Here is a 72,089-nt window from a genome sequence, read left to right on the forward strand (position 1 = left end):
TGCAATATAGAAAAACGCAAACAAATCCTGTTTTAACTTATAACAAAGATAAGTGTCTCTTAAACATAACTACAGCTCTACTGATATAAAATAAATCGATTGGTGCGAATTCTATTTACTTACGTCTGAAGGCCGTAATAAGTACGTAAATCAAGTGTCAAGACTGCATGGCGCGCTTAATGATTTAAACAATCAATAATTAAGTATTTATATTATATATAATTTATCAATAATATTTACAAGTTTACAAAAGCGACGTTCACAAGTCATGGTTCGAGTGGACTATCGATAAACATACCGGCCTCGCGAGGGTCACACTAGTTCAGACATTATTTTTAAATATATAAAACACATTATATTCAGTGGGTACCGTTTGTGACGATCATTATATTATTCAAAATTTAATTAAATTACTATTTACACATCACATGTCGGTGTTCAGATGTTCCTCATGTATTCTGGGAAAGTATTCTATCAATGGCCGAGAACATTCTATGTCTACGGCCGGACGATGCGCCATCCGCTATTGGGGATCATCTTCGTCGTGACACAGGATCCTGGAACAGTAGGATGGTTTGTTTAGTTATATGCTACATAAAATATGTAGTAATGTGTGTATGTTTGAAATAAATAAATAATAATAAATATAGTATAGGCTTTAAAGGCATCTTTAGTCACGAAGTCTTTAGTGTAAGTTCAATCAATTCAATCAAATCAAAATTCGTCTTAGGGCATGCTCATGAATTTCAAAAACGTTTACAAAATTCGCGGAAGAGCAAAACTACGATATCCATTCGCAAAACTACCAGGAAGCCTTGTTCTGAGAAGAACGGGCAAGAAACTCACTCTCGATAGAAAAATGTCATAAAGCACAACGTTAAAGTTGAATTAATATAATTTATTAACTGCTTTTAGGTTTGCTATGTATTTAAAAAGCGTTTTGTGGTACAGACGCTCCTATAAAACCTCATTATCATTAATTATAGTATTTAATATATACAAAAACAACTTTTTTTTAAATATATTATGTCATGGTTATAAATATAGCCTCGTGAGGGATAAAGAATTTATTATTAATTATTTAACTTTAGCCAATAAATTAAGTTGTCCTAGCATTGTTATTTGAAAAGTAAAGATTACTAGCGATAAAAGGTTTTAAAAAAAATTACAGAACTTACAGTGTAGACATCACGAATACAAGCAGACGGATAAGCGGAATGAATGGAGCTAGCAATAACGCTAAACCCCGGCCTGGATCACCCCGCGATGGAACTCGTGGTCCCCGTGACATACCCCATAATGCGGTGAGGGCACCTAAAGTCAATAGTGCAACATTGGGTGCAGCGGGTCGCGCCGCATTGCCATGCTGCATAGCGGCTGGTTGCTCACCTGAAACCACAAAAGCAGTGATCGAGCAAATTGATTGTGATCAATTCCTTTTGTGCACATCAGCCCACTTACCACTAAGCACGTGGAGTACGACGGAAGCTGAGTCAAGGTTGGATGGTGCGCAGGAGTAGTTGCCGGAGTCTTCGCGCACAGGATGGTGTAGGACGAGGTGACCCACGGTGGTGTCGGGTCCCAGCCGCTCTACTCGGATATCGCGAAGACCGCGCCGATAGCTCAGCACTCGCTGATCGTTGTGGTACCAGAATATGTAGGCGGGCTCTTCCAACGCCTGCGTGATTACGCATTTCAGGCTCACTGTGCTGCCCGCTTTCACGTAGATCTCGCTTTCGCCTGCGATTTCAATCTTAGGCACTGGAATGTACCACGCATTGTCATATCAGATATTATATCCTGTTTCATTAAAGGCAACTATTAACATAATGTATTTAGTATTTATAGACTACTGGCTGTCCCCGCGAACTTCGTTTCTATTTAATGCCTAGCCTACCTTTTCAGTACATAACAAGATGCATCATTTTGCTATGCTACCGGTTACTGTTCGGTTTTTGGGAATGAAAGGCTTTTTCGGTTTTTCAGTGAATTTTTCTCCATATAAATCTCAGAGTTCAAAGCCATAATTTAATTAACGAATACAAAATAGAGGTTGATCGTAGAGGCTTTAGAAAATTAGAAAAAAATGTCAAAACACTCTTAACCCTCACCCATTTAGGGGGAGACACGAGAATTTTGTATATTACATAGTCCAAGATTGTTTAGTTCGGGTTTACGTAAGAAAGTTTATGACTAACCCCTAAAAACGTTAATGACACAAAGCTATAGGACGATATATTCACAAAATATGATTATTGGAGGCACGCGATAATAGCGAATAAAGAAATTCGGAGGTGCTGTTGCCAATTGGCAAACGTATGAAAAGCTTGAGCTAGATATCATTAGAATATGATATGTTACGCGAACAAACTCCCTTTATAATTAAATAAGAAATTATTTCTTCGAAGTTATTTGCGAGCATATGGTAATTTTAATGAATATTCAGATGAACTCATTTCATCTAGAAAATCTGAATATCAAACTCATGTGTAGAGATCGTCACCGGCAAAAGGTAAAATAAAATTACGTATATTGGCTGTTCATTAGGACACTTCTTAAACATCTATGTTACAAGTATAGTGCCGATAATAATACTTTGCGTGTTTTTTAGAGGTCTTACCCACAACATTTAGCTGCACGAAGTGACTCATCTTTGGCTCGGTCCCGACCTGGCATTCGTAGAGACCAGCGTCGCGTGGCTGCACGTACTTGACCTGCAGCGTCCATGTGTCTGTAGCCTCGACGAGGAAGGCCTGGAAGCGCTCATCGGCGATGAAGGTGAATCGGTCGACGGTGAGGATGTGTGCGTCACGGCGTCGGATCCAAGAGACTGATTTGTTGCTAAGCTGGCGCACCTTGCAGGGCAGGTAGGCATGCGTGCCCAGTTGTGCTGTCACATTGTTCGGCGCCGCCGGGTCAAAGTAGGGGCCTGTGTACAGCCCCACATAGCGCCTCGCGCGGCCTGCGTTGCCTGCCCCCCCCGCGCCGCCTGTGCTACGCGCCTCGCCGCACGACAGAACTGCAATTGATCAGAAATACATATTAATATTATATACAACACACCATTTGTGTAAGGATATTTTATTTACATTAGCTGACCCGGCTAATTTCGTTCCGCCTAACAGCCTAATAATGCTTATTTATACGATATAAAATACTGTTTTCACTTTTCCAAACATCTTATGTTCGCGGATGACAAAAAATTTTTCTTAAGAATACAATCTATAGATAACTGCAATCAAATTCAACAAGATCTTAATAGACTAGAAATATATTACAAACAAAATAAACTTACAATAAATATAAACAAATGTAATAAGATAACTTTTTCACGTAAAAACAAAAAAATACAATATGTTTACAAAATCAATAACATCCCCATTAAACAAGTAAAATTAGTTAAAGACCTTGGAATATTATTAGATGAAAAAATGGGTCTATCAGAACATATCGATAACATAACAGGCAAAGCGTATAAGCAGTTAGGGTTTGTCAAGCGGTCATGCAAGACATTTCAAAATATAAATTGCATAAAAACCCTTTATTTTGCATATGTCAGAAGCGTGCTGGAGTACGCAAGTATTATTTGGTCTCCATATTATGTAAAATACAAAAAAGCTGTGGAAGGTGTGCAAAAAAAGTTTGTCAAATTTCTTTGTTACAAGGGGTATAGGGGTTTTGATGGTTATACTGATTCTTGCTCATATTTTAATTTAGACTCGCTAGAATATCGACGGAGTCAGCAAGACTTGTTCTTTTTACATGCTATTCTTAATGGGCGGATAGACAGCCCCTATTTGCTATCATTAATTACATTTAAAATTCCTCCTGTGTATGCGACAAGATACTCAAAATTGTTCAGTGTGCCTCGTACGAAGTCGAATTACCTGCGTAATTCTCCAATGTTTAGGGTTATGTCGAATTATGACAACCATTTTCAAGACATTGATATCTTCTACCCCAATAAGAGAGATGTGAAGAAGTGCCTGGAGAAGCGGGAAGACTCCGATTTTTTTTTTTTTAAGTAGCTGTTTTTTTTAAGAAGTAGATATTAATAAATTCTTAGTTAAATTTGTTGCTTTTTTTTAATTTTGCAGTTTTTAATTTTATTCTTTTGTTTTTCTTTTAAATGACACTTTGTCTTTTAATGCTTGTTTACTGTTTTTGTTTAATCTGTGTAATCTGTTTTGGCTTTGTGTATTGTATTTGTGTTTTGTATAATAATATGTGTTAAGCAGCTGTTGATTACTTATTATTAAATAAATAAATAAATAAATATCGTGTTAACTTTGGTTACACTTAATTTAGAATTACATTAAGGTACATTTCTTGCGAGTACAGAAATGTTTTATTGCTTGCCATCCCGAAAGTAGAATGGCAGTTCTACACATTAGGCCTCTTCTCTAGCGCCAATTTTGCAATACTGCATGTTAAAGCACTTTCTGATATATATAATTTTTTGATGACCTAGTTATGAATCTTCTCATTCACTTAAACATTGGAATTTCTTGAATGACAGGAATTCGATGTAAAATGATGCGTAGTTTTGTCAACAGATGGCACCACATGCTGTTTCAATTCTTTAGATTAAGTAGGTTTTTCGATAACCTTTATAATATTATATTGCTTATTATGCTATTCGGAGCGGAGAAGAATACACCAAAAAAGAAAAAAAACTAACATCGGCCTAGCCGAGTTATAAGTGGTGTAACTAACACTTTGTTTTATATATTTAGATGTAATTTTATGATGGCTAAGATTGTACTGTGTTTCTCGTTATGTTTTCTTTGACTTGACTAAAATATCGCCTATTTGTATGTGAATTACATTATACTAGATGTTAATGCTAATGTTATGTATGTCGTAAATTGAGTGTTATCGTTACTGAGATATAACACATATTTTAGGTAACAAGTTACCAAATAAGGTATATTTCCGTATATGTAGACATACAAAGTATTACACAATTCTTGCCTTTAGTAATAAAAATTAAAAGTGGATAAATAGGAAAAAAACATATTTTAAATTTGGTCCCTGTAGCAGTGTTGTATTTAAGTATATTATAATTTAGTAATAAACACAAGTTCGATAGTCTCCAAGATTCTTTTAAAATTTATTTTTATGTTTCGATTGATATAAGAAATATTTGTAGTTCCATTTATTCATTTACGTCGAGAGAATTCAAGTCTGGGAGAAGAGGAGGGAAGGCCAATAGACGGTTTCAATAAATCTCGGTGAGGTTTTGCGGTTTGCGGCGAGTCTTGCTACGAAATGCAACCTTTATTATGCAGTACCCTACTCTTAGTTGTCCGTTGCCTGTGCTATGTTTCAAATGTTAGGGATAACTTTGTCATTATTTGTTTTAAGTTCTTAAAGTGATTCGCCTTAACCATCTTAAATTAATTATAAACTCTAAAGTTTAAAATAAAATCTAAATTTTACAGTACTTACTTAATACGGCAATTTAAGTCAATCTTTTTAACATTTATTCGTGCTTCCAAATAACACAATAGAATAGAATGAACCCGCAATTGACAAAGCGACTTCTAAGGTTAAATAGAACTAATATCAAAACAATGATGGGGACAATTACGGGCCATTGTCTCCTAATCATCTTTTTGTCCTAGGCGCAACAGACGGCCCCATGTGCAGAGGATGTTTCAGCGCAGAGGAATCCGTTACCCACGTAGTCCTGTGAAGTGCCCAGGAGACTTTATGCTTCTGGAAGGAGCTGGGCTGGCTAAATTAGCCAGGCACAACGGACAAATTATGAGTCTAAGTGTTGAAAATGACACCAAATCTCAAATCCAGTTAAAACAAAAATCATACATATATAACTGTGAACCCACCAATAATTGCAAATTGATAATGAAACATTACTGATGCTAAACTATTTAAACACCAACAGTGTATTATACATAACGACTCAGTCACTAAAACTCCTGGGATATTTTCAGAACAAAATCTGAGAATTGAGAGTGTGAAACGACAAACAGAAGCATTGTGCGCTCCGTTGGAGTCTGGTCAACAGAATTTCTAGTCCAAACCGCGACAGGATATGTCGTGTTAACGCCTATATGAATTGTCTTCGTGTAGACGTTTTGACCGCAATTGTTTTAAAAGGCAAATTCCGCAGTCATTTATCTTAGTCTCTTATCTGGGTGCGTTGCCGGACTTCGAGGGAGCAGTATGAATAATAATCAATAAGAAAATCAGAGAGTTAATTGAATCTCTAGACAGTTCATTAAAGATAGATATGCAATCAAGTCGCTAAAGTTCCGTCAGACAAGTGACTGAACGAAACATTTAACGAGTTTCCTAAACGTTCCTAGACAACAACACTAACCTAACTTAACATAACCATTTACAATAAAACAAAACACGGAATTTCCAATCTCTCAGTTTATGATCACACTGAAATTAAAATAACAAATGAAATAATCATGGCGGAGTCGACAACGTATTTCCAATTTCACCAAAGACCACAATTTGAAACAAAAAATACTTTGCCAAAACAAAGAATCTAAAAGTAATCAGCTGTTGTCGTGACCGCCATCTTGTTTTACATTATTAATCAATACGCTGGCTTTCAGTCAGACAGATAGTTAAGCGTTTTCGATGCTGCTTTATTTAAATCAAATTGCTAGCGATTTGAATGAGTATCGATCGACATCTCCATGGGCATCGCAAAACTATGAGTATTCTAACATTAACTTTATCCACTCAATCCTGTAACGTAAAATTTGATAGAGACAAAAGGAATTCTAAAAGAATTTGTATAATAGAGCTAGTTCATCTACACATGGGCTTGACCCCGGCGTTGCTCGCCTTGGATCGCCGCGGCCGACCTACTTTTGACAAAAAGACTAGTCGGGAGTATAGTGAGCGGGTTCTATAGTGTGGTGTGCTTTTAATTAGAACACACGCTTGGAAGCAAAACAAGAGCATTTGAGACGATTTCTCTCATATATCGCAGCATTATGATAAATCTAAAATGTATTTGATATATACGTTAAAACCGTCTCCTCATATATGTGGACAATGTCATATTTGTAACGTTTAAATATATTATTTAGTTGTTTATTACTTCCGATTATCGTAAAATATAAAAATTCCGATAATGTTGATATTGCACTCATTGGTGTGTAATTAAATTAAAAATCAGTGTTTGCTTGTTAAGAAAATTTTGTTGCAAATACTTTAGAAAGAGCAGTGTTGGCCTAGTGGCTTCAGCGTGTGACTCTCATACCTGAGGTCGTAGGTTCGATCCCCGGCAGTGCACCGATGAACTTTATTTTTATGTGCGCATTTAACATTTGCTCGAACGGTGAAGGAAAACATCGTGAGGAAACCGACATGTCTTAGACGCAAAAAGTCAACGACGTGTGTCAGGCACTAAAGGCTGATCACCTACTTGCCTATTACATTTAAAAATGATCATGAAACAGATTCAAAAATCTGAGGCCAAGACCTAAAGAGGTTGTAGCGCCACTGATTTATTTTTTTATTTTACTTAAATACCTTTGATTTAAACCAAACGCTTGAACTCGGTACATTTATAAAGGATGCATTGACGAACACGCCATTCTCCAATTACTCAGTATTCCTTTCAGCTATACAGGATTACTAAAAAAGTAGCCTAATTAAATTTCATTAAACGTATATACAGATCTCAAAAGTAAATTTAAACTTTTCTCATCTACGCGAAAGCCGAGTCGCAATTAATATTAAGCAGCGCGGCCCCGAATCACTCTTAATACTCGGTAAATAAATGCAGATTAAAAAAGTGTCCGCATTCATGGCTCTATAGAATTTGTGTCAATTTTTAGTTGTAGTGGCCGCTTATGTAACGCTCTGCAGTGCGTCGCGTTCCGGGATGTACGATTACCGGGACTCAACTGAGAGATTCTGATCAATTTATCGAAGTTATCAGCTACCCAAGAAGGGTAAGGGAGGGCGAGGCTTTTCCTTGGAGCGAGTCATACTGTAAATTTACCAGACCTCAGTCGGATCAAGTGAAACTTCGTTATATGAAAATGAAAATAGGAATGATAGAGATTGGATTTTTAGTGAAATCAGAATGTTTCTAAGATAATCTTTATTATATTTATTTTATTTATTATATTATATTTATAATAAGACAAACTTTATTAACCTTGCTTACAATTCAATTATTCGCATCTTTGTTCATAAAATAATGAATTTATAAATGAAGTAGTATTTCAGCTAATTTCACGACGCTTACACTGTTTACTTCGCTGCATAGCAAGAATAAACGCGCATCTGCGTGGAATCTACCGACTCACTGTTTCTCTTTCTTTCTTTCAATTTTTTGTATCATTATTTCTATCTCTGTCTTGCTACTCGGCGCTGGTCTGTAACAGGTATACTACCCGCATGCGTTCGAATGTCTAACATTCACTCTCACTCTGTCTCTTTCTATCCCCCCTCCACAGGAGCGTTAAACGTTTAACGCAACCTTGTTGGAAGTTACTTTAGAAGTTTTACTACAATACAATCTGTGACGATTGATCAATATTTGTAATGATATAACTTATGTAAGCTTGGTTATTTATTTTTTTAAAGAAAGCACAATGCGAGTTTACCACTATTCACCGACTTTTTTACAACTACTATTAAAGTATTCGTAGTATTTTAATAGATTCTTCAAAACCTAAGACAATGTATTGAACAAAGAATTTCATAAAAAGTATGCAATTATTAGGTAAGTAATGTGGTGCACTAACCGCTGCGGAAGAAAGTATTTAATAACTCAGTTTGAGCAAAATATAAAATAGTTTAAAGTTTAAGCGAATATGCGGCAGGCAGAGGTGAAAATATAATGTCCCGTTTAATTTATCCTTCGTGGATTCCGAACTACGTAGCTCTATGCGCTGTAGCAGCCACGCTACGGCGTAGCGTATACTAACAACTTGTGACTACAGAGTTTTAATGGCGTTATACTAGTTTACTAATTATGAAAACTAGCAATCCGGCCCGGCTTCGGACGGGTGGACATTTATTTTTTAAACATTTTGCCAAACGCAGGACATACATATAATAATGAATTTAGCAATAGTGTACGAGCTCCGTTTGGGTAAGAACTTGATAAACAAGATATATCATATAATTTACGATATTTAATGAGAGGTAAAATAATTGTTGTAAGTTGATCCATGCGTCGGGTTGTCTCTCTACCTAAAATATGACGAGGGGGCCGATGGCTGGCCATGCGTCGTACTTGTGAACGGGTGCTACTTGTGGTGACTGGTCGTACTTGCATTCGTGTATGCGGTGATGTTAGTTGTTACGACTATGTATTGACGTGTTGTTCCCACGAGAATGTAAGTGCGTGCTTCTATTTCACCATGCTCCCTGCTGATAGAGGGCCAATCTTTGTTTTTAATTTATTTTATTAATCTTTATTACTTAAGATATCATATGGAAGATGGTGTAATGGTTGCAGCTCTTTACAAACGTTGTGTAAAAGAAAAAACTTGGCGATTAAAAATAGGGGCTGAAAGTTTATTGCTAGTTCTTCTCTTCAGTTCTACGCCCTTGATTTGAGAACTGGCAGTAAATGTAAAATTAGAAGCATTTAATGTTTATTTCTACTTTGTCGTTCATAAGTGTACCTACATGAATTAATAATTTTTGTTTATGTTTGATTTGATTTAATACTTAACTATTATTTAATAACATAAAAATATTATGGGTGCCAAATGATCCTTAAGTAGGTTTCCTTGTACAAACAATGAGTACAATAAAGTTAGTACGATGACTAAACACGAAAAGATGTGATTATCGTGAAGGTCAAACGGCAAACCGCAGACAGCGAACCCCACAAGGCTTAGTTGCGTTTATGTATATTATTTATATATTTTAATAAAAAAGGGAACATAAACATAAATTTGACGGTTACAGCAACATTTTGCTATTAATTAGTACATATAAATGTATAAATAAACATCTGATAAGGCAGGAAAAGCTACCTGACTAAAATAAGTTACTGCTACTGAGCTAAAATAACTGCAGAGGCAAATATTAAATGGATATTACTCAAACTCAACTAAACTCAAAATATTTATTATCTTTATGCAGTTGCAAAAGGGTAAAGAATTTTAACGTGTGATGGTATGGCAGCGTTCGCAACGTAAATTTATAGGAAGCTAATGAAGCAGAAACAAATACGCTAAAGGTATTTAAATCTTCTCAATGTTTGACGTGATTCAAAAATGAAATGAATTGAATGAAATGAAATGTTTGAAATGCTAACGTAAGGTAAAAGGCGTATATAGTCATTAAGCTAGCTAGTTGACCCTAAAATTGACGATATTATGGCTGCGAGCGACTATCCTATAACGTCAATTTTTGAAAAAAAAACAGGTTCGAGGTTTTTTATTTGTTTATTAAGTTTATGACATCATAAATAGTACTAAATCTACGGATTATTTTACAAAATTTTCTAAATCTTATTTTCTATCTAAAATGTATGACAATTTAAGTAAACATAAGTTTACAAAAATAGAAATTAAACAAATACAAAAAAAAAGTATATAAGATAAGCACACAATAAAATAAAATTACTACATTTTTTTGGACTAATTTAAAGCATAAGAAAATCATCAGCAAAACGGCGTATTAGGTTCGAGAAAGGCACTCAACAATGCTTTCTCTAAAACTATTTTGTATTGATTGAAGCTTTTAAAAGGTTAAATAAAACATACTAAACGAAATTCTCAGGCAATGAACTACTACTTAAGAAGGTTATGTTTCTATTAGAAATACTTTAAGTACCTTTATGACAATGTTCTTATTGAAGTAATATGATCTATTAGCTTTAATTTTTCTTTCTTGGAAACTGTGGAATGTTCACTAATAAAGTTTATATTGAAAAGTTATCCTTCAGAAATCTTTTTACACTTTAATTTAGAACGTTTAAATGAAAATACATGTTTATGGAATTAAAAAGCGTTTTTATAGTACGAAATTAAATTAATCCTGTGTGGCATGGCATATCTGACAGATTCGTGGTCATAATAATAAAACTAAAATGTTTATTTTAACTTTTATTTTTTGTTTATGTTGAAGCTAGTCTATGCAAAGATCTGGGTATCAAAGATTTAGCACGACTTAATTTGTAAATATAACAAATTCCCTTATAAATAAGAAACGTATAATTTTACTAAGGTCTTTAATCTGTTATTATTTAAGTAAATAAAAATTAATTCGATCTATCCCTAAACAACCATCAACTCGCCAGACCTTAACTTTGCGATAATATCTTTGACTGTAGGGCTGTTTTCTATTGCAACTGCTCGCATGGTGAAAAGGCTGTATTCAAAAATACTTCTTGTATTTCATTTGATTCAGTAACTATTTATAACTGTCACAGAATAACATATCAGTAAGGATTAAGACAACAGGCGGTGGTAGACAGCCATGTTGTGATTGTAAATCTCCTCTTAAACTTTCTATTTTTCAAATTCTATTGTATCATAAAAATATGATGCCTTATTTTAAAATATTAAATGTAACACTACAAACAACTCTTATAATTAGTGTGTAAGATAATGTCCTCGGTAAAAGCCGGGGCGGATAGCCACTAAGTCAATAATGCTCTAACTATTGTATGTAGTTAAATGTAAATAAAAACGAGCTAAGAAACATATGGCTGGGATGCAGAAATACGAAGACTGTAGAGAAAGCAATTTGGCTCGCGATCGAGACGCGACTCATAAACCCACGCCAAACAACACATCAATTTCGGTTACGCCGTCCATTAGAGCCTGTGTTTAATGTTTATTACTTGTGCACAAACTTCCTTAAAGTTGCAACATAAAGTAAAGGAAACTGTGGCCTACGGCTGTAATGAGAACATCACCCCGGCTCCAAATAGCACATTTACCATACAGTATAATCAGATTGACTCCTTCGTTCTCTGACAGCGATCAGTCAAAACTGATATACGCTATTATGATTTGAAAAAAAAATCAATGGGCCTGTCATTAAGCTTAGTAGTTTGGAAGTGGTTGCAGGCCATGCCTCTAAATAGGATGTCAAACACTTATAATATAGTATCGGCAAAAATTTATTCATAAATCTTATATATAAAATTCTCGCGCGACACGATTTTGTGGTTAAATTCCTCCGAAACGGCTTTCCCGATTCTCATAAAATTTTGTGTGCATATTGGGTAGGTCTGAGAATCGGACAACATCTATTTTTCATCCCCTTAAATGTTAAGGGTAATCCACCCCTAATTTTTTTTTCAATTTTAGAATTAAAAAAAAATTTATGTGTCAGCATTAGTAAATACATATAACCTACTTTTCACCCCTATACGATCAACCCCTATTTTGTATTATAAATGATATACATGGCAAAACGACGACCTAGTCTTTATAATATAAATTTGTTACCGCTTAGAAGTGTATATAACATAAATGATATCTCCTACTAAACCTGGGCTAGGCTAGGACTATAACCGAAATGTAAACGCCTCTTCATTAATCATTAATACGAAATTAGACTACATATAAAGTACACAAAGTGAAGCGATGTTATCAACGTGTTAACACAGCTTTACACACACCAATGTGTGTTATTTGTGAATAAACAATACAGAGGACAGTGTAGTCGCCGCGTATTATTCGAATTAACATCAAGTGGCGTTGTCTCATTCACAGGCTCTTCAATGTTAACAATTATTTATAAACTTACACTTATTTATGTTTAATAAACTTGCGAATACAAGTACGAAACAGTATTTATTACCAAAAAATTTAACACTTTAAATTTCCATCCATATAAGCACATATTATGTTGTGTAAGAGCTTTATGTATTTTATGCAGCGCTCAACGTAAATAGCAGTAAAGTAAAGTATGAAGCAAAAATATACCACGTACAAATTATGTTTCGAGTTTTACAAGCAGCTCGGCCGCTAGCTCGTCGCTTGAATTCCCACGTTTTATTTTCTCTCGCTTCCATAGCTTCGTCGGTGTGTGACCTGTTCATTCCTCCTTACCCCGCCTTCACCCTTTCCCTGGGACGTAAAAGGCAACATCCTTGTAATTCAAGAGCTCTTTTCAAGTCACTCGCCGAATGTACGAAATGGCGCCACTCTAGTTGAAATTGGAAAGAGTATTTTCGAATGACATCCGACGCGGAGAGTTCCACACGTCAAAGGTCTTTGCTCTCGGGTTGAGAGATTGAATACGTGACAGTCTTCATTTTAACACGAAATTTCCTTAATTAAAAGATTACGTTATTCTTTGAATGGAACGCACTTTCTTATTTTCAAAACGAAATATTGGTGCCGTTCGTGAGATCGTTGATATCAATGTATATGAATTGTAGCAAATAAAAGTGTTAATGGTCGAAGATTTTGCTGACGGTAAATACACTACAGTAGGTAACTGGAATTGTACTATACAACTCTGAACAAAATCAAACTAAAAAGATAAAGTTCTCTGTGAGCATTTAATACTACGTATCTCGAAGGGATTATAGTATAGTCTCGATCAGTAATCTATATATTTAATCAGTTGCAGCTTGATTAGTGTTGTATATGCTGAAAAAGATTTTTGTCGATCGTTTTGACGATCATTGTGACGATGTGTTGTAGTTTGACAGACAACCGAATTTTTTTACAACAATGAGTTACCTTAAACCAACTTTACTGTGTATAGTGATCACTGTTCAAATACAAGTTTGATTCAATTACGTATCACATACGACTAACTCGCACACTCGCGACATATTTACATAAGGGATCCACTTGTTTGTTTGTTTTATGAATATTTGTGTTGCTGAAGTTCGCGGGCGCTCACCAGATGTCGCCGAGCGCCAAATAGGGGAAAACCACAGGCAAACAGTGAAATACGTCCCTATTGATTTGTAATACAGAAGACCTAACTTGTATGAATTAAATGCCGCACAATGGAGCAAGCACATTTCTATATCTGTTTTATTGCTGTTCTTTAGACAAATCGATGATCAGAGGTTTTTGCATCTAAGATAATGGTGTCTTCAAGTTAACATCACCTACACATAATAGCAAATAAATCTTATGATCTTTTTTGTATTTCGAGCGAGATACTTTTTTATCTATTTTAAAACTAAGTTATTATATATCCTTCTTTTACATAGCCGGTTCGATCTGATTTTCTCCTGTTTGCTCTATTCCATTCTGTAGCTAAATCCACCTGCCATCTTTATCGAGATACGAGACGCTCACTTATATAAGCGTTAAATAAAAACATTAGATTTTGTATAACATTACTGTCGGATACAACTATTGTTTACGAAATGATACTAAGGGCCTGTTTCACAATGTATGGATAAAGTGCCAATTAGCTATGCAACACATAAATTATTCGAAAGAAAAAAGTTCCAAATAAGATACTTCGAATTTCATGACGTATAGCGCTATCTGATAGTCGTGAAACGCAAAAATACTATTTATCATACCAATAAGTAACAAATAGCTTATTTGGAACTTATCCGGACATTGTGAAACAGGCCCTAAGTATAGGTAGAATGAAAATGATGTCAAGTTTTTTTTTTATTTAATTTTTTATTTATTAACATAATGGGTTTCACGCACCTTTCCCCGCAATTTGTCCTTCACTCGATTCTCACAAAAATATCCAATTGTTTTCGCATCCCTACTTCATTTAAGGGTTTAAACAATGTCGAGTACTATTTCCAAATGCTTGGTATATTTCTCCACGGTTATTAGTATAAGTTTTTCTAGCGTCATATAAATATTATTAATTTACCTTAAAGGGCGTATCGTATATATGTTTTTCATAATAGACTTTTCTACTATAGTGTCTGTTTCTTAATTAACAAACTAAAAAAATGAGCACGACAAACACTACTTACTTCTACTTTGTTGTACTGATTCTGAGTTTCTCTTAGTTTCTTTTTCAAATCTAGATAGAAACATTCACTGTTGCCTTGTCAGTGAAAACTGTAACTATATATGAAAAATTTTCACTTCACAGATAAACATTTTCCTCTGAAACTGTTAGACAGATTCTTATGATAATTGTGCATGTATGTTTGATAGGTCTAGTAGTGAGTTTATAGCCAATAAATTTTTTTTTTAAATTTTGGATAAAGCTCTTCATTTTAATATCTTTTGACGATATGATTAATAATATATAATACTTATTTTCACCTTTCTTCAATTTTAATAAGACTTAAACCCTTTGCCGGTATAGCAGGTCATATACACGTGTAAGCCGAATTTAGACTAATTATCACATCACGAAATATTATCACGTTTCATCATCATCATCATGAATTGTGTGTGTGTGCATTAAAGCCTCTGTTTTTGTGTCTAAACGAACTCCCTTATAAATAATTACAATGGATTCCAATTATACAGACAATAACTTGAAGATTGCACCAGTCTCCCCTCAACGCAATAATACAAAGTAGTTCCCCGTAGTTCAGTATCGTTGTATGTCTGTCTGTGCGCACACAGTGACAAGTTTTAATGAAACAGACGTCGAGTATTGAGGACGGCCCTCCTGCAAGCTTCCGTTTCCACCACAACTCATTGTTTATCCAGTGGGGATGGCACGATCTTAATTGTTAGTTAAGGATACGGAATAGTGATTTTACGGTTTTTTAATGATTTCCCTTAGCTGTCCGATGTATTTCGTGTCGTTTGTACGTAAGTTTTTTTCACTCTTTTTACTATAATCTCCGCCCGCGAACTTAGACTCGCCTTAAAATTATTTTATACTTAGCCTATCTCTTATCATCTTTATAATTTATTTAACGTTTTGAACGTGCCATTTTAGGTGGTCAAATAGGAATAAATGAACTTATTTGATTTAGTATTGTTTTTTACTAACATAACCTTTACATATTTAAAGAAAACACTTTTTCAACGGATTGAAGCTATGTATTATTATAAACTTATAATTATTTTACATAGCTTTAATCCGATTAAAAAGTGTTTTCTTGATTTGATTTTTTAAAAGAATATACCTTGGTGCAATTAACTGTGTGTCAATGGGAAAAGGGAGCACATAGTAACTAATTAAATGTAAATACAATTATAAGTAACGGAATAGTTAAATAGGAAAGAATCGAATTTTATTATAAAATCTTTACATTTTCAAGATTAGAAACAATTGATTCGAAAAAACTAATTAGCTGGTATACTCCATAATAAAAACGCTACAAAATTTATTTATGCCCCGGGTTTTAATTTGCGATTCAATTTGGTCATAGAGTAGTTTCTGATTTGAACTGAATTGAATCAAAAACAAATATGTACGTTTTAATCTGTATTGTAACTAAATTCTTATAATTTGTGTGGATTACGAAAATGTTATTTATTTAATAAATGTAAATAATACATATATAACAGTACCAATTTAAGCATACGACCAGGCTACAGAAGATAAATCACTCCTTATATGGAAATTGTATTCGTTTTAACAACAAACTAAACTGTAATCAGAGAATTATCTAAACTAAATAAATTCAAAGCTCACGTTAAAAGTAAATTAATCAATAAAGGATTTTGTAATTTGACAAATCATTAAATGATCCTAATCATCGGGATTGATTTGCTCTAGTTTCACTGATTTGTATGACTCAAAACTTAGCGATTAAAAAGAGTGGCGGAGTCAGTTCTTCTTGCTCGCTCTACGCCGTTGACTTGTGAGCTTTTAAAGCTTTAGAATTGATTTAACTTCTTTTCTGACGTTCATAAGAGTACTTGCTTACTAATATTAATAAAGTTATTTTGACTTTATTATCCTCTTGGAAAATTGACTACAGGAACTATTATTGAAAACTAAATAATTAGTTTTAGATAGATACAGATCTCTATCTAAGATACAAAATATTTTAATTTCATAACATCTTTTACAACAGTTCATATACAATTATGACAAATAAATTAATGTCGAATGTCATAAGATGTGGATAAAACGAAAGAGGTATGTTCCTTCAGGTAAAAGGCGTGATAATATAAATATAAAATTTTACTAAATAAAGCCACTGATTTTTCGTCAATTGTTTTTCGCATGCCCCGCACGGTGTTTATCGACGCGTATATATATGCATTGCGGCAATGGTCCGCGTGTTACCGCACACTACACGTTACACCGCCAATATATCGTGTGTGCGAACGCCAGGGGCAGTCAAAGTGCAATTACAACGCTGCTTATGTCCTGAATTATTCACGAGCGCACTGAAATGTTTAAAATCGGCTGTTAACCGTGTACAGTATTTTGAAAGAAACTGCTGTATTACCAGAAACACCTTATATTTATACAACAAGTCGTATGTTGCTACAGTTACACTCATGTCTTACACTCAATCAAAAGATGATGGTGCGACCTTATCTACCCTACTTTTGTAGTTTACTTCTACTTTTTACGATTTAGTGTAAACTTTTGTTTAGATTTTGGGTTTTTTTTTAAATACATTATGTATTGGATTGTTTATTAAGTTACATTAAGTTATATTAAGGTATAAGTACTACTTAGTATGTAAGTTCATTGTTTTGTTTAGATTAGACCTTTGTTAAGTAACAACATATAGGAAAGAGTGTGAATCCCTAACACAGGTTATATAACTTAAAAGGGATGTACTAAAATGTATATTTAAGACCAGGAACTTAATAAAGGAAATTTTTGTTTTTTGTTTTTTTTGTTTTGTTTATGTCGTATGTTGACCTAGTGGCTTTGACGTGGTTCTCTCAACTGAGGTCATAGGTTTGATCCTCGGCTGTGTACCAGTGGACTTTCTGTCGATCTGACACTAGCTTGTAGGAAAACATCGTGAAGTAACTTTAATCCAAAAATCGACCAGACGCAGAAGGTTGACCATGTACTTTCTTAGAAAGAACAAGAAGGCAAAATCGCAATAGGCTTATGTTAAGTGATGTGGGCCCCTCAACGCCAAATTTGACTATAAAACAATGATCAAAGAAAGAAATGCACTATGAGGCCCGGACCCATTTATGATTTTATTTGTCGAATAGAGGTCAAACGGGCAGGAGGCTCACCTGGTGTTAAGCGATACCGCCGCCCATGGACACTCTCAATGCCAGAGGGCTGGCGAGTGAGCTGACCGAATTGGTACGCTCTTTGCTTTGGATTGTAGTGCCACTGGATTATTATTATGACCTAACCGTTAAACCATATAATGTTCCAGTGGGATTATAATTATAAAATTACCTGCGTAATTCATAAATAAATCCCACCCCCACAACCTTTTTAGGTGAGGTGATTTCTGAATCGGTTTCATAATCATTTTTTCAACCTAATAGACGTAAGTGATCAGCCTGCTGTGCCTCACACATGTCTTCTTTTTGAGTCTAAGACATGTCAGTCTCGTCACGATGTTTTCCTTCATTGAGCGAATGTTAAATACGCGCATAGAAAGAAAGCCCATTAATGCACAGCCGGGAATCGAACCTACGATCTCAGGGATGAGAGTCGCACGCTGAAGCTACTAAGCTAACACTGCAATTTATTTAATTCAATTCACAACTAATAAAACCATATAATTAAACGCGTCACGCTAAACTAGTATTTTCTTTTAATATCTCGTGTTTATTCAATGCATACGTAGTGTATATTGAGGCCCTGAAGGGCGCGTCACAGACAGAAGGGTCGGCTCAGGTCTACAGCTTGTCTTTTGTCCTCCCCTTCCAACCCCTCTGCCACCCCCTCCCATCTCATACACCGCAATCGAGTGGTGTCCGTACTGAATAGGTAATTGCAAGAAATGATTCCGCGCTCAAACAATCTGCAAACAAGGGCTTGCAAAGGGGTTCTTGTAATAGAAAAATATACTGTTACGGAAGCATCATCATGTCATGAATAATTTATTTATGTAGTTGTTATTTTAAATATCTTAATAATGTAACACAAGCAAGTGAAAAATCTTGCTAAGAATTATTTCGCTTTTTTAATATTTAAAATATGCTAATATATATATTTTTTAGAATTATATATGTTGTAACTTATGGCTAATACCCTGCCAAGTATTGAGTAAATATAGTTACTCTTTTAATGAGACATGGTACAAATACGTTTCCAAGCATCGATTCGTCTATCACTAACGATTTCCTTGCAATACTAAAAAATACAAACATTAAAAAAATATTCTTCGGTGTCGGTGACAATTGCTGGGTCTAATATCCGACTTCTTCGAGCACTTCTTCTTCTACTAGGCTTACATAATATAGTAAGAAATTAACAAATAAAATTACTAAAAATAATGAAATTACAGAATTTATTAACGAAAAATATGTAACCACAAATTCAACAACAACATAATAAGTGACATCTCTAGCGAAAACCCAATAAGCTATCTCATTCGATTTTTAAAAATTTGAGATAGATAGATAGGTAGATATTCGATATAAACGTTTTAAAGACACAAACATGTATATTTTAATATGATTTGTACGGTTTTATATACTTTATTTGGTTTATATTAATTATCAAATATCAACCAAATAAATTTAAACTCAGAGATTGCATGCATGCCACACCAAAAATGAATTGTCTTCGTAGGGTTTGGTTATTGGAATGCAGATAGGAACACAATCTGAGATCGACTGTCACTGATCCCAGATTGTTTTCAATCTGAGATCCGATTCAGACCGTGATTAGTTTTATTGTGTCGGGCGTATATCTAATGCGCGCATCGAAGTCAGCCCGACCATACCGCGCGCCGTGCTTTTATAGCCTGAAAACTAGTTTGGTCCAGTATACTCCACTCATACACTTCACTTGAGTATTTACAGCTTATAATATATAAATTAATCTGACTAACAGCCTGTCATAGTCTACATCTACGTAATAGTCTATAGATTCAGATACATCATAACATAAGTTGTGAGGCATAATAACGACAATACCAATGGGACTGACAAGACAGACAATCTGTAACTAATTGCAATTCAATTATCCAGGGAGTGGGTATTGTTCAGTAATGTATTCAGTGAGAGGACACTGTCGCCTCACCTGCGCTTATAACTATTAACTACAGCTGACACATTATTCACCGGATGTGTATTAGTCCCACCCACATTAACATTGTCATCAATGGATATCATTTTCGTTATAAGGTTTCGTTTTATTAGAAATTTAAATATGGAATAAAAATTGTGCTAATATAGAAAAATCACTATTTTATGGTAATACGGCACTTTAGATGTGAACCAAGAGCCCAGACGTTAGTCAGTTATGCGTAGTTCGTTACTCCACGGTAATGCAATAATCCTTAGCTAAGCAAAGTATTTTTAAAACTTTAGTTTTAACAGAAAGTTTGCGAATAAGAAAGGAAAATAATAGTCGTCGTATTTGATATAATTTGTTCCATATAGCTCTATTGAGTTACCACGAATGAAGTATCATAAGAGGCGAATGTAATCATAATATCCAGACGGTATTATATAGCGAGCCGCATGATTGATGGAGCCTGTCATACTAGGTGAGATCATGATGTCGACTTCGTCAGACACATCTGTCCATCGCTTCATGTCGACCCTTGCGAATAACTTACTTTATTAAAGTACAGTTCACGTACATTATACAAATGCCCTTACTAAACTTTCCGGCGTAACTTGGAAACAAATCGAAGCGTTCATGAATATTCCAGATTTTAATTAAAACATAAAACAACGTAAAGTTTGTAAGCAACTCGGTGTAAATTTCGAATCTCGAGGAAGCAAACGAACAAAACATTGCTGCCTGCCCAAGTCTATACCTATTGTGAGTCGAGATGAGCTACGAATGGTTTAGCGGTTAATTCGTTCAGTCGTTCGTTCAGATGCGGCTCACCAGTCGTCAGATCCCTGCATTGCAGATTGATAAAAGATTTTAAACTCGGCTTCTAAGCGAATTAAATCTGAGAGCCGTCCTGGGCTCCGTTGAGATGGGAAACGATAAGAACAAAAAAGTTCGGGACCGTATTTTGTGCTATCTACAACACATCTATCGTGTGGTTTGTATTTTGCTTTTGCTCATTAATCAAATGTAAGTGTTACTGAAGATTGTAGTTATGATAGGGCTATTACGCAAGACAACATTTACTTTCGGAGCAACTAATACAACTAACCTAATTCAATAACATACATGTGTGTAAATCTTAATATATATAAATCTCGTGTCACAATGTTTGTCCTCAATGGGGAGTCCAAAGAGTTAAACCACTTAACCGATTTTAATAAAATTCGCACACCATGTGCAGTTCGATCCAACTTAAGAGATAGGATAGTTTAAATCTCAAATTATAGTCGCAATTTTATTTTATTGCAAATTATTTGTTTATTATTTGATACAATTCTAACAGATGGCGCTGTGTTAAAAGTACCAACGTTTCACAGACACAGACAGCTATCTACCTTTAACATTACAAGTTCTCCTACCGTTTCCCTTTAATAGTTTACTACCATGTAATAACAACAACCTTAGCCACAGCAACGCTTGGCCGAGTCTGCTAGTAGTATAATATATTTTTTGTATTCTCGTTCATCTAATTGGGTTGTGTGCGATTCCCTTGAAAGGCACGGTATGTGTTGTAGACATTGGATTTTATGTTACGACGAGATTATGTTAAAGTTTGGCGTTAGGAAATGGGTTGTCTCACCTTTGATAAGATGCGCGGCGAGCACAAGGGCGGCGGTGAGCGCGTGACGCCGCCACATGCCGCGGCCCACTGTCGCCGCGACACGCTGTTGACAAACATACATTTAGAAATAAAAACACATAAACTTTGATTTTGTTTCCTTTGGAGCATACTTGGGATCAAGTGCACAGGCGCTAATTAAGGATTTAAGTTGATGCCTGGTAGATAGTACCGGTGACCCCAGAGCTGCATGTATCGCAATACAGCGAGGTAATGCCGTCAGCAAAGATATACTGCCACATTCTTTCTCTATTCATTTGTTAATTACTATGTAGGTTAAGAATATTATTATTACTGTATATTCGTGTGTTGGGATTAAGACTATATTTACATTTTAAACACACATATACATCATACTCGAAAACTTCATTTAAATATTTGTATTTGGAAGGGCGTGTCAACCAAAGTTCATAAAGCCATTAACAGTATGCCTGAATACTTTGGATAAAAAAAAATATGTTTTATAATCCGATGCTTTTGATATAAATGTGTTTTTCCGAAATAAATACCGTGCAAATTTCAATATTTCCATCGTTTGTACGAAAATAAAATATCAACAAATACTCGCCAAATACACAGAAATAATTGCATAAAATTCGTTTGAAGATGGTATCTGTACGTATATACATAATATTCAAATCAGAATTAACATTTCACTCGGAGTTCCGAATAAAGAATGAAGGAACACACCGGCGATATGTAAAGTGGACTGGCCGCAACCGGTAATCATGAATGGAAATTAGCTGCCGAGGAAAGTTTGTGGGGTATCGTATGTTCCACTTATTGGGCTAACTTATCGCGTCAATATTATTTGTGGGGCCATAACGCGTTCCATCATGGCTTCTTGACACGTGACGTCACAATTAACTCGTTAAAACGGCGATAGAGACGCCTTTTGGTAACTATTTATTTTATTAACGCACAAATCACTGTAATGACCAGATAACGGCCGCGAGGGTTAATAATAAATTACCTATCATAATTTAGCTATAAAAAGAACAAGGCTATTTCACTTCATTTCTTAGTTCGCTTTTCCGTTCGTTCGCTCGGATTTTCATATTAGTATCGAAATAATTGGTATAAAAAATCATTTTTTCTTCTAGGTACTTCTTATATAAAACATAAATTAACGGCGCTACAATCTCCTTAGGTCTGAGCCTCAGATTTCTGTATCTGTAACATGATCAGTTGTTAATCTAATAGGCAAGTAGGTGATCCTTATGTGTCTCACGCTCGCTCTTGACTTTTTTGGGTCTAAGGCAAGCCATTTCCTTACGATGTTTTTCTTGACCGGTCGGGCGAATGTTAAATGCGCACATATAAAGAAAGTCCACTGGTGAACAGCCGGGGATCGAACCTACGACCTCAGGGATGAGAGTCGCACTTTGATGCTACTAGGCCAACACGACTCCCATATACATATGACCGTAATACAATTGAAACTATTTAACGCTTAAAGTATATTAACCGTCATCCTACACAGACGTAAATTTACCAGGTGGCTATAGCCGTCCTTGATAAATGGTATATCGAATAAAAAAAACATAAAGAAGAAATGATAAGATAATATAAATATATTAGAGTAGCGCTCATTCTCGGCTTCGCTGAATATGATTAAATATGTATTACACATATGGTATCGGCTTTTACGTAGATATTTAAGTTTTTTATAAAACTCTAGTACATTACGTTACTCTATAGTGAAATAGTTTACGCAGGGATTTTGATCGTGAGTAGTGTTGGCTTAGTAGCTTTAGCGTGCTACTCTCATATCTATTCTCGTAGGTTCGATCCCCGGCTGTGCACCAATGGACATTCTGTCTAAAACATCGTGAGAAAACCAGCTAGCCAAACCCAAAAATTCGATGGCTTGTGTCATGCACTGATTTGAGGCGAAATGAGATCGGAGGCTGACCTTTTACTTGTTTATTAGATATACAAATGATCATGAAAGAGATATTTTTAATAGTTTCGGTTATATTATCGAAAATTTGCAAAAACAAATTCCTTCTTTATTTAAACATTCTGCAGCCTTTGCATCAGAGAGAATGCAGGATTTTTATGGTGGTAGAATCATTTTAAACTCTCCCGTAGTTTTGGAGCCAATATATTGTATATAATATCAAACCTTTAATATTTATAATATTAGGGTAGTAAACATAAGTTTACAATCAACAAAAACGTTTTAACATTTTAATATTACTATCCATAAGATGGAAAGTACATAGATAACAATATATATAGATGATGTAGATATATGTACATCAACAAGACAATTAACTGTTACGGCCTTAATCATATTAGACTGATCCATCGCAGGCCTGTTTCTATATTATTACTCGAAAACCGCACTGTAACTATAGTTCAGTCAACTTAACCAGCAGTTAACGACCACTTTGTATATTACTGTTTTGCTTCAATTGAAAACATTTATTCATGACTATTTATGCGGTGGCTTATACTATCTATACAAAGTCCTCATTCCTTTCAATAGTGTAAAAATAGATAATAAATTGTGGTTATAAATCCTTTAGAATTGAATAGGAGTAAAACTTACTTATTTGTTGGTACTATAGCTAATTTATAGCTATGTTATACAATACAGATTAACCAAAAAGGGAATTTAGAAATAAACAAATAATAAAAGTAAATGTCAAAAATTAGAAACAAAAGATGTTTAGAAATTTAAAAATAAACAACAATAAACAGTGTTTACAAAATTTTTAACCTACATAGTAATAATTATTAAAAACTGAAACAATTTTTGTTATTTACAAAACAAATATAATGAAATATTTATTCGAAATGATACATGGTTGGCTATAGTTAAGTGCCAAAGAAAAACATAAATATAACATACATATATATATATTTGCAAGGTATTTACAAGGATTTCTTTGCCATTCTCAGAACCAATGTGAGCACTATTAGCAAAACGTCGAATTGTAATGACGTCTTTATTGGCAATTAAAATGAGTGGTGAAGAGTTTATTGCCAGTTCTTCTCTTCCATTCTATGCTCTTGAACGCCTATGAACTGGCAGTAAATGTAAAATTAGAAGCATTTAATGTACATTTCTTTTTTGACGTTCATAAGTGTACATTATGTTATCTACATGAATAAACGATGAACAGGTACATACGAAGAAATTTTGCTTCCTGTCTGTTGGTAACAATTTAAAATACCAAAATAGCTCCGGACACAAATAGACCTATCCTTGTCCGCCCACATTAGTTTGCAGTGAATCTGACATCAGAAAACTAGCGATTTCCATATTTACTCACCAAAAATAGATTTTTGAGAAACACTGAAATTTATTATAACTTAATTTTAACAAATGATTTATAAAGATACTAGCGGATCCGACAGACGTTGTCCTGTCTACACGTCTTTAATTTCAAAATTTCAATTTTTAATAAGCCATTTTGATGAAAATTATTATTCAAATGTTATGACAATAACTAACGATCCAGCACATGGTCACACACGATATAACACAATGATAACAAAACTTTTTTTAAATTTTGGGACAGACTAAAATTAAAATTCGAATATTATTTAAAATTTGACACTGCGATGGTAGCGCCGTCTGTCGGATCCAATGTAAAACATTCCAAAATCAACAACAACTAATAAATTGAAAATTAATTAAAAAAACATTGTCCAGCGGACAAAATTGTGAATCTAAACCATTCCCAGATCCCCTTGAACACACACAAAAAATTTCGTCTAAATCGGTCCAGTCGTTTAGGAGGAGTTCAGTCACATACACACGCACACAAGAAATATATATATTAAGATTTATTATAAGATACTTAAAACTGGCATAAAGTTAAAACTATTGTCATCAAAAATTGATATAGATTTTCAGAATAAAAATCGAAAATCGACTACGTTTGGCATTATGATTCAACATCGAACAATGAAGAAAGCATTCGATAGAGTCAATAAGTACCTGCTGCAACTAAAATGCAGCAAATGGCGGAAGGTAGAACAGGTCATGAAGTGCTGGGCGTTTCTCATTTAGGACACCAAACAAATAAGGTCGCAGACTGGAGTAAGCGAGTGTTAAAGATGGATTGGTTGATTCAACTTCACAAATACAGATTCAGTACTAATAATATACTTTATAAGTGAAGTAAACATATAATACTCATTTTAGTACATATGCTTATTATTATAAAGAACATGTTTTTTTTAAAATGTGTGCGTGTACACACGTAAGAAGTGAAACTACTTTATGACCTTATTTTTCGAAAAATGATCTGCTATTTGCAACCTTACAGAAATTGGTTAAATAAAGTTAAATTAGAGAATTTATAAATTAAATAAAAAAAACAAAATATAAATTTTTAAATATATTATATATTTTTTGTAATTTAATTAACTAATTTTTACAGAATGAAAATTAGAATTTAATTACTTATAATAGAATTGTCACTATCATTGTTATCGTTATTGTACATTTTTGTTATTAATGGCGAGATTGAGATGAGATTCGAAAATCTCAACGGAAAAATGTGATGCGTAACCGAAACATGTGACGCGCAACTAAAAAATGTGACGGTAATTTTTATTACAACGCCGATAAAGAAGTTTCACTTAAAAAAATGTAACAATAAAGCTTTATCACAATGACAAGTGGTTATTAACATGTCTAATTGGTTATGGAAGTATTCTACATTACATGATATGTTGATGTTTACCTATATGCCTTTATCCTTAATAATCCATACAAAAAATTTACAAAAGTACAGAAATTACTATTTTATCAATGAAGTATATGCAACGAAAACTTTAAGTAGTTTTTGTATGTGCTTTTTAATACTAATGCAAATTTGGCAAAAAGAGCGACAAAAACTCAAAGGAAATTAGCCCGTACGAGTCTGCTGAAAGAAGGCAGTTTTTCCGTTTGGCTGCAAAGTCGCCGCCGGCCCTCTCTAATTAGCTCCACAAACTGCCGCTATTTGTGACACTACACTACACACTACTAGATTATTCGCTTAACACGTTTCAAACCGAATGTTTTTTATTCATGCTTTTAAATAGTTTAAATGAAAAGAGTTTTTATTTATATTTTATAAGTTTACAAACAATAAATGTACCACGATGTAAGTTAAGTTGACACAATATTGGCTAATTTTTGAGTATCTAATGTTTCAAAATAAAAGATCTGGTTTTTAAAAATGTGAATTTTTAAACCTCTCAATTGAATCACAGGTAGACAGATCGATAGACCTTTTCACAGAACATAGAAATAAAATATCTATTACGCGCTAAAATTCTGAAGTTAAGTTACCTTAAAGATAAAACACATAAATATTATACTTTGCAATGAAAAAGGAACAAATTCAAAATGAAATGAATGCAGTGAAGCCCGGAACGACATTGGAGCGCTACGCCTGTGACGTCACCTGCGCTACGACTGCTACGAACGCTACGAAATTGGATAATGTAACAATTAATAGAATTACATACAAAAAGCGGGTTTTCCGTACATTTGTTTCGAAAAATGTTTCGCGCATTGTTATTATTGTATTCTTTGTCAGTGAACTTATCTTGTTAATTACACATTGACTGCTTTGTTATTACTTAATTGTTCGGATCTGCATAAAAGTTAATGCGGATAAAGTCTTTGTTTCGCGTATCGATTATTTTACATCGTTCCGGATCGCGTATTTAACTGTCAACTATAAAATAGCTATTAATACATTGTCAGTTGTGACATTGGTGACATCGCGACGGGTGAAGTGCAATAACAATGCGAATTACATGAGCAGCAATTACACGGTCCATCGCGTCGCTGTGTACAATATAATGTACAGTGTCGCACGTGTGAGTGTATATCAGGCGAACGGTGCCGGGTGCAGGTTAGTGCTGACGCTAACGTGGGGCCGCCCGCCCTACGCTTGATGTATATTGCGAGCGCCGCACCCAATTTAAGTTTGCTATAAACTTACGACATGTAATATTATTAAGTACAGTAATTATTATCATCTCATTTCGAGGCGAGGGAAGTTGCTTCGTATCGTTGCTGAAATTAATTACAATAGAGTATTTATATTTTAATCTGAGTTTTTAGAAATAATTATGTTAAGTGTGTCAGATCGCTCATCAGTCATCATGATGTATGGGCTCAGTAAAATCAGTGTTGTTGTTAACAACTAAGCCGAGTTAGGCAATTATAAAGTTTAGATTTTCATAGTATAAATTATTTACCTCGTACACTGATATGGTTAACACTAAGCAAGAGTTTAACGGTTAAAAAAAAAATCCTATGTCACTTAAAAACCTTAGTTGTTTAGAACCTGACACGTGTAGATATATGTTAGTTCTATCAAGACAAATGTTCACTCTCTAACATCTTGTTTTATAACCCAATGGCTTAAATAGTATATCTGTTGTTACTTCCCAATTACCAAATGCATATGACAGAAAACTTAACCCAGTGGTGGTGGACGTGAGGTGGACGCACAGGCTGCCCTTCGTATTCTTAGGGCAACTCTGCGCGATATAACAACCAACTTTTTTTTAAAGCTGTCAACGCCTTTGCGAGCCCTTTTTGTTTTCCGGCTAATACTTTGTATCCATTGTTTAAGCATTCAATTTGTTAACATCAGCTGATCTTGCCACTTTGCCCCCTGTTATATATAAAAAACAGATGAAAATCAACAATATTATAGCGTGATGTACGTAACCATTATACTAGGATATTTAAACAAATGGTTTATAATATTTTGACAACACCTAAGGAATGTTTTTAAAATAACATTAGAAATAAAGTAGTAAGAACTCTTTCAGAATATTGAGCAATCTAAATCTAGATTAAATATAATATAATATTAAATTTAATGAGAAAACAATGGAAAATAATAATTTGTTGTAAATTTTAATTTTAACCTATGGAATTCCTGGTTATATTAATAATGTTGTATAAGCTTATTGTAATATTACAATTGCTCACGATATTTCCATATTATGAGCAATGCGTGCAAACTGGCGGCGCTTGATACAGTATCATTACCAATTAAACGAGCCACTTAAGATGCCCGTGTTGCACTGATAGCAGCCTGCATCAACTATTGAATGGTCATTATTGTCTTAGCTTAACTACACTTAGAGAGCAGTGTTGGCCTAGTGACTTCAGCGTGCGACTCTCAAACCTGAGGTCGTAGGTTCGATCTCCGGCTATGCAGCAATGGAGTTTTTTTTATGTGCGCATTTAACATTTGCTCGAACGGTGAAGGAAAACATCTTGAGAAAACCGACATGTCTCAGACCCAAAAAGTCGACGGCGTGTGTCACTTCAGGCTGATCACCTAGATTTAAGAATGATCATGAAACAGATTCAGAAAGCTGAGGCCCAGACGGAAGAGGTTGTAGCGCCACTGATTTTTTTAACTACACTTAATTTTAGAAGGACTTCCAAATGTAATAAAGGTGTATATTTTATAATTATTTGGTAGTTAAAATTTTCATCATTCTAATCAGCATTTTTTTTTAATTTGAATATAGTTCAGTTTTGAGGGTTAGAATCACGGAAATATTGTCTTGTATTTTAGTCTCCGTGTTGTAATTAACATATTTATATGTTAAAAGAAAAAATGGTTTTTAAGGTATTCAGCCATTTTAATTATTACAATTTACAGCTTGAATTTAAAAGTATGAAGCTGTTTTACGGTTTTACGGGTTGATTGAGGTGTTAAATGTCGTGTCGAGGCACTTTCATAAAATTTTAATTCAATTTAACATTTGTAAAATTGTGATTCTCAAACCGGTATCACCGCCTACAGTTCCTTGGTTAAGGTAACAAGTTCCAGTGTTCCAAATTTGGAGAACTTCTTGTCAGGAAAAAAAGTCAATGCTGATGGATCAGTCGAAGCCATTTTAAATGATTTTTTTTTAAACCCAAGTGTTTTTTTTTTGTAAAAAATATTAACTATTACTATGGAAAAAGGGCATAGATAGCAATAATACTTAGTTTGTTCATTAAATATATTCTATAAAAAATATAATTTTCGTTCCTCCCATACAACACACCAATTTCATATGTAAGACCTACTAATTACCGACATGCGATAATAGCTGCATTTTTAGTAAATTAATATGAGCCGCTCTAATTGCATAATTCATGACGTGGTGTACGTCAAAGTGTCGTTGGAATAGGTCGTGAGCACTTCACTAACATTATTCACTAAACACTACATTCACAATTTTAATATCTAGTATGTATTTTTATTATGTACCTAAATTATTATAGTATAGTACGGACTTTAGTACTTACTATACTAACGGACCACGTTGTCCAGTACATACTAAAAAACATCTAATTGTAAATCTACGCGATTCTTTACTGCGAGAATTCGAATTCACCAATATCGGATTACAAATTAAAGATAAAATCATACGCTAACAATCACTCAAAACCTCAAAGATTATCTTACTCTCTACTTATCAATCTTTTATCTGTAACATATTTGCCAACAAAACAATATATTAGTTTGTTTTTTTACTAAACCGTTTAAACGTTCCCTGACCTTCCACACATATTTCAAGATCGAAATAACTCTCATCTGTCCAGCCATCTATGTATTATAATTGCAGGAGAAACCTGCAATCAAGAAAGCTCTCGAGTTATTGAAATTTTCACGAAAATATTGTTTCATTACTTCGTGGGCCGGCAGAACAATTCAGAAGACACGAAGCGAGTGATCCAACCTAAATAGAGATTACAGTATTTTCCCATCAAAAATGTAATATTTATAAAAGAACAGGGAAGGTAAAAGGTTTGAATCGTTTATAGGGGCGGTCCAATCGATCGCTCCCGAGGAAACGATGGTCGGTGTGCGGCTGTCTTCCGGCCTCACGGGTCATCGCTGACACCAATATCCTTTTATTGTATACTTTGAAAGTATTCTTTGTTTGTGGAATATTTTTAGCAAAGGGATTGGAGATCTAATCATTTCCTTCCACGACTCAAAATTTAATTGATTATACTTTTACTGCGTTAGGCAAAAATGATGAGAGTAAATTGGACTTTATTTAGATATAATGCGTTATAATTAAACTTTCAATGTATTAAATACCTTTGTTTCTATTGTCAGAGTCGCTTTTTCTACAGACGTAGATTAATTTTTTTTAAAAGATTTTTATCTTGTCTTGCCAAAGAATAACCTTTAATGCGTTAATAAGTACATACACGTTTCAAAAAAAAAAAAAGGCATATAGATATAATATTAAGCAGGCAACAGTTTAATACTAATCAAAATCTTGTAACTAATTAAAATCAAATTACAGGAGATGCGGTCACTGAGTTGACACTATCTTCTATTCGTCTCATTTGACAAATTTGTGCGGTACAACTTTTTAAAAGGAAATTGGTATGAATTAATTGACTACGCTAGCGTATTACAGGTAGCAAATCAAAATTACTATTGAATAGAATAACGTAACAATGGCGGGTGTCGAGTGGAACGTCTGGGCGATCGCCGACACAATGGGGAATGAGCGGGATTTTTGTTGATCGGAGGCATTTAGCGAAGTTAACAAAGGTATCGGAAACAATCCACACGACAATAGAGCTGCTGTTGCTGACGATTCATCAACTTCCACAGAATAACTCTTTAACGATTACAAAAGCTCCACGATTTATACCATCGACTGCTCCGCGTTTTGTATGTTCACCAATTAAACATTTTAAAACTATCATTTTTTACGAATATTATTTTATTTACTCACTAAAATAACAGACAGCCACAGGATATTTAAGTCTCATTAAATTTCTGCTCAGATTAAAAATGGTTTTAAAGAGTAGAAAGCCCAGCATATACAATAATAGATAAGAACACATGAAAATATAAACATTTAACGGACATACAAGGACAAAGCAATTATAATAACGATTTAAAATGGCGATCGATTTAAGAGGTAAATATATGTGCTATACGTTTCTTTTACGCCTTCCTTAATCCGTCTTTTTGGTAAATATCGGTTATGAAGACTACATTTAGTTTACTATTCATAAGTTTTATTATCTTGGTAAAATAATCACGGATTTCGAAAATTATGCCGAAATTTCGTTGTCTACATATTTTATTAGTAAGTTAAAATAATAAATTGGAATTAGTAAATATATTTCCGTATTTTAAAGACTAGCGATTTAATTACAAAAATACATTAGAACATAATCGTCTAAGAGCTAGCAACGTTTTTGAGAGAGAATTTCAGGTAGGCCAATTTTTAGGTATCCTATCTCTCTCACTCTCCCGCTCGTCATATAGACTATCTATAATTAGAATTTAAACAAGCTATACATAATACTGAACTAAAGTTTTTAAACACACACTATTATTTTTAATTTCATGAAATCGACGTAGATATTGTGTGCAGCGAGTGCACTGCAAATTATTCATAATATCATAAATATCCATTATACAGTGTCAATTACTGTCATTGTCATAATTCAAAATATTGTAATTTGATAGTATGCATGCGAAAACGTAGCTGAATTGAACTAATTGATTCAATGATTATTTATTGGCTGGTAATAAACCTTACCTAGAAATGCAGCCGGTAAATAACGTTTTTCAATACTTCGAAGAAAAATTATCACGACCAAATTAAGGTTTAGTGACTATATATTAAAAAAGAACACTCTATTAGTTTACATAATTAATTATCTATAGTTGAAGACTTTATATGTAATCTTCTTAATATATATAAATCTCCTGGCACGATGTTTGTCCGCGATGGACTACAACCGCGACCGACAAACCGACTAAACCGATTTTAAATTAAATTGGCACACCGTGAGCAGTTTCATGCAACTTAAGAGATAGGATAGCTTAGATCGTTAATTACAGACGTCATTTTATTTTATTGCAAATATTTGTTTATTATTAGATACAACAGATGGCGCTGTGTTAAAAGTACCATCGTTTAATAATATTTAGCTATTAGCATAAGCTATTCCTTCCAAATAAGTTCTCCTACGATTTCCCTTGAATACTCAAATTAGTTTACCACTAAGTAATATAACAAAAACATTAGCCACATCAAGGCTTGGCCGAGTCTGCTAGTTGTATTATAATTTTTGTTTCAACCTATCGGATAATTTCATTTGACGCCTTTGAGTACGGCTTTGTCTTGTTTCTTTGCTTTGTCCGACGAAAACGTTAATAAACTCCTAATATTTCTGAACTATAAACATTAAATTATACGTAGTTTGCATGCTGCATTACACTCGAAACGTTATAATTGGTAACATGAAGCATCGTTACGAATATTTTTTAATAACTTTTAGTATTTACAATTGGAAAAATGTACAACCTTTGATGGGCTTTTATTTGACCGAAAATGTGTGTACATTTTGTGTTGCCTCTGTTTCCGTTATTAACTATTTAAAATAAATAAACAATAAAATGGTAAAGAATGAATAATAAAAACTAAACGTTGGCATATGCAAATACATGCAGTATACGAATTGTTTCGAAACGTAATGCGTGAGAGCTGTCAAAAACTGAATTTGTCACATTGGCATATACGTACTTGACAAAATCGGGAAATGCCGAAAGCACAGATTCTGGCATATTGTTAAAGCTTCGTGCGTAGGACGAAACGACGCTAATCATCATTAGGCCAGTCTCATTCTTTTCTACGTATGAGGAATATTTTTATGTATGTAATAGAGATACGTAAGCAGTGTGGGTTAAAACAGGACGCACTGACAAGGATACGAAAGGGAATGTTCAGGTGGTTTCGCCATGTGAACAAATGAATGAGAAGGGACAAGGTAAAAAGAATACAAACTAGAAACACTAGGGTTGCCTGGAAGAGATCGCTTGTTAGAGATAAGGCCGCCCGTTGCATCCCTTGTAATTTATATATACTGTGTTATTTGTATTTCTTTAGCAACGAAGTGTAAATAAATAAATAAAAAATAAATAAAAAACCCATCACCGATGATCATGCTTGAATGTGAATGTCGATGAAGCGAGAGAGGTATGTCAGAACCATAGCAAGTGGAGATCCGTGGTCTCTGCCTACTCTTTAGAAAATAGCATGGTGAGTAGACTGATTAGACACGGTGCCTTGGGCAGCACAAATCACAAATTAATGATGCCCGTCAAAAATTGATTTGATCGATTGCTATACACTGCGATGACATTTAATAATGTCAATATTGGGATGAAAATGTTATAAATTAATTATTATTTGTTTCAGGTACAAACAAAATGATTACCATAATTAATATTGAAACAACACGTAACAGACGGTATAATTATTTCAATAAATGATTAATACCGATAGGACGCACTCACCCTAACAAAAATACTCAATTAATAACAAAAGCCTACTCACACGCGACCTCGTTATATCAGTCCTTGCATGACTTGGCTTTCTTAATATTTTATCGTGAAAATAATATGCAGTGATTCGAACAATTCCATTCAAATGCAGTGTTTCTTGTATACTGTCTAGCATTAAAAATGCTGTAGATAAAATAGTGCATTATGTTTTCGTTTAGTTTGTTTGAGTTACTGTTTATAAATAAGATGGAGGTATCAAACCTATTCTTTTTTACATGGTTTCCGATAACTATACTAAATAAATAAATAAATTAAGTAAATGTATTATACATGTACACTAATTAAACGTTTTTACTATTGGAATGCAGTGTTTTAACACGTATATTAAAAAATATCTACGCGGACCCCAGAGTTACTTTTTGTATTTATTATGTTACAAATATTTAAACGATACATAATTCTAAGGAATTTGCATGGTTAGGATTTTAATAAGCAACGCAACCCCTATTATCTATACAAATAAAAATAGATATATTCTATTGTAACTGTAAGACGGCTGGACTAATTTGAGTTATTTTATTTTTTCTTAATTTATTTTAAAAATTTAGATATTTTTTTACTACGCGTATATTTTTTTTATGGAATTGGCAAAATAAAGTCGTTTCTTGAGTAATTAGGCTAACTTTAGTTCTTTATATATATATCTATCATACCAAAATGTTCCATATGAAGCACCTAAAAAGAAAAAAGTTTAGAAAATGCTTATTAAGGCTAGATATGTTCGCGGGGGCAACAAGTATATGAAATTAGATACATGAGAAGAGTGATAACCACGTTATAAACACGATACCTGATGTTATAATTTGTATTTATTTAATTTATAACGTTTCTAAGTGTTTCTTTATAAGCTCAGGCAGTGTGGTATCGCGTCACTATAATCGAATGAGCGTAGAGTCACGCAACTCGCGGTTATTAATGACTTATTTTAACGAGCTTACAGCTTTAAGATATCTTGGTATTTGTTAAAGCTATTTCTGAGAAATCTTTTCTTAAGCATGAATAACATAGTGGCATTTATATTAATTTTCTAATTTGCTCATCGAACACTACACTGAAGAATTTAATATATATGATATCGACAACCTTAAGAGGATACGTTATATCCTACGTATATTTAGAAGTTGTAAGGTGACGTCGAAAGGGACCATATCTAACTATCCAAACTACTACTACTTAAAGTCTTGTCTTTCAATGTAGGGGATATGTGCGATGGCAGAGGCCATGGTTGTTTACGATACTACATTCGTATACCTTTTCTCACCTGGCTGCAGGTAAGTAGCAATCATAGAGATGGGTGCCTACTACAGTGAGGTATATAATATAAAATATTGACGGTTTTAACTTACTACATGTAACTAACATGAGAAAGTAAAAATTAAAAATAAATTAGTTGTTGATTAATTAATTACTATTAATTGTAGCAGGCTTATGATGGCAGAGGTTGTTTTCATAAGTTCATGATAATGAAATCAGCTTATAAAAAATTGTTTCATCTAAATAACAGATGAGGGTATATTTTTCTAATCCCGGATCTTAGACTACAAGGGCCAGTTCACTTGCACAGATCCCCGTTAACAAAGTCATTGGGATTGATGGCTGCCTCCGTCACATTATATGTTTGCAGGGTGAGTTCACAGTATTGACATTATGTATTTAATATTGAATTATTAATACACTAAGGATACTGTATATATTTTTGTGAATAAAAAAATAAAATTCAGTAGACTTTCAGAGGCTTCATTACTTTCCTTCAATTTTGAGAAAAGTTTCCGTTAAACTTTAAATTCAGGTACTTGCGTCTCCAATTACCTGTACGCATAAATGAAATACCGGCGCCCCGAGGGAGAGAGCCGTTACTCATATACATGTCATAGCTGAGGGGAAGGGAGAAACACTCTACAGCGGGACCGTCCCCCGTCCCCGGGGACGACTAAACATGTCAGCGCTTGAGACCGGGGTCGCGGGAATATATCGATATTATTTCAACAATATCTGTTACGATCGCATCATAAATCGTCCTCAATTAAACAGCATTCGTGCAAAAGATATGGGTCGGTATTGTTAGAATTGGGTTCGAAGTGGCGCGGCGCAGAAGAGTACTCCGTGCTATGTACTGTGGAGTGTGTGTTGTGTGCCCCAGACACAACACACACTCCACAGTACATAGCATGATTGTTTGCGCGTTACGAGCCGCTATTACCGAACAGCCGCTTGCCTCACATTTTTTCCCTCTGAAATTATTTTTAACGATAAAAATTGTTTGTTTTGTTCTGTAAATAGCGGCCCTCGGGTCAAAACAAACAAATTAATTTTTAATAGTACTTACGCTACGCATTATATAAAACGTTCAGGGAAATATAAAGGTCCTTTGATGTTCTACACTGAGAAAATGTTATCTATAAAAAGCTTTAAATCCAGGTCAAAAGTTAGCTGATAACCAACTTGTTAGGTTCAATACCGGTAACTAAGATAACTTTGTTGTACGGATAAATCGAGAACGGTTCAACTTCGCGCTTCTAAGAAAATTTAGTGTATGTACACGTAATTAAATTACGGAAAAATACACTCTTTTACGTTCGGATATTAACTTTGTCTACCTCCCCTCTTATGTACGTTGGTTATGGACACTGTACAAATGCCTAGGCATTAATTACCCGAATACATTTTTAAATATCGAAACGTACGTTCAATGATTCGATTTGATTGTTGACACCTCTTGGCCAACCAGAGTAGCTTACACGTCGTTTGAGTATTATAGGTAGTCTATTCTATTCTTTATTCTTAATGGCGACTTCTGTGTCAATCACAATTCCGCCAATGTCGCGTTCTAAATATTATCACGGTGAGGATAGATTTGATGGATTAAATTTAATCTATGCAGAGTTATCCAAAACAAAAATGACTTCACAAAAAAGACAACACACACAGATATATAATAATATATTCAAGAGGTTAACATACTACAAGTTATGGAGAGGAGAATCTTATATGTTTAATTTATTAACAGAAAGTATTATAGGTAAAAATATCGTATTTAAGACATGTTACTTAAAAAATGTCTAATGTATTGAAATACTTTTGAATAACAGAAATGCCAAGCGAAAAGGTATATTTAATGAAAGCGCCTATAAAAGTGACGTTGAACAGCCTCGGAGGGTTGCTCATCATGACCCTCGACTCGGCTCTGATATATTTAACGACAATTAAAATTTTCATTTCAATGTTTACCATAAAAAATAAAGTTAACGCGAGTAAATCCAACAGCTCGGTTTTAAGGTAATTGTGATAATTGAATGCTTTAACTGGTTGCGTAAAATTGAATTAAATACAATACAAATATATTATAATAATAAATCAGTGGCGCTACAACCTCTTTTAGGTCTTGGAATTCTGAATCTGTTTCATGATCATATTTTAAATCTGATAGGCAAGTAGGTGATCAGTCTCCAATGACACACGTCGTCGACTTTTTGGGTCTAAGACATGTCGGTTTCCTCACGATGTTTTCCTTCACCGTCCGAGCATATGTTAAATACATGCACATAGAGAGAAAGTCCATTGGTGCACAGCCGGGTAGGTTTGATCCTCGACTGTGCACCAATACAATACAATATTACACTTAACATTCGCTCGAATGGTGAAGGAAACCGTGAAATCACCTACTAGCCTATTACATTGACAGATGATTATGAAACAAATGGCCCACCTAAAAAGGTTGAAGCGCGACACTTCATTTGTTATTATGTATTTGTTAAGTATACGTTCATTTCCATTAAAAATGAAGTAATCAGTGAACCGGCCTTAACCCTCACGTCTCGGTAACGCCGTCGCGACGTTTCGTTATCGTCATACGGCACGCCATTTTATTAATGCAATTTCGCTTACAGTAAAACCTTTCAACTATTAATGTGCACATTCCACGCATCTATAATCTCTACTTTCAACATTTTTAATATATTAATTTTTTGTTTCTTTTTATGGGACTGAACAAGTATGCGAATATAGGTTTCCGGTCTAAATGGGGCACTCTTCTGTATGTATGTGTGATTTTGATCCTCCTGGATTTTGTTATTATGTATATATCTCCCGCGAAATGTACTTTCCAATTAAAATACAGACATTATATAATCGACGGGAAGTTTACGTCATTTAACTAATGTTGAAATGCGTTTAATTATTACAATTTTCTAATTATTCGTTACTACCAATTAAAATGATTAAGCCACATAAAGGAATTACTATATGATGACTATTTTTACTACATTTATCTGAGAAATGTACATACACATGATCAGAAAGAGAAACAGACTGGATTATTAACATTGGACATTTTATGGACTTTCAAGAGACATTGACTGTAACTATTTAAACAATTTGTTTAATAAACTGTTTTTCAATTAGGGAATTGGATTGTTTTTGTCTTTTTAAATCATCTGCCACTAATTCATTAATTAATGTGAGCGCATGTTAGTCTTAAGTGCAAAACAGTGTTAAGTAAAAAAAATAGCAGAACAAAAAGGGAGTGTCTTCCCCAGAATAGAGACTGTAAGTACTGTTATTGAACAGTTTCTTATGTTAAATATCCTTTTTAGGATATCATGTAAAATTAGCTTTCTTTTACCTTTTATTAATGTCTTTGTGCAGAGATAATTTATAAAAAGCGAATAAGTACCTTACTATAAACCAATTATCATTCCTTGTTTGAATTTTCGATATTTTGTTTAATTAAAAAAAAGGAGATATTTTTATAAATGTTGTCGCTATGGTGGATGTAGAAATTGTGATCCATTTTCTTTTAAAAAAAAATAAAAACAGAGATTAGATTGGTTTTTATTATAACTGTTATACGTCATAATACACAGTAAGTAAAACGTGTCATATGATGTTGTGGTATTTAAATTATGTACACATTTACATGAATTAACACGTCTCAGAGGGCATAAATGTATGAAACTGGTGTAAAGCATAATATTTATACCGATATTTTGAGATTTCTCGTTCGATGGCTTTTCTTAATGTGCTCAAACGGGCTCGTGATAAATTACAACTTCAGACATTAATGGACATTATTCTTTCACGGGATTTTTATAGATATTATTTGTTATGTATAACATATACGATGCGGAGATTTTTATAACGTTTGACAATATCAAGTGCCTTGATGTAATTTTATGAAGTCCTGAAGTGTTTAAAGTAGGTTTAGACACGATTTTCATTATAACTTTAATAATCTAATACATTTTTCATGAAAATAAATATCGCACGAGTTTTATATATTATCTGTTCATCCACGTATTATACTCGATATAAAATGTTTCGTCTTTATTACTTTTGTATTTTTAAATTATATTCGCGAGAATTATAAATAATTATATATTTTTTAACACTTCGTTGCATATTAGTATATTATATTCCATCAGATTATAGTGATCATTAAGAAAGCAACGGGCGGTTTTATCGCTAACAAACGATCTCTTCCAAGTGATTTTTGTAAGGAAAATGAATACTTAAGTACTTAAATAATTTGTATATTAAAAATAAAACTAACAGGTTATTTTAAGTTAAGAACCACAGTTAATACTCGGATTTAAAATATGATAAAAATAATCTATTTAAAATTAAAAATATTATACACACGTAAGATTATAGTCACGATTGAGGGAAAAGAAAATGTTTAAGAAGTGTTTTGTAGAATACATTATTGAGTTGCAAAATAAATAACTAAATAAAAATAGAAATGCCATCCCGACATATTTACACTGTCACTTAAAGGATAAATCAAGGAATTCCAAAGTTGAAAAACTTTCTCAAATAATAAATCTCAAGTTCACGAGTTGATGCTGCCGACAGTATCCAGTCACTAATAATGACAACTACAACTCTCTTCGGGCGTTCCTTAGGTTTCTTGTATAGTATTATATATTTTTATTCTGCAAAGAGAATGCTTTATGACATACAAGATAGATTATGTTAAGGATGATAAAAATTATGACAGACAATTAATTATGGGCTAGTGTCACCAAAGGTGTGACATGTGAGACGTTTTTTAAATACGTCTTCACTGAGACATCATGGAACATTCAGCCTAAAGCGATATTTAAATTGACCAATAACACTACTTAGAGTCCCCTTCATAGGGGAAGACACTCTGTTCTTGTGTTTTTTTCACTTAAGTATCACTATTTAGACTAACGGGCATTAACACTAATTCACTAACTCAAATGGTTTTTTTTTTTAATATTCTCACTAGGCGTTGTGTCCAGAAATTAGTATCTTCGACATTCATGTGATGGTGGAGCCTTTGTTTATGGCCTCTTGATATTGGGCTGTAATTTATTATTGTGGCGACGTTGTCTACGTCATCACCATAAGTGTCGCCAACTTTGGAGTATTTAAAGAAAACACTTTTTAGCGGATTGAAGCTTCAATCCGTTAAAAAGTGTTTTCTTTAAATGTGTAAAAGCTATGTTAATACTATGTGCAACTTTGGAGTATTGAAACGATTTTCTCAAGCTTATTTCAAGTTTATAACAACAGAAATGAAATTCGTAATACATTAGATAAATGTACTACGACAGTAAACACTTGAACTAGAATATTTTTCATATACTTATCGTTAGGAAGGAAAAGAATTTTTATGAACACTTATATGATACAATAGTCGAGCCATTATCATACTCCCGGCAGTCAGCGATCCACACACATTAATCCAGCATCGCTATATCTGCAAGTCATTAGGTAAATATATGAAATGCTACGTCGAGATCGCCTCATCACTCACCGCGCTGCGCTACACTGCGCTAGAGCACTTAGAAATTTGAATATTGGCACGCGCTCTTAATAGTTTTGCCAAGATACGAAAATTCCAGCCGGAAAACTAGACAGCATACATTTACTTTTGACGATGTACATTAAAATAGTAGTTTTACTGCTCCGTGTACCGTGATTAAATACCGATTAGCGAGGCTATAACTCGAGCAACTGAATTCTTTACTACATAATAGCTTTGCTTTGAATATTATTATCGCTTGGCTTTTGCTATGAAAATAAATAACGTCGAAACACTATTTCTGATATTAAAATCACATGCTTTACGAGGCTCGTAGCCGTTTGTAGCACGTAGCACCTTGTAGCACGTAGTTGGTCGTAGCAATCGTAGCATCCGATGCTTTAATATTATTTTTTTCTTATTCGAAGCGTGACTGCAGTAACTTGTAATATAACTGATCTCGCTCTAAGATATTGCCCTCGTTATTAACATTTTATTTATGTTTTCTTCTACGATTTAGCCAATGTTTATTTTAAGATAGAAATGAAAACTTACTAATAAAAAAATAAGATAGCTAGATAGTACGCGAAAGGTGTCCTGTGTCTAAGACAAAACTAATAGGACGAAGGATGAGGATAAATTGTGAGGAACATGTAGTCTAGTAGACCTGTATAGTAATTTTATGCTGGGAGTACATTGTCTTCAGATCTAATTATTTAATTAATGTATACAAATATTGTGCATTCTTTTTTAAAAGAGTAAGTGTGGAGTTTCTTGCCTATTCTTCTCCTCATAAAACTAACTTTTGGGGCTACTAGCTTTCTACTATCTTTATATGTTATTTAACGTTCAAAAGTTCCATTTTAGGTGGTCAAATTGGAATAAATGATTTATTTCAATGATTAAATGGTTATTTGAAGTAAAGCAAAATAAAATGAATAAATAGGGCATACGAATTATATTAATTTCAGTTATAATATTAACGTTAAAGTGAAACTGTTTCAATTTTCTGCTATAACATCTCAAAGGCTCGGTAAAGGATGATCTATGCTACTGAGTGGAGTGCAGAGTGGCAGCCAGGACTGCAGTCGCGCCACAAGTTCCCACAAGTTGCCACGAGTGGCGTCGAGGGTCACGGCAAGTGGTGCGACGTGCCTCACGGCCGATTTCACATTTGCTTACATTTCATTATCACTGGTCCCTTTACATTGAAAAATCCTTACGTTTAAATGTACTGTAAGTGCAATGGAGAATTGAGTAAAAATTTGACTGTCAGAAAATATAGCAAGTTTAACTCAAAGACTAACTTAATTAGTATAATCCATAGTATTGTCTTTTAACATGACTTTCACACATTTAAAGAAAACACTTTTTTAACGGGTTGAAGTTATGTATTATTGTAAATTTATGATTATTTAAACATAATTTTAAATTTATCCGACGTTTCGCGTCCTTTACAGCGTGCGTGGTCACGGTGACTGACCCTTTAAATAATTATAAGTTTACAATCAGAGGCGGCTCATCCTAAAGAGCGCTGGTGCAGTGCACTCCCACGAAAATTATATAAATAATCGATCGAAATTTCTTGTATATTATTTAGATACTATCCCTACTAACTAGGTATTTTTTTTTCATTCTACTATGCCTACAGTACTGACAATCAATAGTCTATTTTTCTACGCGTACATTTAGCATCAAGTTGTAACCGAGTGGAGCGCTGGCGAATGCGCTCCTATGAAACGAAGTTTCGTACGATTACTAGCACTGTTTTTAATGAGTGCGAAAGAGAAACATCGACACAGGCCGACGCGTGAAACAAAAGATTTCGTATGAGAAACTATCCTAATCTGGAGCGCCGCTCACGCGCGACGTTGCCGAGCCGTGCGCTCGTGCGCTCCTGCTGCGGCGGCGTTGGTGGCGCGGGGATGCGATGTTGCCGTTCGGATGTAAACAAACAAACGCGTCAATCGGCTCTGTCAATTTCTCAGTTTTTCTTTAAATTAAATATTAAAAAATAGTTTGTGCGCGGTATTTTACAGAATTGTTGAAAATTTTTGTGAACACCCATAAAAAAAATTCACGAGCCGCCTCTGTTTACAATAATACATAACTTCAATCCGTTAAAAAAGTGTCTTATTTAAATATGTAGTATAATCCACGCTTCAATTGCTTTGTAAAAACCTGGGAGTAAGTTCTCTTAATTTATTGTTCTATACTTCCCGGTATTTAAATGAAAACAATAAGAGCAATTATATCCTTGACGAGCTGAGCTAATCAACAACGCTAACATAGCGAAATGAGCAATTAGCAGAATAAACATTGTATGCCTCGATGTGCCCAGGTACATTTTGATATCGCTGTCTGCCTGTAACAAGCTTTGCAAATCTCCTTACTATGTGCGAAATTCCGGAACCATTTAAAGCAAATTGTACAGACTACGTGTGTTTCATTAATTATTCTTTAGTGCTTCGATACCTGATACAACTAATCTGATATATCAGACTCTGTGGTCTCTCGAATCAGTAAAAGCAGGTGTTCATTATCGACATAGAAAATTTATGCTTCGAATGCACGTTTCATCTGCTCAATACTAGGAGATTCTTTATTAGTATTAACAGGATTTTGAGGTATTAAATGATATGTATTATAAAGAGTTACAAAGAATAACACTGCACATGTTTGTAAGCAGTTGCGTTAACATTCATATGGAATGGGCACAGCCTGGTAATTACTTAGTCTGGTATAAGCCGGTCATAAATCCTTTCCGAACAACACGCGTCCCTTGGCCGTCTCATACACGATAATGCGCTTATAAATTAACAATTTTCTAAGCTATGACATATACAGACATTATAGTTGACAGATAAACATATGAATAACATTTATTATTGATTTGAAACATGATCTCTTTGAAATAAATCAAAAGTCTTATCATTATTTCCTGGTTGAGGTTTGACGAATAGTAACAGACATACATTTATTTTTAACTTTTAAGTTAAATTTCAATTATCAACTATGGGTGTTATATAGTTATGTATACATATATATAACGCAATACGACGAACTAAAGAAGAGCGTAAGCTCTTAACTGAATGGTCAAGGCAAAAGGCTCTGAACAGACCTGGCAACGAAGACTGCAGAGGCGAGGAAAGCTGGAATAACGAGAGTGAAATTAAGAGAGCCAGGTACAGCACCTATCAGGCTGGTTTTCTACACTACCTCTGCCCTACGGGGACATGGTATTGTAGTCAAGCAAGTCAAAACTTCAATGAAACAGGACGAAAAAATTGAGTCCGTTGTATTGCTAATTGGCAAAGCAACTTAACTTAGTCCATAATTAATTAAGACCACCAAAAAATTATGAATGTAGCCTAGAACTTTAGATTTTTTGTTATTTCTATAATATCATCTATAATATTTAAAGGTCTCATTTAAATATCAAGATAAATTGGTTATACTAATTCAAAATTCTGATATTTTTATCTGTGACTGTAGAACTTCCACAGCTGAAACTTCACAGGCAGAATTCGTTATCTATAAAGCTAATAAATAAAAAAGCAAGCGAGGCAATGCCTATATTTAGACAGTGAATAAATAAAAATACAGCGCTGTCTCGCTTTTTTATCTTTATTTTGTTTCTCCTAGATTGTAAAAGGGATATGTCTAAGTATTATAAAGCGTGGGACTCGGTTACCGGTCTTTTCGTTTAGTCTTAAAAGATATTTGCTGAAGTGAAACGTGTTTAGGCGCATGAGGGTAATTTTTTTATGGATGTAACATCACGAAGATGTGCAGCATTTTTGTCAAAGAAAAGGGAGAGAGCGATTGAGACTGTGTGAGAGAGAGTGAGAAAGAGAGATCGAGAAAAATACACGCTATTGGTTGATATATTCGTTTGGTAGTTATTTATTATATTATCATTAGCATGTAACAGTGAGTAAACAGTATGAATATAATCACTTACTGGTACATCTATTGAGGCTTTTACATTAGCTCTAATTAATTTACAAAATATCAACATGGATACATCTACTGTCTGTGTTCCTCTTTGCCTCTTATTGGTGGCGTTTCGGATCTTTTGACTCCATCTACGAACTCCATTTGTGACTAATTTATGTTTTTACTAGTCACTATATACTATTAAGTTTAAATGCAATAATCCGAAACGGAATGCGTTAAAGTGTTATGTTACGTAATAGTAACAATCTCTGTATTTATCGTGAGCGGCTTGCAAACTTTCAGTCTATTTGCTGAGGCGGCTTCACATTCTCCAGATTCTTATATTTTATTAACCTTTTGTAACTGATATACAACGCCGGCTTACTGGTGCGTAACTTTAAAATGCCAAAAGGAATTGCGTCTAAGATACATCCAGAGTATTTTGGTCTTCGCATCAGAGACATATTTTTTGATTGACACACGTTTTGGAGTCTAAGACTGTTTACTATGTTTACCTTCGGCAAATCAAGAGCACATATAAGAGACTGTTAAAGCCAGGGTTTAACCCACGACTTCAGGTATGAGAGTAGCACTTTAACGCTACGAAAACACTGCACTTAATGTATATATATACACGTTGTCTGTAGAAAATATCAAGTGTACATAAGTAACTCCCCCGTGTCAATACTGGTTCCTTTGTCCTCTGTAGCTCTGGGACCAAGCTTAAGGAATTCACAGGAATTCTAACATTCACCCACTAACTTTCCATTAACTTGCACATTATTAAGACAAAACTTGTCCAACAAGTTAAGCTCTGTGACACGCAGTTTAAAACGCGTGTAGTAATTACACTTGTATTGAAAGTTATGTTTGTTTGATATCTTGCTTGTATGATGGAATTACTTTTCCGGTAGCGCTATTTTCTTTATTTAATATCAATCAATGTGTCGGTGAAACCTTCAGGCTTCTGTTAAGGGTTTATGTATTACATCAGCGCTAACTTTTATATATATATAAAAAGTCTTAACCGCCTCTCATTTACTATTGCAATGGTGGATGTTGCCGAGCTCTGAGTGAATGCTACGCTTTTTATTGAACAGGTGTTACAGTCCGAGAAAACCTCTACTGGCAAATGAAACCGAGGAAGACCGCTCACGAGATGGGCGGAAGACATTGCAAAAACGGCTGGCTTGAGCTGGTGCAACCGAGATACTTGGAGTAAAAAAATATATATATTATATATATATATATATATAATATATATGTTTACATATATATATATATACATATGTAAACTTTTTATTACGTACATACATATGTATGTAATAAATAGTATTAAGTTTACTTTGTCTTTGACTATTTTTTTTAAATAAGTATTTATTCATTTATTATTGTGCTTGAATAACCTACACCTAAAAGTTCGTCGCAAAATGTCACAGACACATTAGTTAATAATCACTTTATAAAATATACTAAGAGAGTGCCATCGACATTTTGTATTACCCCTGGGCATCCATTTATTTTGACATTACGCCTACGGTCTTATTCATAAATATTCTTTAATTTCAAACTGTATAAGGTCAGGTATTGTCTCCGTGGAAGGTATATATATAAATAATAACTTTTTTCTACAATGGCAACGTCGTTGTTATACAATATATATTTTATTCAATATTACCGTATTTTTTGTTATTTTATATTATTAATTAATACATATGCAACTAACCATGCGAACCATAACATATTTCAATAAATGCAGATGAAAATGAAATGCAATGCGCAGAGGCAATAAGAACTTGGACAAGCTGATCAGGGTTGCCAACACAGAGGGTAAAATATCACATATATAAAATATTCATTGACGTAGGCCCGTTCAAGTAAAAAACTCATCGTTTTCAACTGTACAGTGTAAAGAGAATTCAGTGGAAACAGACTGTCCGCTCCAGATGTTTCCTTTCTGACGAGGACGCTCAGGCATAAGCTACCAACTAGAGAGTAGAGAGAATTTAAAAAAAAGAGAACGTGGCATACTGGTGCAATAATCCAGAAACTTATTAGACGTTTTAGTATATATAAGTATTTTTAGAAACTTCTAGTCTAAAAAGCGATTTCAGTTTAGTCTAGTTTTAAGAAAAGCGCTTGATCCCTAAAGCTCCGTGCATTAAGTCGCTGCAGGATGTAAGTGAAACGTTGCTATCAGCCGTCAAGTGTCACGAAGAAAAATGTGCACTTCATGTTAATGTAGCAAATAACCGGTAAACCGGTACGAGCTTTCGGTACAGCATAGTTTTATCGGTTACAGGATTTATTTGAAAAAATCTTAAATTAAAATTAAGCGTAAAAAATTGTATACTAAATATGTTACGAGATGAGATACGACCCTAACCGCCCATGAGCTTATGGTTCGTTCATTTGCATTTTCTTTTAAAGGGCAGATTTTCCTCTTCCTCTCCCTCTCCCTGAAGAATAGAAGAGAACATACCCTCAACACAATTAGTGTAGAGTAGTTGAATACACTGTTTTTCGTTTATAACCCCGTTTAATTTTATGTGTGTGTTAATTCGTACGTTAAAAATTTCCCGATTCTAGAACCGGTATTCTAGACTAGTACCGAGATTGTCACACTGTCACTGGCTCCGGGAAATTAAAATGTTCAACTCATTGTAGACTACATTGTTGGCTGAACTAAGAGTTTGTTACACAATCCGCATACTTATTTCAATTGTTTAGTACTTTCAAGCGTTCACTGTAATGTCTTTACAACATTTTTCCACTATAAAACAAGTTTACTTCATTTTATTAATCTTAGCAAAGATGTTTTTTCATATCAATTGATTTTATAAACTCACAACCGGGATGAAGCTATTAAAAACTCTAAAACACCAAAGCTAATGGATCGAGAAATTCATCAAACCGAAATGTTAAGAAATGTTACAGTTTTTTAAAAGTATGAAATAATTATAAAACTTTTGCTTTGACCTAGACTCGCACAGAGCTATCAACTTTACCAACTTTAATTTTATAAAGTTTATGGTAAAATAAAATCCTTATCGACATCAAAGCAATAAAATATTGAAAAACATTAAAGTTATGGGGCAACAAACATTAATGTTACAATTACGAAATATTGAAAAACCGGGAAACGATATGATCAAGATAAACACGAAACAAACGCTCGTTAAATGGCGGGGACTGTATTCAACAAAATGGCGTTTTACTGTAAGATACTAACTGTATTCTTACTATATTATTTGTATGTCTAGTTCTTCTAATGTAAATCAGTGTTGGCCTAGTGAAACATCGTGAGGAAACTAAACCCAATCTACACGTGTCAAAGATAGAAAGAAGACTGTTTGGAATTGCCTACAGATTAAATAAACAAATGCATTCTTAGGTCAAGACCTCTAATGGACTGTTGCTGTGAACTAGCCAACTGTGTTCCTTATAAATATTATAAAGTGGACGCAAGTGGCTGGTGTAAAGACCCTACAAATAATTTATTGTTAGCACAAGCTTAGCACACAAAGCTCAACGTAAACGCTAAATCCAAAGCGAGCTTCTCAAACAACGAGCTCAAATATAAACGACCGACGCTAACTATGAATTAATAGATAATTATTAAATGGAATAATTAACAAGGCCTACGAATCTCGTCGAAAATCAAATTGTTCCGAAATTTATGTTGGAACAAAACCACAACTATAATTTTAGTGAACAAATTTGAGTTGTCAATGACATAATTTGGAATGAATTATTCAGGACCGGTTCAGGCTTATGGTAATAGCATTCTTGCCATTATTCAACTTGGCTAATAGATTAGGGGCCATCGCGTCCTGCAGACCCGCCGTACTAGAATCAATCAGAAACATGACTAGAGTTTTATTTGAATGACAATCGGATAACTTAACGAGCTCTTAAAGATAAGACTATATAGTCTTAAGAAGTCAGCAAATACTAAAGAGACGTCTTTTAATGGCTTACCCTAAACGAATCGAGGGTAAGTTAACAACAAATAATACTTGTTCAGATATATCTCCGATTTACAGAAAATAAACTTAGGAAAACATTACGTAAATATTAGGATGACTTTTTGCGGGATGCAAAGCCAATGGATGAAAATGAATTGTTATGGGAAAGTTGTTGGTACAATTTCTGAATAAAATACTGTGATAGGGTCCAATATGGACCCATAACTCGCACCGCGCTAAATCGGTTCATAAAGTAGAGAACTGTAGCGGGCCCAGGCCGCCTCCTGGGAGCACTACGCGCACGCACACCCGCCATAACTAAGCTCCCGGATGCCGATCTAGGGAAATTGTTATTTTCTATTGTACTTACATTTGAATTCGAAATGAAATTCTTAGCAATTCCTCGGTTGATATTATTCTTGGACACGATCCAATCGCGCATTCGGAATGATAACGTCATGCAGCTCTAGCCGACTGGCAATCCTAGTGAAGGCTTGCTTCGCGTTTTGATCTAGTTATTGTATCTAATGGCCCGCGTTTGCTGACCGATTTATGCAAACTATTTTCGGTTTCAAAAACTCTTATAAACAAAATGCAATAGTGTTTTCTTTTTACAATCATTCAGTGGTAATGTAACAAGCATTTCTCAGAGTCGAGTTATTCGCCGTGTATTTGCCTTTATTGCGCGGAACAGCTACAAAAGTTCCGCGTGGAATTGCCGCCATTACGGAACACGTCTTGTGCTCTGAACCGTTTTCTTTTCTCTGATATTATTACGTAAGACGAATCGTTTCTCAATACAGTTGTTACTAGGCTGTATTTCTTTACGTATAATTGCGAACACTAGTAGCGCCATCCTTAATTTTTTTACTACGTTCAAATAATGTAATGTTTTTTAATAATTCACTATAGAAATACAAAGATTCATAAAATAGGCCGTGCGTACATATTATGTCAGAAGTGAAATATCTTTGTAAATGAATTATTACTGAAGTAAAAGCAAAAACAGATGATCATATACCATCATGATCATCTATATATACAGTACATTCATACTGTTTACACACTGCATACATGATAATGATAATATAAATAAATAACAACTCTGCGCTTACTGCACAAGACATTCTGCTATATAATTGCCATTTAAAGTTCTAAACTGTAAATACTAAACGAATACATCACATCACCAACAGCGTGTATTTTTTCTCGATCTCTCTTTATTACTCTCTCTCAATCGGTCTCAATCGCTCTCTCCCTTTTCTTCGACAAAAACGCTGCACATCTTCGTGACGTTTCATCCGTAAAAATTTCACCATTTTCATGCGCCTAAAGCACTTCAAACAATTACAAAATATTTAACGTAATTGAAAAAAAATAAGTTTACGTTGACAAGTACCAATTCTTAAAAGGTCGGCAACGCACTAGCGAGCCCTCTGGCATTGAGAGTGTCCATGGGCGGCGGTATCACTTAACATCAGGTGAGCCTCCTGCCCCTTTGCCCCCGGTTCTATAAAAAAAAAAAAAAGTTAGCGCTACCCAAGTCAGGTTCAAGTAATTTTGAGAATAAGTGAAAATAAAAACTGTGAAGTGCCTTTTTAATCCAATATTGAGTGTGAATCGGCCGTATTGGGACAGCGGTGCAGTGGGCGTCGTTTGGGGCAAGGATGGGGTCGTTTTAGCAAGGGTTCAATGGGATTAGCCCTTCCGAGGGAAGCGATAAACTAATATGCGGAGGTGAATTGCCTTCAGCCGGACGTGACCGTTCTCCGTGGACCCGTTCACCTCATAGGGAAAGTGCTTACAACTCACAGGTGCAAACATTCGTGACACACAAGTGTTTTCGATAAATGCGAATAAAAATGGGGTTTTTGTGTTATTTATTTGCCTTGTAAGATGTTAGTGAACTTGTAACTCAGTTTAATTGATGTTAAAATGTTTTATCCATTATTACATTTAACTTCTAAGTTTGTTTAATTAATTACAGTAACATTATTTAACATTAGTCAATGTCAATTTTTTGTGACATATTAAATTTCTGTTCTTTACCGTAAATTATATTCAAGTTGTGTTAAAGTGTTCGCCACTCAAGGTGATTCAGGAACTTCTATTGTAAATATTATGAGAGTAAACAAATCTACAAAATGAGGTTACATAGAGCAAGACTAAATGGTCTACGTTTTCCAGGAAACCGGATAAAATTAATAATAAATATATAAATATTTATTAATACTGACACTATAACTGGAATACAATAATTAGTAGCTTACAATGGAATCTTTATTAAAACACGAAAATAAATATTAAATATATTATGGTCCTCATGCTATCTTAAAAGCTGGCATTTTCTCTCTGTATTGCGATATGTTTAGGGAGAAAAACATCACTTCAAGAATCACCGGTACAATTCTGGCGCCAACTAAAATTTTAGATTAGCGGCTGTGCACTCTTGGGTAGGCCCCTGAACATAATTAACTACTACAACGCAGCATGAATGAGATATGCTTTTCGATTGTATTAGGTGCATTCTTAGATAAGTAGCTTTTGTCTAAAACGGGCCAACAGGTTCTTCTGATTAACGGCTGGACCATAAGTTATTACCAACTTGCGGCCAAAGGTAAATAATTTCTCGTCAAACAAAAATTTATTCGTCAAGTAAGGTTAAGAGGGCCTTTAATTTCTCGCTAAAATTAACAATATTTATCATGATTTATATAAAAAAAAATACTACAATTCTGATTCCTTTAAACGTACATAAGATACAATTTTATTAGGTATCACAGGATATTAAGAACACGCCAATTTCGTTTTCTCGACGTCGCGTTGAGAGGTTCACATATTATAATAACAAATACAAGTATAATTAAATGAATTTTCTCTTTTGGGAAATTGGATGAAATAAGCTCACTCTTTTCTCACTTATTGTTTTATTGTGTCAGGCTACTTCTAATGAATTTGTTTTAAATATTGTAGTATTGTTTGATGATTTGCTTTTTTAAAAGAGTACCAAGAGTTTTTTACGCCAGCTTTTTCTCTCGGCCTACACCCTCTGTCTTCTTTGCCGATGAGTAGGGATGCCTACAGGTTCGAATTTAATGAAGTGGAATAAGTGATACCTTGATGATTTTATGTTCCAAAATAAATATTTTATTTTTATTGTGACACGATCTCATATTTATGAGACACATTCCAACTATTCAAACAAAATATAATACTCGTATTATATACGCTTCCAGAGGGAATAATAACATGATGTCTTGCAGAACTCGAGCCAAAAAGTATGATAACTTTAGGCAACGTAGTAGAGTAGCAAAGTAGGTGATATCATAATATAACCTGGCACAGGCGAACTTTCGACCGGCTGAGTGCTGACTGCGGACTTTACTTATCATAACGATCAGTTCTATTCTTTCGTACGCATTTAAAAACTAGCTTATGATTTTTCTGTACTCAAAAGTTATATTTACTCTTTCCTCCAACATTGATTTTATTAAATAAAATACAAATACAGGGGTCTAGGCTCTGAATATGATTTTGTCCCATTCGGTGTCGAGACCCTTGGTCCGTGGGGTCCTAGCGCATTAAGTCTTTTTAGGGGATTATCAAAAAGGTTAGTCGACATCACAGGAGAAGAGCTGGCAGCTACCTCGCACGAATAATTAGTCTAGCTATTCAAAGGGGGAACGCTGCCAGTATTTTCGGAACCTTGCCTAAAGGGACATCTTTTAACAATATTTTTAATCATTAAATTTTAAGGTTAGTTATTAGGTATATTTTTATGTATTATGTTATTTGTTTTGAATAAATTTTGTTAGTCTTTATGTATTTCTTAATTATATCTGTATTAAGTACATCAGTTTTATTGTCTGACACATCGTCGAGTTTTGAGGTCTAAGGCATGCCGGTTGTCGATGCTGGTCTTCACGGTATTATGAATATAGGCTAGTGTCAAATTCTTACTCAGACAGAAATTCATTGGTACAGATGGGGATCTACCCTGTGATCTTTGGGATGAGAGTCGAACGTACCCACTAGGCCAACACTGCTTTGAAATCTGGTATAGATTTATGTGAAATATGTATCGTTTGCCTTGCTATATGTTACTTACTATGTTTTACTTCTATATATCTTCTGTATGTATGTTTGTAACGAATTGGTTCAAAAAGTACTGGATCGATTAAAAAAATATTTCACCATAATAATGCAAAATTATCACTGATTAATATATCCTTATACTACAATAATGTTACCCAAGGTGTCAAAATGCCTATAAAATATCATTCTTCGTATGCGCTGCGAAAACTATTGATGTTAGAACAAAAAAAGGTTCCACAATATTAAAGAACTTACTAATATCTACAAAAAAGTGCGAAACCAGGACGGGCCGCTAGTTATGGTATAAAATAAATATTATTTATAGAAAATTAATAGTATAACATGGGTGCGGTCTGTAGGTAAAGTTTCCCTGCTTTGTCTCAAGTCATTCCTTTGACAGCAAAAGCAATTTCCTTTCGTTTGAATCCCATGATATTGCCTCACTCAAGACCTGACGGTTTATAAACTATACGAGGAATTTTCACTCAACAAATTCTCTTTTACACCTTTTGTACACATTTTTGGTTGAAAATAAATCATAGCCAAAGACGAAATACATCAAATCTGCAAAAAGTTTCAAACATTTGCGAAAGCAAAAAAATCAAGGATAATTAATTACGTTATTTTTATTTTATGTTAAGTGAAGAGTAAGTGAGTGAGTTGTGTTCTTAAGTGACCTAAGCCAGACATACATACATACATACTTAATACCTGAGAGTGATTTGAGAGTGGTGGAAAGTTGCTTGCCTTATTTTTTTTTATATGTTCATAAGAGTTTTTGTTTACCTATATGAATAAAGATATTTTGAGTTAGAGTTGACGCTATAAATATTCCTAAAACAAGGAGTATTAAACCTTTTCCGTAATAGCTCAAACAAGTCAAGACTTAAAATAGAGATCGTTGTATGTGCGAGCGGCGCAATTAAAAATTGATGAAAAAAAAAGGTTTTCATGTTCTTAATAATTATTTTTATGCAATAAAGTTCACAAGAGAGAGTGTTAATTTACATGAATTGATCTGGCCTTATGGTTAGTAATGAATATTATGTTCACTTTACAATACTAGTGAACAGCTTAAATTAAGGAAATGTTAAGTAACAGTCTTATTTGTCTGTTATGTTTTGACACTATGTTCGTGTGTCCGAGATACCGCACTTGCACTTATATTCACTTTACTAGGTTTATTAACTCAAACGGTTTAGTTCTCATTAGGCGTATATATTTAAGAACATAATTTTTTACGAACGAATAAAACGTTGACATAGAGTATCGTAGCGTTTTGCTATTACGTAGTACGCTACGAAAGCTGTGTGTAACGGCGTAGCTTAGTGTTGAGTGGATCTCGCTACGTTATGTAATTTGCAGCGCTCATTAACAGAGCCCTGTGACCTCTTCAGGATCACTTTCAATTTAAAAAAAAAATCAAAAGGTTAAAAGCATTCACATTCTGATATAATTATACCTAAACGCAGGTATGTACGGTAAAACAATGTGTGTTTACTAACAAGTGCAGCACCAAAATATTACTCAATTTAAACAGACAACTGAGCAGTGTTGATCTTATTAATTCAGCGTCTCTCATCCCTGAGATCGTAAGTTCGATCACCGTCTGTGCACCGTCAGTACAAAACTCCCTCGTCCGGTGAAAGAAAGGCGCAAAGGCGCCACCTATTTTTTTATAAACAAAATAAATAAATGCCCATTAATTTATTCCAACCATAATAAATACCAATGTATATTTTAAGCTTCATTAATAATTCCATTTGGTCGGCAAATATTTATTAATTTGTCGTATCATTATCAATAATTGTAAAACAGAGAAGGCTTTTAAAAATTTATTACGCAATGAAATAGCGCAATAAAAGCCTATTATTAAGGTGTTAGCTTTTATTTTCCTTCGCCGATAAAAGAACGATATTGTTTAATAATTATTTTCCTTATATCCGCTATAGATTGCTTTTAAAAGCTTAGGAGAGCTATTTTAAAACATTGGCTTCTAAAATATAATAGTAATATTGCAAACTAATTATTCGTTTACTATAATATTATTTTTAATCTATGCGAATTTTATTAAGGGGTAAAAGCCCCCTAGGGGTCTAGTACAACCTATACCTATTTACTACCACTAGTTGTAGAATGTATTGAACCTAATTACGTAAATTATCTTACCAATAGTCTTTTTTTTATAGAACATGGGGCAAAACGGCAGGAGGATCACGTGATGTTAAATGATACTGCCGCCTATGGCCACTCTCAATGCGAGAGGGCTCGCGAGTACGTTGCCGGCCTTTTAAACGTTACTTGTGATGTTATAGGGTGTAATGTTAAACAAAAATATGAAAACACTTTTTCTTTAAATATTCTATTGGTTTATATAAAGCAGCAGGTAGCTAGTGTTCTACATCTTTATAACACTTCAATTGTTAATTAAGCTTCGACTCCATTCAGTATAAATACGGTTATTACAGTCATTTCACAAAAGAATATACATTTACATTTTAAAACCATCGACCACAGTGCCCAAGTCATCTCACACCTTAGCTTTCTTAGACGGAAAAATTGAGGGAAACATGTTTTGACGACCAACCTCCACTAAATAGAAGAAGCTATTATAAGTCAACGATGAATAAAAAAAATATGAGTACAGGCAAATACAGACGTCTGTAAGTAAATTTTTTCAAACATTTTAAACTAAGACACCAGCTCGAATGGAAGAGGGTCTCTGATATTATCCGAACGGATATTTCATTGGAGTGTGTTAGTTATTTTAATGCGAGTGAGCGATTAAGGCAAGCTAATCAAGTAGAGTAGATATCCCGCGAATTGAATGTTTTATTCAAGCTAGGGCTGGCTTTAAACCATAAACTTTTACGTTTTACTGCGCACTTCGCGTAATCACACTTAGTTTAACTATGGCGGATACTTGTTTAAGATTTTTTTAATTCAATTGCTATGTAATTATTAATAAAATAGTTATAGGTAAATAATATAGAAAATAAATAAGAATAAGTAGGTATTCATTTTAATTAGTTAAGTAAGCGTTTAAAGATAAGTCAATGTAAAAAGTTATATGTAAAATTAATTTGTAGGAAATAAAGGCTTTTTTATTTTATTTTATTTATGTAATATTACCTACTTTTATTGTTCATATGACGTCGTTGATGTGTATGTTTATTTAGAACAAAAATTTAACGATAACAACACATTTGGAATGACATCCCGTTACTAAAGCATTCAACACAAGAAACACACGACAAAAATAATAAAAATGGGATCTAAGAGAGACTAAACAGTCTCCAAAAATATAATTTAAATTTTAATACGTTATGTAGATCGACGTACACTTGTATGTTGCAGTAAATGCCCGTATATTTCATTTATATAAAAATCCCAGGATGCAGTGTTTTAGGTGAGGTAGTATTACCAACTATGTTCTACTAATAACGGATGGTAAGTTGATTAATAAAAAAAGATTTAATTTGAATATCCATGAAAATCTTTTAAACTTACAGCTTGATAAACGTAATTAAATAACATTCTCTATTGAATACTAAATAGAATTACCGTTAACATAGCTTAGTGTACCTCAATAATAATTAAAATAAAATAAGTTTTAAAAGCTTATCTAATTGGGTTTGAAAATAAAAATATTTTATAAAAACATAATCTATATGCAAATTGCAAATTTGTTAACGGATTTTAAACATTTTATCTTAAAGTATGTACGCCAGACAATCTTGAGGCAAAACATAGTTTATTTTATTCTATTGCAATGAAGATAAGCATCCCATCACGAGGGTATATGCTTTTTCTATAATATCTCCTGATAACGTCTTTAATAGGCACTTCAAATACACACGTATAGAACTAAGACAGCTATTCTTTAAAAATTTCTCAGTTTTATGTAGGTAATATAAAATGATGTAGGTATTAAATTATATTATTATTATTATATTCTGTCTTTAAGAATGATACACAAGTTGTTCATTAGTGTAGAGGCTTTTAGTTAATTGAAAAATTGCATTTATCTAAATCAATATAAATTGTGATTGATAATCGATTCCGCAATTATTTTATCATTACTTCCTGCAATTATAGTTACCTAAAACTTCTTCCAAGTGCCAAAATCGCAAATCAATGGAATGCCTTGTGTAACTTGTATCACCTTAATGAAGTCGTAATATCACAATTATGTATAATTGCATATTAAATAGCGAAATAATTAAATGTTTCAGATAATAAATGATCCGCGTAACATTATTAATGTTCACTTGTTGTAGCATCATTAGCGAACCAATTACATTATGAAATTGCGTTGGCGTAATTAAACCTAAATTAATTACGCTACATATTATATATCATACATTATCTACTTATATCGCGAAATTTGTGTTTTTAAGGCTTGTGGTAGGCCTAAACTTCGACACTGAAGCAAAACATGATAGAAACAATGTGAAAACTTACATAGAGGAGAGAAAATCCTCAGGCGGTGCCCATAGCAGGATAATCACAAAACAAGCCGAGGGTACACAAACAGATCATTCAAGTGGGCGCGCGTTTTGGCGCGTTGTCACAAGCACTGCACTGCCGAGCGCGGGAACACCAGAAACACGTACGGCCGCAGCGGCCGGCCCCCAGGACTGACGCGGTCCGGCGCGCGCAGCGACGCATCTTACTCCCTCACACATTCGCCGCTGAGCGCTGAAAAAAGCGCCTGAACCTCTTAAATTATCATGCTCTAGTAATTATAAAATAAAAGAATTATCCTCTCCGTTATATATTTTTTGAAATCACGGTTATAAGAAGATCCAAATTGTGTTAACATCAATAAAATATTGTCATATTGTAAAATATGACAGTAGGTTTAAGAACTCATGTAAGGGCTGAAATTTGTAAGTCGTGGGTCTGAAAAAAATACGTCACTAAAATATAATTACGTATGGAAAATCTGAAAATAAGGTTCTTTATAAGCAAGTGTATGCTATATTATATAGCGTTTAAACCGCTGGATGATCAAAAACGCAGCACCCCGCCCCGCGCGCCTTAAGGGGCGCAAGAGGCGGGGCGGGGGAATGCGCGCGCACAGGATTCGTAAACGATCGCAGCTCACCATTTTACATCCACAGTATTGTGACATTGAAATTCAATTTTGCTACGCTCACCAAGAATATTCTTTTCATTGTGTGTCAGATAACCTCTTGACAAAAAGCATTCATCATCTATTTTTAACCCATTTTAACGATATTCGCTTTATAATGTTGATTTTGTTTGGTAGATTATTTTTAGATAATAATATATTGGTCAGTAGTTTTGGCTAAAATACAAGCAAGAATACAATAACTAATAATTATAATTTAATTTATCTTAATATGTTTAGGTATATAATTTAAACTACCAATTTACTATAATTATCCACATTATTCTTTGGTAGGTATAGTTTATCTATAAAAATTATAGTGATGAAATGGTGCAGTTCTAACGGATTAAGAAGTACATTTGACTTTCCCTTTAGTATAGATATTGGCAGGTAACTAGATTATCTTACTTATTCTTGTTAGTTACTTATTTTTTGCCGCTAAAATAACAAATAAGTTCTCGTAAAGTAGGTATACGGTGGATATTCCACGAGTCTTGGAGGTAGAATATATGTAAAAAGCCCGCGAAAATACGTTTTATACAAATAAGTTTTATATATAAATTAGAATCTGTGAAATATAAAATTGCTAATAGAAGAAATAATCCATTACGTTTTTGGAAAATGCAAAAATTTAATTTCATTGAGCTTATAAATTTTACGAAGTAGTAATCGAGAGAAATTGGTTTTGCTAAAAATTTATCATGAATTATTAAGACAATATACCAATGGCAATTTACCAAAGGACATTGATTAAAACATGTACCAAAAACATTCAAAGATCTACCTTCACGTAGAAAATGTTATTATGTTAGTGATATAATAATCTAATGACGCAGTTGTAATATAATTATGTAAAAATAATATAATTTAAGACCTAACCTAAAAATAATCCAAATAATCAAATACAATTTACATGCTATTATGAGTGTCTATACGAACTATGTATATAATTTTGTACCATCTATGTATTATACATATGCTGTATATAGGTACATGTTACTGCAAATAAAGGTATATTAAGTGAAAAGTTTGCTAACCTTTATATACAGCTTGCCAGCCAGTGGACTGTAAAACGTGTGGCTAAATGTTATACATATAATGAATAAATACATGATATCTTAAATGTCAAGATATCTGCACTAGATAATTAAATATATGAGAGGGTGACATGTCAGAACCTAATAACCCTATGGATCCCTAAGCCCTACAGATTTACCCTAACACTAACATATATACCTAGTGAATGTATAAATATATTAATAAGTACGGGATGTACGATTCCACCAATAGACGAAAGGTAACAGACGGAACAAATAAAAGTAATCAAAGCTATCAAGCAGACTCACAACGATAATTAAGGTCTTGAAGAAGTCTTCGCCACTTTGAGAGGAAGCGAAAAATAAATATGGCAATATTCAAATCTGATTTATTGATATAAAACATCTTAAGTATTACTTACACCTATTAACACATATATAATATTACTAGCTGACCCGGCAAACGTTGTTTTGCCATGTTTTTGTGCCAAAAAATTAAAGTTTATAATTAACAAAAAAACATAAGGGATGATTGTAGAGGGGTGAAAATTTAGGGTTGCATGTATTTTTGTATGGTGTATCGTAAAAAAATAAAAACGAAAAATTTTGTCTTTAAAATAAAAATTAAAATTAAGGGGTGGACCACCGTTAACATTTAGGGGGATGAAAAATAGATGTTGTTTGATTCTCAGACCTACCCAATACGCACACAAAATTTCATGAGAATCGGTCGAGCCGTTTCGGAGGAGTTCGGTTACTAACCCCGTGACACAAGAATTTTATATATAAGATTCTTGTCAGCTCACACGAACGAACAACGTCAGCCGTGTCAGCAGTTGGTCAATGTTCAAATAACACATATTTAAATTAATCTGCTGAGCTGTCGGCGTTACGCACTTTCAGCTATTAAAGTATACAATAGCCAGGTGATACGTGTCAGCGAGGGTCAATGTTCAAATGAAATCTAGAATAGTCTCAATAAATCCTGGTACGGCTGTGGATACCTACATGCTGCACTTGTATGCTAAAAAAGGTAACGCCATGACTATTAAATTATTTAATCTCCTTCCTAGAAGTTATAGATGGACGTGCAATTCTTTCAAGGGGAAGGTGATTAAATTTTTAAAGGCATGGATCTGTTATAGAGTGGGTGAGTATCTCGATTATAAGTTTGACACCAATTCTAAATATTGTATTACATTATAAAATTAATATGGTTTTTGCATGACTATTTATATATGGCGCATTGTGCGGATTTTTATAATTAATGTATCTGAGATTGTACCTCTATCATAGAAAATAAACGATTTCATTTCATTAAAGTCCCGTTGAAAATATTTGTTATTTTCGAATAAATGTATAATGACATGGAGATTTTCTTCTTAAGCTCTATTTGCGAGAAAAGCGTTGTATAAAGGAATACCAAACGATTTACTGAGCGGTACATTACTACGCTAAGTTAACTCGTTCGCGGATATAATACGTTTAAAGTAGTCATGTTGCAGACATCTGGGAAATAAGCATGCTATATTTTCCTGGGACAATACATCACGTGAAGATAAAAATAGAGGGTTTGAGGCAATCTAGTTTATGTAAGGAAAGAGTAGTGGAAAGCAACAACGTAATTTTATTAAATGCTTCCACAACTTATAGCGCCATCTCGTTTCAAAGGTGGGCGATCATCATTTAATTTAAACAGACAGTCGGAAGTCCATATGGTTATTATTGAGTTAATACCAATATTGTCCTAAATATTATATTAGTAGGTAAGTATTAAAGTATATTCAATTAATATATCAAATAATAGGCTTTAGGGCTGCCACTTATGCCTCTTCCCTTAGATGCAGCTCGCTTGCGCGTCGCGGCGTAAAAACAGTCACAGAGTGCTGATTGCACAACCAAACATTGAAGACGCATTATAGTCTCGCAATATACTTCTCGCATTCTTATTGATTTATTTTTAAGGGATTCTTAACTTATGAAGATTATACATTTATTAAGAATGTATATTATGTTACAAAACACCTTTTCTCTTAAAATAGTGTAAGAACCCGTACGAAATAACATTGCACAATTATATACGATAGCAAACACCCGAACAAGATTAAAGTAGGTACTGGGGACCTTGTTGCGAGATTCGTAAACATACTTATTAGGACGGCTGATAGTCAGGTCCTATCTGAATGCCAGCTTCTTTAATTAAAAAAAAAACGGGTGCTACTGGTGATGTCAGTTATTTCGGCTTTCTATTTGCGTGTTGTTCCCACGAGAATTTTAGTGCGTGCTCCTTTTCACCATGGTTCCTGCTGATAGAGGACAAATCTTTGTTTTTAATTTATTTTATTACTGTTAATTACTTAAGATGTCATGTGGAACATGGTTGCAGCTCACTAAAGCGATAAAAAAAGTGGCATAGAGTTTATTGCCAGTTCTTCACTGCCGTTCTACTCCCTTGATTTGAGTACTGGCATTAAATGTTAAATTAGAAGCATTTCATATAAATTTATTTTTTGACGTTCATAAGTGTACATTGTTTTACTTATATGATTAAATGATTTTGAATTGAATTTAATTAAAATAATCACTTTTTAATAGAATTGGGAGCAAATAAGCAGGAGGCTTACCTGATGTTAAGTGATATCTTCTAATTAATTTGATATAATTGTTTTAAATATTGTTTGATGATTTGCTTTTTTAAAAGAGTACTGACAGTTTTTTACGCCGGCTTTTTCTCTCGGCCTACACCCTCTGTTTCTTTGCCAATGAGTAGGGATGCCTACAGGTTCGAATTGATTGACGTGGAATACGTGATATCTAGATGATCTTATGTTCCAAAATAAACGTATTTTATTTTATTTTTTTATTTTATACATTGAGTGCGTCCAAATATTAGTGGTAAGTGGCAAAAACTGCCTTATAACGTACAGCGGGTTGTTTTGGAGGCAGACGAGTAGGAGGCTCACCTGATGTTAAGTGACACCGTCGCACATGGACACTCGCACTGACAGAAGGCTCGCAAGCGCGCCGGCCATTAAGAATCGGTACGCTCTTTTCTTGAAGGACCCTAAGTCGAATGGTTCGATTCATATACGTAAGCTATTGTCACCATTATGCCTAAACACTTAATCAAGTTTTAAGATATGTTCTCTTCACGATGCAATCATTCGCCGTGCTAGAAAATCTTGATTGCGCTCTTAGAGAAATGCATAAAGGTTCGAATGTATGACTTCAAGGTTAGAATTCCCACGCTTAAACACTTCTACAACTGATCTAAATCTTTCCAATGGGAACTTAATAATGATCGTCCCACAGCCCAACAAATAGCCATACTTCGGAATTTAATTTGGCCCATTTCTTTTACGCTATCAGATATTGTGGGGATTTGTGGATTCCATTTATACAAGGAGTTTCCTTTTAGTCGGCGAAGGCCTTATGTTAATGTGGGATTTACTCCGCGCCTTTACCAGGACTTACATACTAAGTTATATTATTTTATTGAAATCGTCGCGTAAATGGAATCGTTTTATAATTATCAAAAATAAAGGTATATCACACGTTCATTAGAGTACAAACGTATGGTAAATAATATACCGCCTAATAAATATAATTAACACAAATGATTAAACAAAATGTGATAATTAGTAGCATGTTGGCAACTGGTCTGTTCAGCTAATTATATTACACCAATCATTGCAATAGGCTTATAGTAACGAATCACTAAATATTCAACACTAATTATTATGTTTTATTAACTATCAACAATGAATTTGACAAATTAGCTCATCAAAGGAATAGAAAATCTAAACAACCTAACCTGGATTAGGTTTTTTTAAGTTATTCAAGAACCATTAAGAAGGTTAGTAATGCAGAGACATGATCTAGGACAGCGATTCCCAAAGTGGTCTATATCGATTCCTCGGGGTCTATGACAACCTGCAAGGAGTCTACGTCAGTGAAAAAAAATTTGGGAATCTCACAACACATACACTGATAGTACCTATTTACTTACATCATACTCTCTTATAATATCCAAACATATCCATTATTTATAAAAGTACCTATGAAGTAAAAAAAATATTATATATGTTTATAAAATTGTGTAAGTTGTAGGATGTTGGTATTCGCTTTGTGGTCGCAATACATTTTGAACTTGTAAAAACACTAAACTTCACTACAGTTAGAAATTTACAGGAAATAAATATCAGGTCAGTAAAGTCTACATAACACGGAAAAAACATGGCAAGGGGTCTACGACACAAAAAAGTTTGGGGAACTCTGATCTAGGACCTGCTTGCATCTCAATCTCAAACTATAAGTTTATTTTTTGAAAAAATATCCGCCATTTAACTCAAGTATCTTTTGCATGGGTTTGCGTCGTTGGCGTCTCCGTAGCTCCTGTTAATTTTCGCGATAAAGAGTTTTTATTGTAAGAAAAATCTCCAGTAAGGTTTTCACTGTAAAAATAATGCAGTCATTTAATTAAAGTGTCAACTTTGTAATGAGTTGCGGCGTTGTTCGATTTACTAACGTACATACAATTGAGGTTTCGCAGACCTTTGGTCCACGCTGACCCAAGCTCGCACGGCAAACAGCGTCATTTGGTTAAGTAATGGTTGTTATATGCGCCACTGCAGCTGCCACCAATTAGCTCTCGGGCGCTCGATGTCCGCGGACATGGCATTGCCCTGATTTACTGCTTGATCTCGTGTCTATTTCATGGAGGTGCCCGTTTCGGTCCGCGCTTAATTAGTTATTACGTAAGTTATTTAATAATACAATTCTCGTGTCACGGTGTTTGTAATTAAACTCCTCCGAAATGGCCGATTTTCGTCATATTTTGTGTGTAAGGTCTGCTAATCGGACGTCTATTTCTCATCCTTCTAAATGTTAAAAGTAGTGGGTTTTAATGATACAGCATAAAAAAAATAGATACGACCTGTTTTCTGTTTCATATATGTAATGTTTATCTATTTAATCTGTTTTCGCTTTGTATAGAGTCTTAGTGTTTTCTTTTATAATTTGTATATCAGCTGTAAGATTACTAATACATAAATAAATTAAATAAAGCCTACAATAAAGGCAAATATCGTGAAAAAACCCACATGTTTCAAACCAAAAAAAATTACAGGTCTCAATAAAGCTTAAGCTTGTCTATGAATTAAAAAATATTGAACAAACTGATGCCATCAGAGTTCAAGACCCATTTACGATTGAAGCCCTACTGTGTAATTATTGTTTAGGCTGTTATAAACCGGATAAGTTTCTTTTTGTGTAATAGGAGGCAAAGGGGCAGGAGGCTCATCTGATGTTAGGTCATACCGCCGCGCATGGACACTCACATTATTGCCTTTCAACAATTGGTACGCTCTTTTCTTCAAGAACCCTAAGTCGAATTGATACATATGTTACTGCGAATTCAATTAGACTAATTAAGCCTTATGGTTTAGGGCGATAAAATACAAGTCAATCATTTCAATCTATATGAATCTAATCTCTTAAGAACGTCAAGTAATTAAATCAGTTTACACTCGAAACCTTATATTTTTTTTATTCTTTATTTTCTGATTATCACTGATTGCTACAACTGCACAAAAAAATAAGCATCTCTACTATAACTATAATAATGTTACTCAAGGTGTAAAAGATATGATATATCATATTGTTTTCAATAATCAAGTCCGTATCCAAAGAGAGCTCGTACACTATTGCTAAATACATTATTATTTGTCCTGCATTTACCGTACGTTTATGCCAAAATGTTTAAGAAAATATCCACCCGTGCGAAGCCGGGCTGGTAATTTATAAAGTTAATTTTACCTGTTACGACGTACGCATAGGATTAACGTCTCGCACGTTGACTCATGGGTTTCGTCACTCAAGTTAAATTCGGCGAAGGGGAATTATAAATAAGAGTGATTAGAAAGCTCCACTCTGAGAGACTACGCCGACGTCCGGTCCCAACCGCCCTCCCGCCCCCCTCCCTTCCCCCCACACTTTTACGATATTTTACGTCTTCATAAAATTCAGCCGCGACTTGCCGTTTTATTTTCGCCTGTAGTTTATGTTTCAAGTATGGAAATAAGGCGATGTTTAATTAAATTTAGTCTCCGAGGTTATTTCGGAAATCTTTTTATGAATAAATTATATGGAATTACAGCTAATATAGAAGCTTTCTCAAGAGATATGATTTAATATTGGAGGTAGTAACTTTTGTTAATGCTTTAATATAGTCATATAATAATTAAACATAAATCGCCGTAAGATCAACAGGCGCTAAAACCATTCAAATCTTAGATTTCCGTATCTATTTCGAGATCGTTCTACTATATTTAAGTATTGCATTATTTACTAGATCTTCAAAGTGTGACACAAATTGAAGCAAGCTTACTCCTATTATATTAATTATTTTGTGAATATTATAACTACTCCCATTTTATCACTAAGAATTTTATTTAACAAAATACGCGGCGATGTCAGCACCAGAAGTTTCCGGGGTAGTTTAAAAAAAACAATTGGAGTAGCTTCTGCCGGAAGTTGGAAATTTCACAACTTAGACCGCCGCAGCAGGTTTTTTTTTTCACTCAAATTGTTGAGAATATTCTGAGTTTGTAATATTGAGATACAGATTGTTTTCAAGATTACGCTATAATGAGTATGATTATATTAATAATATAATTAAGTCTCATTTATTCCTTAAAAAATTACACAATATACACACACATAAAATATTTTCATATACTGTTTTTTTCCCAAGGACCTCTTATTGAATATGTATATGCTTTCTCCAATTGGCTCCATCTATCTCTGTTTTGAGCATTTTTCTCCCAATCCTCTCCACCAACTTAAGCTCGTCGGCCGCCGACTATATCTTTAAAAGTAGTATGCGAGTTTTTAATAAATAATATAAAATACAGGAAAATGCAAAATTATAGCCGGGATGTTAATATCCGGGATCTAATAATTTGTAAAACATGCGAGCTATTAAATATGATGAAATATTTTTATTAAGCGACATATAAACAACAATTTACTAAAAAAAAACAGTAGATTTACAAACATTTGCCCTTTTTAATTTCGTGATATTTAACTTCAGGTGAGTCTTCTGCCCGTTAGCCTCATATTAAATAAAAAAATAATCCATTATGCTATGAGCATGAGTATCACAATGCCAGTGAGCACAAAGCCAGGCGCGTGTCGGTTAGCGTTCAGTTAGTTCAACAAATAAAATAATTCCACTAAACAATCTCATCTTTATTGTATCCCCGTCGCCGGCAGTCGCCCGTTACACAGTTACAGCTAAATGCTCATTGCTTATCTACTGAAAATAAGAAATCTTTTGCATTTAAGCCGATAAATCTCTGTTGTTATTGTTTTGTTTTTGAATTTGCTTGGTTTAACTGTTTAAAGTAGTGGAAGCCTGTTCTTTGCTTAGACGGGTTTAAACTGTATCAATTGAATAAATAAAATAACAGTGCTTATCAAATAACTTATAAAATTCTAAATTTTTTATAGTCTTATGCAAAATATGAATTAAATACTATTGAGCGTGTTTCTTTTTATCACAGGGTAAAAACTATTTGCCAGAAGACGATAAAATTATTGTACATAGATCTTTTACGAGGGGGTTTATTTTTATACACAATATTCAAAAATTAAATTAAATTGACTACTTTGTTTATAGAACAGGGGGCAAACGGGCAGAGGGCACTTTAAATGTTAAGTGATACAGATACAGCCCAACTCCACATAGCAGTTTCGATTTCAAACACCAGTTTGTTCCGGTACTGATCGAAAACCGGTACACTCTTGACGGAGCGACCATGATCGTTATGTAGGATTATTAGAAGGGGCAGATGTGATGCACTACACCACGTTCGCATTCGTTGCCTATTAGCGTCATCCTGCTGCACTGATTCAGTGAACTTCCTACGGCAGACTTGATCTGATCAGTCCAATGCGTAGGTGACCTGCCACGCGGTCTAGTGCCTTCCACCTTCCCCTGGACGAGGAAAGGGACAAGGCGTTCTATGGAGTGCCGTATCACCGTATCTTCACGAAATACGTATTCGAAGAATGTAAGGATGCGAGATTGTACTGTTGAAAATAGACACTGCTTAATACTGAATTCGTAAAGTATCGAGACGTTTGTACGAAACTCGGTACACGAAACCCAAAGCATTATCCTCCAGAACCACATTTCCGGGGCGTCTCTTTTTCGCCTTTCCATATCTCGCAGGGTCCACGTTTCAGCCTCGTACAGAAATATGTCTTTACGAGCCTAGGCTTTGTGGCGTTTGTCATTCCTGTTTCTCCTTCTTTTGCATCTTGTCCATCGCCGTTCTAGTCATACCCATTTGTCGTTTGACCTCATCGATGTATCCGCCATTGCTTGAAATCTGAGCTGAGAATATTGATAAATACTTTTAAAAATTTATACTTCTGAAATAAAAAAAGTAAGATTAGTTTAGCGTGTACGTAGGAACGGTGGGCGCTTATAGAAGTCAATAAGTGTGAAGTTAAAGTTTAAACGAACTAGTGAGTCGTGAGGACAAGTTTCAAACAAAATAAGTTGTTTTACTTGTAGCCTTCGACGACAGCGATGCGGTCTTCTACTAGTTAATCACTCAATGAGCAAGAAACATTGCAAAGTGTCGCTTCAATAAAACGAGTAATGATATGACGTAATTAAAACCAAATATAATTTTCAACCGATAACTGCAAGAGAAGAGCAATTTTTTATGGGATAGTTCAATATAAAAGTTTTTTTAGTATACCGATATTATTGTAGACTTAGACATAGACATATTATTTATTACTAATAAAACACACGCACACAAACACACAAAATAACAATAATAAAAGAGAAAAAATTAAATAAAAAATATAATGAGAGGTATAAACATAATTTATTTTTGCTAAGTTATTTACTATATACAAGTTCCGTCATTTTTACAAGTCATCGGTATTTGCTTAAATTGAAACGACCATCTCTTCTCAGCCAATTATATCTTCTTATATCTACTCAAAAGAACGCTTTCATTGGCCCTTGTTCATATAACCTTTTTTCCTCCATTTTTGTACTCACCATTCGAATTTTATATTTACTAAAGATTACACTTATTAGATTAATTGTTTTCTATTATAACAACGATTCTATTGTCATGGGAAACAATTTATTGTATAATATAATCAATATTGATAAGAATCATTTGATTCCTACGAGTGTTATTAGTGTAGTGATAGCTATAATTACTATAATTACGACATACCTTTCATTACCATACATTACCGAAGGATACATGCAATTCCTTGACCACCCATGCCTTCGGGTACTAGTCGAGCCTTTTGAAAGGAACCTCTTGAGGCTCCTAGATCAATGCTAGTGATTATAGTCGATGTTGTCAACATAGGTGTTGTGTAAAAAAAAATGCGTATGTACGCATTTTTTTACTATGTAGTAAGGAATCAACCTCAATACTGAAATAGCGTGTATGCGGTGCACCGTATCCGGTTGAGTGCGGTTCGCGGCAGTTCGATGCGGTTAATTTAAGTTGTTGACGTTTCTTTGAGTGGTTTTCACGTTAACTTTGCACAATTTCCTCTCGACGGCTCCCAACCCACTGCCAATATACACTCCACTGCATTTCATAAAATCCAACTCAATGTTTCTTGACATGAATAAATACAATCGGAGTTAGTTTGAAATCGAAGAAGTTATATTTAGATATGTGTATTTGGGTATGGTGACCTCTTTAACATTTCAATAATCCTCAAGAATCATAATGTCTATTAGTGAAAGCTATACAAAAACTGTTTGGTAGTTTGGAGATTATCGCGTGCCAGGAGTCGCAGCTAGACGCGTCTTTTGTAGCTGTAATGTGTCCAAAAAACACTGTCATATGTTTTTTTAAATGATAAGGGGACAAAAGACAATACAGTTTTTTTTGGTTGTAATAAGCGCACAGATCAGACATCCGAAAGACGTATTTTTATTGAGGTTGGATATCTCTTGTTTAACATCCATTCCACACTACATGACACGGCATGATGTTCATGATCGGTTAGTTTAATCATAAACGACCACTTTCTTGCAAAAAAGAAATTTATTTAAAAATTTATCAAATAATCGCCATCTCGTGAAATATTTATTTATTTATACTTCGTTACCATAATTTACATAATCACTACATATTATAAATCAAAGACGCTTTCTCTGTCCCTATGTCCCTTTGTATGCTTAAATCTTTGAAACTACGTTGAAAAGACCTACAGAAAAGTTCCTGATGGTATATGTCTATCTTTTATGGATAACCCACATTTTTATATACAACGTTCACAGATTTTCTGTAGTGTATTTAGTATATGCATTGCACCCGTGCGAAGCCGGGGCTTGTCGCTAGTTATATATATAAAAAACAAACAGTAAGTAGGTTACATTAGTTTATATGTAACGGGCGTCCTTATTGCTAAAAAGCGATTTCTTCTAGGCATAATAAAAAACAGATACACCTACAGAGGGTAACGTACATGAAGTGCATAATTAATTTAAAAAAAGAAATTCAAAATAACACGCAACTATAACTTAAATTTAACAAAATAAAATCTAAAGAAAAAATGTAAATAATAATATGAATCAACAGACATGTCTGCTCTGCCATTAGGTTAATTGAGTCACAATTAATATATATATAGTAAGAAATTAACAAATAAAATTACTAAAAATAACCAAATTAAATTACACGAAATTAACCACAAATTCAACAACAATAGTAACGTCCTATATCTAGTGCGAGCGTCGAAGAAGTGCGCCCGACCATACAGCGCGCCGTGCTTATATAGCCTGAAAACCAGTTTAGTCCAGTATTCCCCGCTGCTACACTCCACTTGACTTTTTTTACAGCTTATTATATATATAGTAGTAACGAGGCAAAAGGAAGGATAAAAAGAAGATTTCTAAATAAATTTAAAAAGCTCGACTTATATGAATTGGTAGGGTAATATTGTCGTCAACAGTAATTTTACGTCAGTTGGTCAGCTGATACGTAGTGGTGTATTCAGTACTCCGCAGCCCTCGCGGCACTGAGCTTGGCACCCTTGACACTTCCCTCGCTATTCACTATTCACCTTGCAACTGTTATTATGTAGGCTATTATGTACAGGGTATATGCCTCTCTAGGAGCAAATTATACACTAAAGTGTAAGTTATACAATGTTTTTTCTTTAATTAAAAAAAAAAAATAAAATCATTTATTTCAGACCAATTAATAAGTCCAGTTTAGTTAACCACTTTATATTTAGCTAGTATATAATGTAATGCCCCATTTACTAAATTATTTAAATATAAATATATATTTTAATAATAATATTATTTCAAGAACTATGTTTTTTTATGTTAGGTAACCACTGTTTTTTATAAATACAAGTCCCAACTATGAAAACTTCTGCTGAATGTAGTATCAGAACTTTTTACTTAAAGAACGAAATCGTTCTTATAAATCCCTTGTTAGGAAAATAAAAATCTAAACAATTACAAATAGAAAAATGTCGTAAATCCGTAATTCCGATTAAACTCAATGATACCAAATGCCTTTTATATTTCGCTGAATTCTTCCATTGTTATATTCTATCAAAGCTCAAGTAAAATATTCTTATTTAGTATTATTTTGGTACGAAATATTAAAATGCCCTTGTTTCGTAAAACAATAGTAGCATAATATTTCGGCGTATTGTCTGGCTCCAGTGAACAAAGTTTGTAAAGATTACAAGTGTAGAAGGAAGAATTGAACGAAAAATTCAAAATCGTTTACAATATTAAATAAACAAATAAAATGTAAATGTTACAAGGTTTTGGCAGCATTTTCTAATAGATTGGATTAGTCATATTCTAGAGATTCACGTAAATAAAGTACAAAATTTTGTGGACGGACCATTCTATCATCAGTCGACCATTGGATCACTGACTGGAAGACTCCAGTGCTATAGAGCAAGATGTTTGGTTGTTTTTTACTGTTATCTCTTCCTTAACTTGGAAGATGTAACACGTAAAGTACATCTATGTATGCCTTTATTACATATATATAATTAAATCTTCTGGAATAATTAATGCAACGCCGGACCACCTGGTGTTTGACATAATCGTGCCGATTCTATCCTACAAATTCTATTATTTTTATTAATTTAGAGTGGGATCTGCTGTGTACCATTGGTATTCTCTTTTCATGTGCGTAATTAGTATTCGCTCCAACGGTGAAGACGAACATCGTGAGTAATCCGGTATGAACAAAATATCGATGACAGGTGTCAGAAACAGAAGGATACCTTCTTCATAAAATAATAATGATTAAGAACTGGCAGAAATGTAAAATTATATTCATTTAATATTTCTTTTTTTGACGTTCATAAGCGTACATTATATGAATATATAAATTTTGACTTTGACTTTGACTAAGCAACGGATGCAATCTGAGACCAAGATCTAAAGTAAAATATGTGTTAATTATTTGTTATAATACTAACATTATGAATAACGATTGAAGGGGCGCGCTACAAATACCATTTAAAATGCCAGTGTAATTAATATTGTCAGTGCGTCATGCTTATACTGTCCGCCTCATCGCTGTTCCTTATACATGTCGTACAATTTCATTTTGAAAATTGAACAAGAATAATTTTTGCCTGAAAATATATCCCTTATTCACTGCCGAGGTGCATTGCCCGCCTGTCGGCAATATTGAGAATGTATAAAGGACCGCATTTGTTTCATTCGCATTGATTAGTCACTAACATAGGCCAACCACAGCCATGCGACAACATTTTGTTCAACCACTCTCTCATTCTTAAGTCTACTCGTAAAGTGCCAAGTGCATAAAGCATATTATTTGAATAAAAATAAAAATGTAAGCATAATAATATAAGACCTATATTAATGTCTTCGAAGAATATTTATTCACCATAAATGTTTACTACTCAAAAGAAAAAAGACAATTATTTATTTATTAATAAATAATGTAACTTGTTTATGAATCAAGTTTTGTGATAAAATAAATAATTACTATTATTAAGTCTTCTTTAGAGTAAATATCAGCCAGTAACGT

The 72,089-nt window shown here is 33.9% G+C and overlaps 1 protein-coding gene across 1 annotated transcript; it reads right to left on the bottom strand.

Moving 5' to 3' along the window:
- Positions 1 to 223: 223 nt before the first annotated feature.
- On the bottom strand, positions 224 to 57,450 carry LOC111002717 (hemicentin-2-like). Its single transcript, XM_022272918.2, has 6 exons — positions 57,286 to 57,450; positions 21,644 to 21,728; positions 2,621 to 3,019; positions 1,462 to 1,761; positions 1,179 to 1,389; positions 224 to 557 (listed from the first exon to the last, which is right to left on the bottom strand). Exons 2-6 carry the CDS (start codon positions 21,699 to 21,701, stop codon positions 524 to 526), a joined length of 1,002 nt encoding a protein of 333 aa, XP_022128610.1. The 5' UTR covers positions 21,702 to 21,728; positions 57,286 to 57,450; the 3' UTR covers positions 224 to 523.
- Positions 57,451 to 72,089: the final 14,639 nt, after the last annotated feature.

Source organism: Pieris rapae, chromosome 5 (genome assembly GCF_905147795.1).
Source record: "Pieris rapae chromosome 5, ilPieRapa1.1, whole genome shotgun sequence".
In the NCBI taxonomy this organism is placed as follows: Eukaryota; Metazoa; Arthropoda; class Insecta; order Lepidoptera; family Pieridae; genus Pieris; species Pieris rapae.

What these genes read in the sequence shown, in the direction of transcription:
- LOC111002717 (XM_022272918.2), bottom strand. Translation starts at nt 21,701, where the DNA reads ATGTGGCGGCGTCACGCGCTCACCGCCGCCCTTGTGCTCGCCGCGCAT. An exon ending in CGCCGCGCATCTTATCAAAG is followed by an intron (nt 3,020 to 21,643) that starts GTGAGACAACCC and finishes GATCAATTGCAG; the next exon opens with TTCTGTCGTGCGGCGAGGCG. An exon ending in GTATTCGTGATGTCTACACT is followed by an intron (nt 558 to 1,178) that starts GTAAGTTCTGTA and finishes CTACTGTTCCAG; the next exon opens with GATCCTGTGTCACGACGAAG.